At 30.6% G+C, this 55093-nt stretch overlaps 7 protein-coding genes and 1 pseudogene across 11 annotated transcripts; 2 read left to right on the top strand and 6 right to left on the bottom strand.

Annotated features, from left to right (window-relative positions):
- Positions 1–3205: 3205 nt before the first annotated feature.
- On the bottom strand, positions 3206–4683 carry MAKR6 (membrane-associated kinase regulator). Its single transcript, XM_020354826.3, has 2 exons — positions 3439–4683; positions 3206–3332 (listed from the first exon to the last, which is right to left on the bottom strand). The coding sequence occupies exons 1-2, from the start codon at positions 4091–4093 to the stop codon at positions 3319–3321; spliced, it is 669 nt and encodes a 222-aa protein (XP_020210415.1). The 5' UTR covers positions 4094–4683; the 3' UTR covers positions 3206–3318.
- A 2802-nt stretch (positions 4684–7485) lies between these two features.
- Positions 7486–12299, bottom strand: LOC109805693 (uncharacterized). The gene is made up of 4 exons (XM_020367871.3): positions 11997–12299; positions 11604–11756; positions 9158–9223; positions 7486–8191 (listed from the first exon to the last, which is right to left on the bottom strand). The coding sequence occupies exons 1-4, from the start codon at positions 12117–12119 to the stop codon at positions 7523–7525; spliced, it is 1011 nt and encodes a 336-aa protein (XP_020223460.1). The 5' UTR covers positions 12120–12299; the 3' UTR covers positions 7486–7522.
- Positions 12300–15201: 2902 nt separating this feature from the next.
- Positions 15202–20932, top strand: LOC109805355 (Protein kinase superfamily protein). Of its 2 annotated transcripts, none has more exons than XM_020367407.3 (5): positions 15202–15523; positions 17606–18960; positions 19057–19237; positions 19595–20048; positions 20308–20932. In XM_020367407.3, exons 1-5 carry the CDS (start codon positions 15267–15269, stop codon positions 20650–20652), a joined length of 2592 nt encoding a protein of 863 aa, XP_020222996.1. In that variant the 5' UTR covers positions 15202–15266; the 3' UTR covers positions 20653–20932. The 2 variants fall into 2 exon arrangements, with proteins under 2 accessions (XP_020222996.1, XP_020223006.1); XM_020367417.3 differs by having other exon boundaries at positions 15384–15523; positions 17558–18960.
- Positions 20933–22003: 1071 nt separating this feature from the next.
- Positions 22004–24087, bottom strand: LOC109790847 (hevamine-A-like; annotated as a pseudogene).
- A 560-nt stretch (positions 24088–24647) lies between these two features.
- On the top strand, positions 24648–31185 carry LOC109794489 (uncharacterized). Its single transcript, XM_020353938.3, has 15 exons — positions 24648–25273; positions 25348–25470; positions 25556–25697; positions 25774–26018; positions 26788–26843; positions 26965–27059; positions 27414–27516; positions 27615–27709; positions 28203–28265; positions 28472–28547; positions 28623–28731; positions 29184–29296; positions 29384–29442; positions 30685–30796; positions 30966–31185. The coding sequence occupies exons 1-15, from the start codon at positions 24883–24885 to the stop codon at positions 31098–31100; spliced, it is 1917 nt and encodes a 638-aa protein (XP_020209527.1). The 5' UTR covers positions 24648–24882; the 3' UTR covers positions 31101–31185.
- A 3095-nt stretch (positions 31186–34280) lies between these two features.
- On the bottom strand, positions 34281–37752 carry LOC109795271 (receptor-like protein EIX2). Of its 4 annotated transcripts, none has more exons than XM_083060059.1 (3): positions 37613–37752; positions 34870–37485; positions 34281–34457 (listed from the first exon to the last, which is right to left on the bottom strand). In XM_083060059.1, exon 2 carries the CDS (start codon positions 37455–37457, stop codon positions 35166–35168), a length of 2292 nt encoding a protein of 763 aa, XP_082916185.1. In that variant the 5' UTR covers positions 37458–37485; positions 37613–37752; the 3' UTR covers positions 34281–34457; positions 34870–35165. The 4 variants fall into 4 exon arrangements, 3 of the variants coding, with proteins under 3 accessions (XP_082916185.1, XP_082916184.1, XP_082916183.1); XM_083060058.1 differs by lacking the exon at positions 37613–37752 and having other exon boundaries at positions 34870–37246; positions 37340–37601; XR_002239539.3 differs by lacking the exon at positions 37613–37752 and having other exon boundaries at positions 37247–37601.
- Positions 37753–40860: 3108 nt separating this feature from the next.
- Positions 40861–44078, bottom strand: LOC109795090 (receptor-like protein EIX2). Its single transcript, XM_020354505.3, has 2 exons — positions 41315–44078; positions 40861–41157 (listed from the first exon to the last, which is right to left on the bottom strand). Exon 1 carries the CDS (start codon positions 44016–44018, stop codon positions 41337–41339), a length of 2682 nt encoding a protein of 893 aa, XP_020210094.1. The 5' UTR covers positions 44019–44078; the 3' UTR covers positions 40861–41157; positions 41315–41336.
- Positions 44079–48339: 4261 nt separating this feature from the next.
- Positions 48340–54696, bottom strand: LOC114916387 (receptor-like protein EIX2). Its single transcript, XM_029272998.2, has 2 exons — positions 50905–54696; positions 48340–49770 (listed from the first exon to the last, which is right to left on the bottom strand). The coding sequence occupies exon 1, from the start codon at positions 53627–53629 to the stop codon at positions 50927–50929; it is 2703 nt and encodes a 900-aa protein (XP_029128831.2). The 5' UTR covers positions 53630–54696; the 3' UTR covers positions 48340–49770; positions 50905–50926.
- Between the last annotated feature and the right edge of the window lie 397 nt (positions 54697–55093).

Genomic DNA, 55093 nt, shown 5'->3' with positions numbered 1-55093 from the left:
ACTCCAAAGCTTACAATCTTGTGTCCATTTCTATTCTTTTCTACAACGAAGATGATGTATAATAAAACCAAATCACTAAAAAGCAAACCTGCCCAATGTCTCTGTGATTGAATCAAATCACGTGTTATATATATAGATAGATAGAAACTATATTCATAATTCATGTCCAAAAGTTTGAATTTGAAATTATGACAGTTAATTCATAAGTCCATGCATGCATAAATCAAAGGGTGCAACTCCGATAATTTAGTAAAGTGGGTGAATTGTTATAAATTTTCTTGGTACTAATTTCGATTCTCATTAATTAAATAAATAAATAATACATTTTTGCATATATTAATTGTGTAAATCATATTTTTTTTTGTCTAGATTAGAAAGATAATTCTGTTAAAATCAAATAAACTATTATCATCCTTAAAATATGGTATTTTATGAGTGTATTCCTTTTTCTGTTGTCTAAAATATGATAAACATTAACTTGGAGAACCATATCCATATCCCTTGAAAGTTGAAAGCTAGCTAGTTGGTAAAGGGAGATAATCAGATACTTAAATACTCCACAGAACATTCATACATACTTGATGTCAGTACTTCACAATACCCAACTCTCCTACATAGCACCGTCCCTAACACTTAACCTTTTTCTTCCATCACTCGCTGCGTTTCCTTCTTTCCTTTTTTATTTTTTTTGTTTAAGACTCTTCTCCAAATCAAAAATCAAAGACTAATCTTTCACAATAAAAATACTTATTTAAGAGGTAAATTTCTCTCTATATATGTTCTTTCTCACACATAAATCAAAGGATCAATCTTTTGATCACGTATTTTTTTTTATAAAAAAAAACATAACGATTCGTCAACATATATATAACATATATATGCTCTAACATAATATAATAAACCCCACACACACGGTAAGCTGAATGATTCTTCATTATATATATATATATATATATATATATATATATATTATTGCACATCATACTAATCCAAGAATTTATTGAGAAGACATTAGGCTGAATGATTGCTAAAATAATGAAGAAAAATATTAAAGCGTTGCTGGTCGGTGTCACTTGTTACTTTTTGTCTAGAATATATATCTGTGCTTGCTAGTTTTTGGATAATTGGTATCCTCTGAACTACGGAGTATGATATGATGGATAACTCGTCATAAATGCAAGTTTGTAAACTTGAAATATGTTTTCGGGGTTTCCTCGACTTGTCTGCTATCGTACATAGCATCTTGGTACTTCTTAATTACTCAAGAGTTTAATGATGAGATAATCTTAAAAGATCTTCATATCGTTAATTAATTAAAAATTACTTTAGATAACAATGATAGTGAGTATAGAAACCCCTATATTGCCTCATTCTTCAAAGTCACACCAAGGACGACCCTTTACTGCTAACTAGCAATTCTAGTGAAAAACTGATAAACTTTTTAAAAATATAGACGAAATGTGGAAGAGGGGTTGGAAGCAAATGGCAAAAGAGAGATATAGAGGGTTTTGGATTAAAGTTGAAGTTAAAAACTAGTGACAACTAATAACATTATTTTTTGTTAGAGACAATTCTATTATAATTTGATAAGATCGTTATAAGTGATAAAAGTTTTCTTATCTGAGTATAGTATAACTGCATACTTAGATTATAAACTTTTATTTAAGGTATGACTTATTTTCATCTCTAATCCAAACCTCTCATTAACTCCTAACTCCCAATTGTTTTTAACATCAACAATATATTTTTATATTTTATTATACATATATATATTTTTTCTTTATATTATATCGCATTACAAAGATTAAAAAAAAATGAAGATATGATACATGATACCTCACAACAATATGTTTAAATCATTTTTTAAGATTAAATATGCTTTATTTTATATAAATATAATGAATTTTGTTTTTAGTTTTTGTATTTCTTTCTAGTTTTTGATTTTTTGATAATGAACCAAAAAGTGTATTGAACCTAATTTTTATAAATATCAAGATTACATACATTGTTTTCAATGATGTGCAAATTTTGTGTGATGATTGAGATAAACATTAACATACGTATTCGAAGCTTTTGCAGATGAAAAGATTGCAAGCATGCGTCTCAAAATTGCTTTTCATATTTTAGTGCATGAAACGTTGGAGTTTCATTTCATACGGAAAATCAGTTTTATATGATGTGTTCAAACTCAACAAAAATTTAAAATAACAATATGCTTCAGCCATCATTTTGTAAAAAGAAATAACTCTGGTAAAAATCCTAGGGCTAACAGAGTTGAAAATTATGTACTAAAAAGTATCTTGTGCAGTGGATTATTAATATTGTAGAACAATAGACACATTCTTGTCTGAATTTGACGCCTTAGCTAGAATAATGTCGTCTTGTGTTTTTAGGAGCTTCTTGAAAATTAAGTGCGCTTATCCCTTTCTACAAGATCTATATGACTAATATTTAGCTAAAAGATTTTCTATTCGAACAAAGATGCTCCAAAATTACAAAAGTTCCAAAGGTTTTAATAAGATTAAGACATCATATCTTTGCTTCTTGCACTCTAAATTAAACTACCTTCACAAATTGTTCGACAAAGGTTTTATGTTGTGTTTTCTTCATTTGTAAGTTGAAACAAATAACTAGACTTCTCAATTATCCAAGCATCCTACCTTTCTTAATTTACTAGAAAATCGATTGTTTTCTCCTTTTCCTTTAATTCATATGCAGCTGATAAAAGAAAGTCCTCTTCCATGCTATGATAGATTGTATTCATAGAATGAACAAGAACAGTGTAGAGAAGGATATATAAACTGATCGGCATCATATATACATAATTTAGCACACGTTTCTAATTCCAAAATTATTGAAAGAAGTTTTATTTTACTAAAATAGGGAAGCAGATTCTTTTTTTCTTTTTTTTCCCCACAATTTGAGTGCAAAAAGCTTGACTAATGACTAACCACATCTCATTTCCCTATGACATTCCTTTATCATTTAGGCAGAGGAGAATAGGGACAGGATGAGTGGCTGATGATAATTTGGCTTCATGCATATTCATCTCACAGTCACATGTGACTATTATTCTTTCTCTTCCATTTTTCTCTTTTTTCTTTTTTCTTTTTAATTTAATTTGAATCTACTGACGTGTACTATTAGTGAACCATCAAATGCACCTACTGAAAAGATGGTTAAAAACTTCCACAAAAGCTTAGCAACAACAATAAAGTGCTATCTTTTTCCTTGGTATAAAGGTTTTACAGTGACAGTGGATCAAATTTAATCCCTTCTCATTTATCTTCATCTTCTCCTTCCCCTTTTGCAGCTTTCTTAACTCATTCTCTCTGCCATAAACAAAGTATTAAAATGTTAGAACTCCAAAGTTTTACCGAATTCTATGAAGGGAAAAGCTATGCTCAATTGATATCTATATGCTGAACTTGCACTTACCATTTCCAATGGATCTTTTGCAATGAAGAACTGCCTCGTATATTGAGCTTTCAGAATCACAAGAGTAGCGCCAATCATCAGCAGAAAAGGCTACACTAATCCGGGGTGATGTGTCTGAATAGTATCTCCTATTCTTCACAGCCTCAGCCCTTTTAGCAACACTTTCAGTACTTGATTTGTGACCCCTCAGCCTTCTATACAAAGGCCTCAAGAAATCCATGTACTTATGAAATACTCTCCTTGACAATGTTCTGCACCTTTTCAAGGAAAGGCATCTAGAAGGGCCTGTAGGAGCCTCACTCTTTGGTGCATGTGAAGATGATACTAGGCTTGTGTTGGAGTCTGAGGACTCATACTCTTCCATTTGCAATGATTCAACAAAAAGTGGCATGAGGTAGCCATTGGAAAAGAGCTCATCTGCATGGACAAGATTGAGAGGGGACTGTGAAATTGGGAAGTCAAATTTGGAGTCCTGTGAGTTCATAAAGAATCTTTTAGAGGGTGTCATTCTTGGGTCCATCTCAATGAAGGAAGCTTCATCAGATGCATCAAGGGAAGTTCTTAGGGAGTTATCTAGGCTTTCTAGTGATGGCCTCAGGTTCACTAACCAACTGTATGAGAAGCTTTCAATAGAAAGAGGTTGGGAAGTTTCCATGGCTTCTACTCTCAAGGTATAGAAGGAATCTTGGGAAGAATTGACAATTTAAGAGAAGGGGATACAAGGTGGGCTAGAGCTAGCAAAGGCAGACACTCTTCTTTTGCAGCATATCTTTTGACTTATATGTATACATATACATACACACACACCCCTTAATATATCATCTCTGTCCAAGAATTAGTCATGTGGCTGTCTGGCAAGAGACAATGAATTTTAATAATTGGAAATGAGAAAGGAAGAAAAAGAAACAGTAATGTGACCCCACCCATAGACCCATAATGTCCTGTTTCATCAGTAGTTAGCCTCACCTTTTCTTTTTAATCATTTATTGCATTAAAACTTTCATAAAGGGGTTGGTTTGTTTCTGGACTTACAGTCTCAATAACAAATCACATTCAAGAAAATCCAGGAGGGTCATGCATATAGTATTCTAATGTTGCTATAACAGGAATCCAAGAAAATTAAGCAGAACTACACTTTTCAATGTTTTAGAATGTATCCTTTAAGGTTATTTTGTTTAGTTAATTAAAACTCAAAAGTAATCAGGGGAATCTTAGCTAATTACATAACTAGTTTAAATCCTCAATGGTTATGTTATAAATCAATGTCTAGAACAATATGTACAATGTTATTGATTATACTTGAGTTTTCTGTGTTTTGTTATTGTCTTCTAGTTCTGTACCTGTAATAATATTATTTGGATGGATATGACTACTATGGAAAGGTGATTTCATCAGTCTGATATTACATTCTAACTGCTGCACACCTGCAACACCAGGCTAAACCTAAATTATAAAATATCCCATCGTACTATACTTATTGTGTGCATGCAACCTAAATGGCATCGATATGTTGCACATTTTATTGGACCATTATTGATTATTATATGCACGAGATACTCTTGGACAACATTATTGTTTCATGAAGAGAAAAAGCAGCGTACCATGGTATTCTAGTGTTTTAGCATCATGTAATGGTTTTCAACAACCAAATTAGACTAGACTCTTATTCAAGAAATTAAGCATAAAGAATACTATACTAAATATATCTAACAAGAAATTGTTATTAAAGCAAGCCAAGCCACTGAGCTATTCCAGTGGTAAATCTTTACCAGCAGGACAAATTGTCTGCCAATAATAACTGAAAGCTTTTTAAAAGGTGAGTGTCGGTAAATCTTTCCAAATAAAAAGTAGAATTTTGATTTTAAATCGTATCTTTTCTTACACGTGATAAGAAAAAGAAAGGATCACGATAGCTTATAAGAAATAGTTGATATCAGTTGAAAAACAATGCACAAAAGAAAATAATGGTAATGTTATAATAATAATAATAATAATAATAATAATAATAATAATAAATAGAATGAATAATAGAAAAAATATAATATAACCGAGCATTTGGATTAATAGGTTATTCCAACTTAATTAGAAAGGATTTGAACTTGAGATCATTAATTAAGCTGAAATATTTTGTGTCAGTTAATGCACGCGCTTAATGCTTCTTAAGTTCAAATTTATTGTATATAATTGTATCAATTACTTCAAGGGAAAGTCACCGCAAAAAGTTACTTCTATTTCAAATTTATTGATATTTTGACATTTTCTTTTTATTTCAAAACTTTTTATTTTATGTTTCATTAATTTCTCTCTCTATATATATATATGTGTGTGATGTGAATAGACTAAAAGTACAATTACTCCTAAATTAAAATTTTTGATTAAGATAATTAAAAAAAAAAAAAAAAAAAACTCAAATGAAATGACATGCAAAAAATGATTTAAGATGCTGGCAAAGCACTACATTACACTCTCTTCTTAAAGGAAGTCACAAATTGATAACATTATCAGTCGGCATATGTAGCATCATTGTTGTCCATCAATGAGTTCAACACAAATTTGAATTCTCACAGAACAAATATCCTGAGGTTCTCATGGGGTAAGGAAAATTTTCAGGCTTTTTATCCACTAGCAGCCTGAGTGGAGCTGCACACAAATCTTCTTAGGTTTAAATGTTAAAGAAAGATACGTCGTTTTCATCCAAAACGAGCAAACTGGTTCTGATAAGCAATTTTATGGAATTCTAAAATAGCAGACAAGGGTCCCATGAGTTGTCGGATAAAGCAAACATGAACAAAGGTTCCTGGGACAAAAGCTACTAAGCCAGGATAGTAAGTGACTTGAAACCAATTGGTCCCCTCCCTTATGTCCCCATTTAAGACAATAAGTATTTACTAGTAAATACAACACTCATTAATGCAGTCTAATTCTGAAAAGAATGTTGCACCATTCATGCAGCAGGAAGGACCCAAAGTATTAAGTGATTTTTGATATAAAAAAAAGTTAACATTTATGTACAAGAACATAGTTGCAGATAAAATTCACAAGGGAGTATAGTATCATGACAACCAGCTCAGCAGCAGGTAAAATGTGGGTATAGGCATTAGGCAAACCACATGCACTCATTCTATAACTATTTGTCATTAAGTGCCGCTCTGGGGCCAGCTTGTAAGGATGTTAAGGTTGGGAGAGGCAATCAATATATTATTGGATTCTGTATTAAATAAAGTAAACTCTGCATTTCATTTTCACTTATCCTTCATTACATTTCAGAGAATACCACTTGTGAAATATTTTTATCTTGGAATTACATTACAGTAGGCATTGAATGTTCAAATTTTCAAGATCCTTAATTTCGGTGAAGAATTGTCAAACATACTGCTGCATGTTCAGAAACACGTTTACTAGTGCTCAATCCTCATCAAGGTCAACGCTACAGAGAATAGTTTTTGCGTTTTTGACGTGAAAAAAATAACTAGACTTGTAATCAAGATGGTGTTTCCAAACACACTCCCAATGTGTTTGGTTTGGATTCTCATTCACAGTGATATCAATATTAAATTTGTAATCAAAATGGTGTCTCCAAACACACTTACTGTGTGTTTGGATTATCATTCACAGTGATATCACACACGTCACTGACACAAAAATTAGTTGTTTTTGGATTCTCCATCACAGATATATCACACACGCCACTGATGCAACAATTAGTTGTTTATGGTGTGTTTGGATGTGAGAATGGGTTGAAATTGAAACATAACATGGATCACAAATGGGGAAAAAAAATGCACTTTATGTGAGGCTCTACTAACGGGGTTACAACAAACATTTATTAGCATCGTCAATAATATTACAACTGAGGCAAGAGTGTTTAAATATTGTCAAAAGTAGCGCAACTCCACCCTACCCTTTCCGGTTTTAACTCTTCATGTGTAGCATTGAAAAGTGAAAATTTATATAAAATCTTGGTCAAGGCATAATAAGTGCACCTCAATTTGGATGACAGTGAGTGGAAAACAGTCAGAACTCAGAAGAATGCCAAAAGTAAGAAAGTAGTCATAAACTCTTTTTTTTTTTTTTTATATTTTTTTTATTTCATGAGATCCAGAAATACAAAAACATTCCACAAACTATGCAACAACATTGATGGCAAGAGGTTCCTAGATCGTACAAAAACAGTACCCATCACCATGCCAAGAAATACTAGTGGTATCATCCTCTGAATGTTAAAATGTGCTAAGGCAAAAGCCATTGAGCTAACTAAGATTGCACACCATACAGGCATGTACTTGGTTAAAGATGGGAGAAGGAAACCACGGAAGACAATCTCCTCCCATATTGGGGCACAAACTGAGACTACCACCGCATAGAGGGCCATTGCCACAGGGTCTCGCGCTACAATTGATTGCTCTACACTTGAGACAGTAACCGGAGTATATTGAAGAACAGGTAACAAATTTAGGTTCATTTGTGATAGCTGATTGATAAGCGGGAACATAAGGCAGCCTAAACCAACATCAAACTGCCACTTCCCCTTAAGTTCAAATTTGAACCAGTCAGATGGAAGAGGTCGAAACTTTGCTAGACAATGACGAAGAATTGCTATGCCAACCACTCCTTCTGCAACATCAGTCAAGAGGCTGTACAATGCATGCCCTCTGTATGTAAGAGATTCCTTTCTAAACCCAGCTGTGTATGCTAAAAATGGCACTATCCAAGATCCTACAAACCAAAATGAGGCAATCCAGAGGAGCATAACCTGCAGAACCCAACTTAGTTTGTTCTTCTAAATATGATGATACTAAGAAAGAGACCAATCAAATAGACTGTATAGTTTCTGAATATTTGTCAATTTCATCCATTTTAAGAGTTCTTAATTGAAGTGGATTATAAAGAATAACATTACTATCAAATCAATAGAAATATTACAATAACTATCCAACTTTTAGAAATGAAATGAAAGTTTTCTGACACTAAAATCTTAGAGCAAGTTTGATACAGAGAATGAAATTTTGCAGAATGCGAAACCAGAATAAAGAATGAGATTGAAGTAATCAGTCCTATTCTATGCTTGGTAGCATCATGATTTCATAGGATATTTTACATTTGATACATGGAATAGGATCAGAATTGTTATCAAATAACATCAATGACTCATAAAAACAAACTATTATAATTGTTTAAGAAATAATTTTACATTTGTTCCACTTAACATAAAAAAAGAGGATGTAAATATTTTAGGCGTGGCCAAATATTTCCTTTAACTCTAGGCTGTGCTTTCCAAATGAAGATGGTAAAGTAGCAACAGGTGAAAAGATTCTATACTAATTTTAAAATATAAGACTAGTTTATTAATTTTGCAGCAATTTTTAATACTGAGACTAATATAATATCATTTTTAACCATAAATTATTATTTGCATACCAAGGAATAACTTGTATCATTTTGCATAAATGAAATTGGGTTAAAGTTGTCAAGCAATAAAATTATTGCACTCTCGGCAACTGAGAATCCTCATTCACCCCAAAAGAAAAAGCAATGAACATTCTTAGTCATGTTGAATTTAATGGCATGGTCATTTCGTGCCTTTTCATACTAAAAATTGGGGAAAAAAATTCCTAAGGTAAGGAGAGAGGAATGGAATCCTTAATCTAGAGTACAACATACTCTAAGCATCAATAACATTGCTACTAGTATCAAAATGTTAAGAAAAAATACACTTTACCTGAACAATGGTCTTTGCTGTCCAAGGCACTGTCCAGGGTTCCACACCATGAATGACAGTTATGACCTGAAATATTAAAACAATACTTTTACTTTAGACTCCCTAAAGATGTTTGAATTGTCTATGATAGAGATCTAGAGAATGATAGAGACAGAAAAGATTGATTAATAAAGAACTGAACAACTACTCTTACTATCAAGAAACCTAAGAGAATAGCCAGAGGGTAAGTTCCTACAGGAAGATAACTTCACTGTTCCAACAGAACAATACTACTTACCTCCCCTATAAACCCACTACTCACTGACCAATCCTTCTCTCCCCAGTCCTCATACTTGCAACATCACTAACTCCCATCCCAGTCAGTCCTTTTCCTTGTTCTAGAATATACTTTTCAAGTGGAAAGCTTATTTGCCTCATATCCAAAATCTGATCCACTTCACCATTTGGCTGATTGGCTCAGAGGCCCCTAGCAGTCTAAGTGTTTAAATACCTATTTACAGACAAATGGTGAAGAATTAAAAGCATATTAATGCTTGATAGTTTGATGATGTTAGAATTTCTTTCCAGAGAATGCAAATCAATTGGAAGAACCATAATGATATCAAATGATTCATGTTGGCTAAAAAACATATCAAGACACAACCTATATGATACTTACAAAATGTATGTCCTTGATTTGGTTTTAATCTAATGGTTGAAAATACATCCAAATTAATTGTAGATCCTATCATCATTAATTACCAAAGGGGAAAATTCCATCTCTTTCAAAAAGATTGGAGGATAAGTTGGTAGGTGAATCAGTAGACACATCCAATGAGAAACGCTTAAGAAGATGATGAACAATTGTAATAGAAAGCTAAGAACATTTGCTACTGGAACTTTAAATTTAAGAGCTACTGGGTTATGGACCTCACTCATTTCATTGAACTAACATACCCAACCATTTTTATGGGAGAAAATAGTTGAAATGTCAAATAGCTTATGGATCTTCATACAAGATTTTCACCTGACACGTTTGATGGAAGTTATGAAATCAGATTGATCAATTATTAAGATCATGTTGTAAAAAATAGTTTACTCAGCCTACCCACTTGGTTAGTACTTACAATAATCCTCACATAACGAGGACAAAGTTTTGTTTTATCAAGAACATCACAGAAAAAGAAAATAGGAAAAAACAAGAGTAAATCCCCATTTTAGTCCCTTAGATTGCAATAAACCTTCAATCTAGTCCCTAAGTTTGTAATTCTCAGTTACTTTAGTCCCTGACTTTGCTAAAAGTAATTCATTTTAGTCTTTTTTCACTTCATTTTATACCATCATTTTGCATGAAAAGGGATAAAAGTGAATGTCACTTTGTAAAATCAAGGACTAACATAAGAATTTTGTTAGAAAATAAAGTGACCAATACTCAGTGTCAGGGAATAGAATGCAAATTTACTTGAAAAAACAATTTAATCATTTTTCCTTGTTTACTTACAACTGAGATAAGATATTGATAATGTGAAGATAAAAAGGTAAATAGAGAACAAGTTGAAGGATAAAGTAAGCAAAAAGGTTCACTTAAAAGTTAAAAACAATTATATAAGAATAGTATGAGAGAAATGGTTTTAAATTCTAGTCTTCAACAACAGTTGCAATTGCAATGTTGTAGTTTTGGTGGTCAACACAACTACAATTGTGATCACATCAACCTTAGTTGTCTGCAATTTTCGCAACGATAGGGTCTTTAATTTATTTAAGAAAATACACTTCATATAGTAAAGACGGACCTCTAGGACTCCAGACAAAGATTAAAAGTTACCACAGGTCATTTGAAAGAACTGAAACCTGTCCCAAATCCCCACTGAATTGCCTACCTCTCTCGCGCCCCTCTCTTTGCTTAAATCCCACACGGCGTCTAAATTTATTACTTTGTTTCCCACACTTTTTACCATGTAAACAAGTTTGTTATAACCCAAACAAATCCCTCTTCTCTCCTTACTCATATTTATCACATGGTGCCAATGCACCATGGTCTAGCACAGGACAGGAGGGCCTAACATAATCATAAAGTAATCACAATGACAACTACAACTTAAAACCATGATTTTAAAACAAGATAGCATTTAAGAGGGTTTATCCTGCTTTACTCAATGACACAATTCACAATATATGTAGACACACTTCATCCATTAGATGGAAGTTAAATTGGTAAGGGGCTTTTACAGTTTACTCTCACAATTAGAACGGTGGCAATAGGTTCATGCAGTTGCTCACATTAAAAACAAGATTAACACAATCAAGACATGAGCAGGGTATAGAGAATTTAATAAATCAACACTTACTAAGAACCAAAACTTCACAAGTTCACATCTTTAAAGCAAAAGGCAGGCACCAAGATATAGCAAATGAAAAAGTTCCTTGTTTGCACTGAATAGCCAGAAAAAAGAAATGAGAGAAGTACCGTATGAATAATTGCAAGCCAATCTTTTTTCAGGTCTTTGGACTGGTCACCTTTAAGCTTCACCAAATCTTCTGACAATTTATCTTCTTTTAGCTCAGAAGCATTAGTTTCTGATGAAACATTTTCATGCCTAAAACATAAAAACCTCCATTTCTAGAATGGATACATGATTCAGGTCAGAACAATAAAATAAAAAACAAAAAAAAAAACTGAATAAGCCCTGCAAACTAACTTCACATACCAACTACCCATTTAACACATCAATCCAATTATTAAATTAAATCTCTTAAAAATATTAATTAATTAAAAAAAACACTTCCCAATTGACCCATTAGATTAAATATTAATAAAAATAATAGCTTTTTAACAAAACATGTTAAAAATCAAACTTACTTTTGTAGGAAAGGTGACGGATGATTGGAATGGAACAGGATAGGAGGGTGGGTTGAAAAGGGAAACCCTATAGTTGGAGCGAAGAGAGAGGGAGAAGGGAAGGGAAGAAATGGTGGTGGACATTGATGGCAGTGGAACACTGAAAATTGATGAACAGAGTTGATTGTTTCTCTATGCATTACAGACAGACAAAAATTGCCATTGGATTGGAGCTTCCACTCCCACCAATGAAACCAACACACCTCCAGTGCCACTGGGTTCTGCTAATAATATCATTTCTAAACCGTGAATTAACCTTTGGTTTTTTTTTTTCTTCAATTTTTCTTACCCTAAACCTTAGAAATAAATTAACGTTAATAATTATGACATCATGGGCGAGAGCACATGGTTATATAATATCCACATCTTATTAGGACGTGGCCGCTTCTGAAGGGTGGGTTGATTGATGTTGCATACTATATCATTAACATTTTTGTTACCTTTTTTCTTTTGGTGCAACTTTCTTGCATTAATCAGAAACACATTTTCATTGTACATGAATAGATTCTTAATTAAAGATTAGTACGCACTTAGCACCCCATAGCCATTATCATAAGAGAAAAAAAATCCATTTCAAGTAATTCACTGTTCAATTTAAATATAAGGCTCAGATAAATAACTAAGTTCATATAATTGCTGTAAAAAAAAAGTTCATTTAATTAAAAACACTTTAACAATAACATTGTTATAATTATCTTAATTTTGATTAAAGATTTAATTACAATTTTAGTATCACCAGGTCTCTTAACCGGTTTTGTTGATGTGTAGGTGACTATTAGCTAAGGTGGGATGAGAGATGTGGCATGCAGCAACAATCAGACAACAATTAACAAAGTATTAAAGGTGATATTTGAACCCAATCCTTATACTTTGTTTGATTTATGGAGGAAATATAAATAAAAAAAGTGAAAGAATGGAAAGTTATAAAAAAAAAATGAAAGTGAGATGATTTTTTAGGGTATTTAATTGTTTAAAAGTTAGAAAAAAAATGTATAATTATTATTTTAAAAATTAGATTAAACCATTAAATTCTATCCATTTGACTGAAAATCAATGTAACGATCGCTCTATTAACATAAAAAAAAAAAAAAAAAAAAAATAATATCTCGTATCAGAACCGGTAAAAATTGGACAAACCAATCCAAAATCAACAAAAATAAAACTGGGGAAACTAAAAAAATCATTTTGTTATTATTTTTATTTGATCTTAAATAAGTTTAAGATACATAAAGAAACTTAAATATTACACATCGGTATAAATTATTTTGTCAATTATTATTTAATTCAGTCTTTTTATTTTAGAAATACACAATTCGATTATTTAATTTTAAAAATATTTGATTTGATTCTTTTATATATTTCATTAATGTTACTAGTGTCTTTTTTTTTTATTTGATAGGAAGATATAATTATTAATTCCTTTACATTAAGTCAGTCAATATAAGAATATGGTAATATCTACAACTACGACTCTATGTCTAATAAATTAAAAAAAATAAGAAAATTAAATATTTTAATAATAAATTTGAAAGAATACACATTTATCAAAATATTTTTCCTTATTTGGTAGGCAAAAGAAAATAAAAAATGGTGAGTCTACTCAAAGATATTTTCTTCTTATTTTAGAAAAGAAAATGAGTAAGACAGAACATAAAGAGTAGAAAACCAAAAATACTTATTTATTATAGAAATATTTTTTTGAAATATTAATATCATTAAAATAAAAAATAATTTATTAATAACAAACTTAATTACATTAACAAGATCATAACAAACAACAAATTAAGTATTTGAAATAAATAAAAGGGAAATTATCTAATAAAAGAAAATTTTAAGTGGGTAGAATTAAATTCAAATTTATCTAAATATAAGGAAATATTACATTTATTAGATAGATTATTATTCAATTTTGTTTCCTTATTTTCAAAATGTTTAATTTGATCTTTTTATTTTAAATTTTTTTTATTTAATTTTATAATTTTGAAAAAATGTTCAATATTATATTTCTATCTAAATTGATACCAGAGTTAATAAAATTTGATGGAGAAAGAGAATTAAAATTTTTAAAAATTAAATAATGTAAATGAAAAATTAAAACAAAATTAACCTACTAATTTATTTATGTTTGTTGATTAACAATTTTAATTATTATTTATAAAGTAACTGTACAAAGCTAAATAAGTAAATATCACACAGCAAATTAAAAATGATACTCATTGTGATTCACTATAGTACAAAAGATATTCTATGTCTTCGTATATTTTATTTAAAAAGTATACATAAAATAAATGATAAAAAGTAATCGAAGTTAAATATTAGAGAGTGATTAACAATAAATGCGAGTTATTTTGGGTAGCTAATTATAGAAATTTTGGTTCACGGTGCAACACCTGTTAAGCTGGACCACCTATAGATAATGCTATTAACAACATTTCTCTTGTAGATTCACAGGACAAGTGATAAGTTATCACGCTCGTTGACATTAACGGTTAACAATCATTTTATCTTATTCATCAACCATTAATAAACCTATCAAAACTTCTAAAATTTTGACTATTTTTTTTTGTCATATATTACTGTTCGTTTAATTTAGTGTAAATAGTCGAAATAGATACATAAAGTAGTTTGTGATAAAAATCTTCTTTAACCAATATTCTTAAAGTTCTAATTAGTACTCCTTCTTCCTAATATTAGTGTATTATTAATATTCTTTAAATAAAATTGCATAAAAACTTATTCGTAAACTTATTTAAGAACCCATAAACAAATTACTATTAGATATAGTCTGAAAAGTCACCATCCTTCAGTACTGGTGAGTACAAGCTTTTTTCTTAGTGTGAAACATGAAACACATTCAGCATCATCTTGCAACAAGTTGTTGCAAATTATTATTTTTCAACAACTACGTGTCAATATTGTCTAGGCCTTTGGTCTTTCGGTCATGCACAGAGCTGAAGCCCTATTAGAAGACAACAAAGAAATGAATCCATGCCATCATATCTAATCATATCTTATTTACCGACCACACATTAAGCAACTTTTTTCAAAGTTTGTAGTTCAACCACCACTTACCACGTGTTCAATTTCCGTGTCTTTCTTCTTCGAGTGGAACACTACACTCCCCCGTTGTTGTAACCATATATATAACACTATGCCATACCATTTTGTAAGCTTTGTTATTCTTTCAATAATAATATATTACTCTATAGCATGCAAGTGTAAGAACTTGCCATGGCAAATGCTGCTTCCTCCTTTCCTTGTTATTGGGTCATTCTTGCTGCGGGCTTATGTTGTCTTAGTAACTGCATTTCGGGCCAGATTGTGTTGGGCTCAAGGTTATTGGCTAGCAAGGCCCAAGCATGGGTTTCTGAGAATGGCACGTTTGCTTTGGGGTTCACTCCAGCAGAGACTGATAATCGATTGTTTGTGATTGGCATTTGGTTTGCACAGCTTACAGGAGATCGAACTTTAGTTTGGTCACCCAATAGGTATTCATATCATCCTTTTCATTTGTGTTTGTATTATCATCATCATCTACTTTTTAAGTGAACTGATTAATATATGCATGCAAATGCAATGAATGTTTGTCAAAAGCAAATTATGCAAGCGAAAGTATTTGGAAAAATGAATTTCATTCAGTTTGTAAACGAGGATGTATATTTTGTGGTTAAATTTAAAGAAAAGCTCAAGAAAATTAAAATTTAGAGATGAATTTCATTCTTAGTTATTAGATTTAACTGAGGTCTCAAAGTGAGCTCAATTCAGATGGTCAATCATACTTATCATGGATCTGAGTCAAGTCATATTAAAAAAAAAATGTACAAATTTTAGTTAAATTCTATCTTGATTCACTTAACTTGTAAGCTAAATTAGTTTGAGCTAAAGTAAGTTGAAATGACTTGTTTAGCTCACTACAATAGAAAAATTATATTTATGTTTGATGTAGTTATCATTTAAAATTTTGATCGATATTTTTTTTGTATTTCTATTTGAATGAATGACAAATTTAGTTTTATAAAAGAAAATAATTATAACACTTTATTTATTAAAAATAAAATCATGTAATTTTTTTTTATAAAAAAAATCGTAGTAAATCAATTTACTTAACCTATCAACCTATGACCTGAGTCAAATCAAAATAAGAAAATAAATAACTAACTCATTTAAAATATCAACTCATGGTGAACCATCCTTTAAAAGCTCACTTTTGACACATGTAAGTCTAAGTTTAACAATAAGTTCATTTTAAAATTGGTTTATCCAAAATATTTAACTGTTTTATGCCTTTGAATCCTAGAGACAACACGTAAAATAAAGATTATCTTTTTTCTTTTAAAGATAGTGCATTGCGAGGGATCAAAAGTAAAACGTTACATATAGGGAGAGTCAAACAATATTGTACCTGTGGTTATATAATATAGAGGTTAAATTATTTTGTATACTCTCATAGCTTTATTACATTTTAAATATTTCATAGTTTAGAAGTTTTTAACTTTGTGTTTTTATACTTATACTTTCTAATAAATATAGTTATAGTATAAGTAAGCTTTAATTATGCCCTTGCTAATTCTAAAACTTTAATAGTCAAATATTTAAAATATGAAACATCAATCATGAACTATCATATATATATATATATATATATATATATATATATATAATTTGACTGATTTTTACAATAATTATTTTAAAAGTATAACAATCATAATTTTTTATTTGTTGTTGACAATGTCAAATTGTATTTTTTTACACTGTTAGTGTATACAAATTAAACTCATACGATAATAGTCTAGAAATAAAAAAGGTAAAAATTACTTAATCCATTAGAAAAATTTCAAACATGTCGTTAGCTGTTAGGAATCTAATTATTATATATTTTTTAATAAATATAGAATCTTGTTAAAACCTTTTATGATATATTTGTATAAGCAATTTAATTAAGCACATTTTCAATAAACTTTTCTTAAATAAAAAACTTATTGATAAGTATAATTATAAATTTATTGAAATGGGTTTAAAAAAAACTTCTAAGAAAATCACAAGTCAATTTTACAAGCGTAAATAAATTCTTTCAAGTAACCCTTCATTTAAAATTCTAACGAAACTACAAATATTATAAAGTAATTTAAATTATGTAAACATATTTTTTTTTTCTTGGTGAGTAAAATAATATTAAGGATAAATTAGTGACATGCCTAATTATCCTTATTTGAAATTTTGAATCTCTTAAATCAGTAGCGCTTCCTGTTGGCAATTGTCATTCATCATACTGTTAGAATATCATCCGGGCTAGTTTTCATATTTGGATTTGCCATTAGAAATTTAAATATGGAAACACGAAGTACTGCTTTTCATTTTAAGGACAATGTAATCTTTCCCAGTCACCTTACATAATTTCATGGTTAAGGAGAACATCAATAAAGAGCAGATTAGATGGTTAGTTCTGGTTTTTGACTTAAACAAAGAGAAAGTCATGAATCATATCCCCATCTAGTCTCTAGTCTTTACAAAAGCTTTTGCAGGTTATGAGTGCCAACATGTTTCATTTTCTTTGATCTCAATCCAAATAGAGACACTCCTGTATCTCAAGATGCAACACTGGAGCTAGAAACCACTGGCAACCTTGTTCTCATGGATGGAGACATCACAGCATGGACCTCGAACACCTCAGGTGCTGATGTGCAATTAGCAGTCATGTCAGAATCTGGCAACTTCATTCTCCAAAACACCAACAACCACACTGTGTGGCAGAGTTTTTCTCAACCTTCTGACACTCTCCTCCCAAACCAGCTTCTAAAAGTGTCTTCAGAACTAACTTCATCAAAGTCTTCCTCTCACGGTGGCTACTATGCTCTCAAAATGCTTCAACAGCCTACTTCCCTGAGCCTTGCTCTCACTTACAACCTCCCTGAGACTTTCCAAGCCTCAGATGAATCTTACTCCAACTATTCCTATTGGCAAGGCCCTGACATCTCCAATGTGACTGGGGAAGTTATAGCAGTTTTAGACCAAGCTGGGAGCTTTGGAATTGTGTATGGAGACTCATCTGATGGAGCAGTTTATGTGTATAAGAATGATGGTGATGATGCAGGCTTGTCTTCTGCAGTTCATCAATCTGCACCATTAACTGTTCTAAGGAGACTAACACTTGAAAATAATGGCAATCTGCGGTTGTATCGATGGGATGAGGTGAATGGTTCATGGCAGTGGGTGCCACAGTGGGCTGCAGTTTCAAATCCATGTGACATTGCTGGAATTTGTGGCAATGGGGTTTGTAATTTGGATAGAAGCAAGACAAAAGCCTCTTGCACTTGCTTGCCAGGAACTTCTAAAGTTGGCAGGGATGGCCAGTGCTATGAGAATTCTTCTCTTGTTGGAAAATGCAATGGCAAGCATGAAAACCTGACATCACAGTTTAGAATTTCAACTGTGCAGCAAACCAACTATTATTTTTCTGAATTTTCAGTAATAGCTAACTATAGTGATATTTCAAATGTGTCAAAATGTGGTGATGCTTGCTTGTTAGATTGTGATTGTGTGGCTTCTGTTTATGGGCTAAATGAGGAGAGACCTTATTGTTGGGTGTTGAGGAGCTTGAGTTTTGGTGGTTTTGAGGATACTAGCTCAACTTTGTTTGTGAAGGTCAGAGCTGGGTCATGGATTCCAGAAGGCCATGCAGGAGGGTCTAATAGTTCTTCAGATGGAATGGGCAGTGCAAAGGAAAAGGCTGTGATTATTCCTACTGTTTTGAGCATGGTAGTTCTCATTGTTTTGCTGTGTTTATTACTGTACTACAATGTTCACAGAAAAAGAACTTTGAAAAGGGAGATGGAGAGTTCCTTGATCTTATCCGGTGCTCCAATGAATTTCACCTACCGAGATTTGCAAATTAGGACATGCAACTTTTCACAGCTGCTAGGGACAGGTTAGTGTGTTCTATATTTGATGTAATGGCAAAGGAGAAGTTGCAAGCAGTGTTTTGATTTTGTGTGAACTGTTGCTTATTGTGCATGTTTTGCAGGTGGATTTGGGAGTGTGTATAAAGGAAGCCTGGGAGATGGTACCCTAGTGGCAGTGAAGAAACTTGACAGGGTTTTCCCTCATGGAGAGAAGGAATTCATCACTGAAGTAAACACAATTGGCTCAATGCATCATATGAATTTGGTTCGCCTGTGCGGCTATTGCTCAGAGGGATCACACAGGTATGCACTGTTCTTGACAATCTATTTTATGATATTTTTTCTGAACATCTTAAAATATGAGTTGCTTATCAAATAACATCTTTTGGGGCATGTGACTTGGAACTGGCATTTTTAGTTATCAAGATTCAAGTGGATATCTTGCTTGGATTTACTTTTAGCTGCCCATAAGACCTTCACTTATAAAGAATAATAATACATGCATTGATTCCATAAAGTTCTTTTACACTATCATCTAATTATAAACTGTTATATATGATAAATTTATTAACTTTATAATAGCTAACTTAAAAGTCATAACAAGGATAATTTCACAATTTTTAGTGGTTTAATTGACTTTAACAAATATTTGTTTGGCAGGCTTCTGGTTTATGAGTTCATGAAGAATGGATCCTTGGATAAATGGATCTTCCCTTCATATCAAGGGAGAAATAGATTGCTAGATTGGACAACTCGTTTCAACATAGCCATAGCTACTGCACAAGGGATTGCATACTTTCATGAGCAGTGTAGGGATCGGATAATACATTGTGACATCAAACCGGAAAATATATTGGTAGATGAAAACTTTTGTCCTAAAGTATCTGATTTTGGACTGGCCAAATTGATGGGAAGGGAGCACTCTCATGTGGTAACAATGGTCAGAGGCACTAGAGGTTATTTGGCACCAGAATGGGTTAGTAATCGCCCTATAACTGTAAAAGCTGATGTTTACAGCTATGGGATGCTTCTTTTAGAGATCATTGGTGGTAGGAGAAATCTTGACATGTCATTTGGTGCTGAGGACTTCTTTTACCCTGGTTGGGCTTACAAGGTATACTTAGATACTAGTTATTATTATTATTATTATTATTATTATTATGAGAAAATAGTCTATGCATTGTTAGTACAAAGAGTTTTTACATTTTCATTCAATCAAAATTGTCATATTGAGAGAAGTTAGCAAAAGAAAAGAACCTCTTTGGTAAACAGAAGTTACTTCTTCACTCCTTCTAGGCACATTTGATATATTGTCAACTTGAGATATCTAGCCACTTGATAAATATTTATCATATAATGTTTGGTTTTTGTAGGAGATGACAAATGGGTCAGTGTCACTAATTAAATTGGCAGATAGAAGATTAAATGGGGCAATTGATGAAGAAGAGTTAATAAGAGCTCTGAAAGTTGCATTTTGGTGCATCCAAGATGAGGTTTCCATGCGACCAACCATGGGGGAAGTGGTAAGGATGCTGGAAGATTCAATCGACATTAACATGCCTCCAATGCCGCAAACTGTACTAGAGTTAATTGAGGAAGGCTTAGACCATGTATACAAAGCCATGAAAAGAGAGTATAACCAGTTCAGTTCATTCACTAATACCAGCCATCTTACATCTCATGCCACATGTAGCAATTCCACAATGTCTCCAAGATAGTGTTTAAACTGTAACACAAAAATTTTGGTCTGACCTTGTAAGTGTTTGATGCCTCCACAGGCTAAGAAATTTGCCTTTTCGTGCGATCTGAAAATTATATCATTAAGGGGAAAATCGTGGAAGGTTTACAAGACTTCACAATTGTAACATTATTTTTACTCGTAAAACTACACATGCGATTGTAGTAAGAATTACAATTATTGGAATTGCCATATAACATAAAGACCAGTCCTTATGGAATTAAATGAGTGTGATATAGTCACATGATTCTCATTTGGTATACATGAAGCCTACTATCATGTGGTGTCTTCATTAGCTCAATAAAAAACTATTAAATGTAGCCAACTTTTTTTTTTTTGCTGAAACCAATATTGGCCAATAAATTATATTATTAAAATAATTTAGGTGTTTAAATTATTGTTTAAAGAGAACAAGTATTAAGATGGAAGAGTTGAAGTCAGAAAATTCTATAGACAAGTTGTGGACTTGGGCCAAATGAAAAGAAGAGGAAAAAACAACTCTTAGGGATTAAAAAAAACAAAAGAGTCTAAAAATAAGAGAAATAATTAAAAGGGAAAAAAAAAAGCAACTAATCATTAGGAGGAGGAACGACTCATCAAGAGGAGATCAACTCACCATCGGAAGATGAACAGCTCATCAGTCTCTTTTGATTTTTCCTTTTACATTATGCAGAACTAATTTTCTTTTTGTTAAAGTATTGGTGTAATATTCTGGATTATAGTTTCTAAACCTTTTCAATTGATATTTGGTTAATTTTAATTATCCTAGTATTCTATCTATGTCTCTAATGTTTATTCTATGAACAATTTTACAATTGGAAGATTCAAGATTGTTTACGATTATAGATAGAACATATTAAGTTTTGTCACAATTGGAAAATTGTGCATATCTAATTAGTTTGTGTTTGAGATAATAATTGTTCTTCATGATTCTATTGAATTTCATAATTGTCCTAAGGAATTGGATTCAATGAATATATTTACTTGCCTAAGGGATTCGGGGTAAACAACTCTTAATAAATTCAAGTGAGTAATTACAATTTTTGCATCAATTGAAAAGGGTATGAATCTATAAGAAAGAATATGAAATCAATTCTCTAATAATTTTAATATATTGAATTTTTATTAATTTTCTACGTTTGTTATTCTATCTATTTTCAATTGCTCAAAATTAATGTAAATTAATAATCTAGTATTCAACAAATTCAATCCCTGAAGACGATAATATTATTACTACAGTAACGATTGGTACATTTGCCAAACATGCAACATGATTCTCAATACACTTCATGAGGCACATAATTATTGGAACCTGTCAAAACACACAAACATCAGTACTACTTGCTTATGCAAGATAAATTATTAATCAGTGGGAACTGGGAAGTGAGCATGCTTATAAAGTATTCACTTGTCAAACATAATTCTTGATGGAGGAGCTATAGTTAGTGAGATTATCATAGTACTTCGACCATAGCATCACTCCTCCATAGTTAGTTGAATTCTTAACAACAGGAAGAACTTCTGAAGTTAGTATAGAGGGAGGGATGTAGCCACTACCGTTGTTAGAAGCATTAAGAGCAGCAGGTAGCCCTAAGAAAATCTTAGCTACAGGAACTTTTGAAGTCCACAATAGCCAAGAATTTTGAAGATAAACTACATTTCCTGTAGTGTACTGACAGGGTGGGTTATTGTAGAATTGAACCCAAACATAGTCACATAGGCCAGTATTGAGAGCAGTTCCAAGGTCAGCATCAGGAAAAACACATTGTGGTTGTGGTGCTGCAGTTAAGTATACTTTCTTGTTTTGGCTGCTGTAGCCTGAGAGGTTCCTTGCAAGCTCATCCCAGTACTGAACCTGTCCACCCTCAATGACAAAATCAATTCCATCCAAAACAGCGTCTCCGAGGGGCCGTGAAGAGGATTGTCCACCCAAGAAGTTGTCCCACAAGTACACTGCAACTTGCCTAGCATCCTCAGGTGAAGTAAGAGTATAATTTTGAAAAGTAGCTCCTCCAATGGAGAGCATTACCTTGATGTTCTTGGCTTGGCAAGACCTAAATATCAGAACTCAGAGTGGCACATCTATTGTTTGAAGTCACACAATGACCTGCAAGGTTCAAAGCTGGCGCTGTGCCATTCCCAAATGCGGCTAAGAAAGCTATGTTCACAAAAGCATAGTTCCCAGAAGCACAAGTTTCTTCTAAGGTTCCCTCCATTCCATTTTGACCCCAGTAGACAGCAATCCCACTAGCATCTGAACATGCAGCTAGGACCATCATATATAAAGAAAGTAATGGTAGTAAAATGATCAAATTGGGAGCCATAATTTGGTTGAAGAGAATTGAGTTATTTTGTCAAAAATAAGAACAAACATGTACAGTATGGTTTCTGAGCTCAATTAGTCTCTATATCACAATGAGATAAACTATAACATTTTATCCTAAACATTGATCATCTCTTGATTTAAGATTCGTATTTGATGTTAATTTGATACTTAAAACTTTATCACGTCCTGTAATTTTTAAAAATTGTCACATTCCTAGGTTATCTCCACAACAGAAGTTTTTTGGGAGCTCAATGTTGAATCAATTCATAAAATGATAGAATTGATAATCTGACCCGGGTTTTGAACGCATGCACTACAGCCAGAAGAGCTTGAAGGGTCCTGGAACAGTCTTGAATGGGTTTCCTTCAAAGCAAGCTACAAAACATACCCCCTTCAACCATGGACTCTCTCTCCGAGGCACCGGCCTTGATTCGCTCCTCATCTTTACTCTTCACTTCTTTCACAACTTAACTGGACTCACTTTAAACAGCTTTACTTGGGCCCTACCCACTGAACCTAACGGGCTTAAGAGGTGAGAATCAGTCCGAATATTCTACCAGCATAACATCCATCATGTGCTGCGCCTGCATCTTCTCCATCGGTATCCATGTTCGATTGGTTTGGTTGCCTCGTTACAAAATGAAATACGTTGTTATTGTTAAGAGTCACCAAAGTATTGTGCGGTTTTACATTCGTTGGATAGTTAAGATAGGTTTCAATGAATTAAAAATATATATATATATATATAAATCATATTTAATCTCACTATCATGGTGAGAATTTTTTAAACCAAGAATTGACTTTGAACCCTGAAACTTGCTATTGGATGCAACAACGAAATTATTTAATGACTAAGACACCCCACCTGCCAGCTTGGGAAAAGAACCTGATTTTGCCTTAGAAACAAAAGCAAGTGGTAAAATAGCATGACTCCTCCATCCTCACCGAAAAGATTAAATTTGAGTGATTAGATATATCTAATAATTATTAATATTATAAGAAAGTAGTTAAAGAGAGAAAATTGTAAGAAAAGATCTAAATTGCACTAAAATACCATAACTTTGTCTTCTTTGTAAGTTGTAAAATTCAGTTTAATGCCGGAAAGGAATATCTATATGTAGGGAAAATATGACACAATTGTTGTAACATGCTTGTCTTACATTCAGTTATAATAAATCACGCACATTACTGTTACCGTTAGAGCGTTTGTTATTCTCGTATATCTAAAGACTATTTTTAACTAAAAAAAAATAGTTGTATAAAAAATAATTAAAAAAATAATATTTTTATTTATAAAATAAACATAATTTATGCGATATCTTTAATGATAAGTTTGGATATTTATTTTTGAAGTCGAGTTAATTTTGACATGTATTATATAGTGTTTTTTTTATGGTATGTGTTTATCAAATTAATAATTAGTTTTTAATGAATCACAAACGTTAAACTTTTTTTAATTAACATTACATATAAAAATTTCTCGTAATATATCAATAAAAGAAGCATCTATTACTAAACACAGTTTGATCATTTTATCTATTTTTAAAAATATAAAACAAATTTTTATAACTAAAACTAAAAAGAATTATCAAAAGTATTAATCTAGTTAAAAGTTAAGGTGAAGGGTGAAGCGGTTTAGCAGATTGGAAGTGAAGATAGGTTGAGGATTAGGATTTAGGAAGAATCAGCATTGAGCGAGATGGGAGACGAGGCACGTGCAGGCACGTGTTGGGTGCTAACAAGTAACAAGTAACAAGTAACAAGTAACAAGTAACAACCACTCTTCAAAGTTAAAACCAAACACACATCGCCGGCGAACTTAACCAGTATCCGATACTAGGCCGTAACGGTAAGCCCTGAACGATTCATGCCAATCGAATAACGATGGAGAAGATGCAGCACGCGGAGGAGCTGGTGAGGGAGTTTCTGGTGTTCCGCGGCTTCACCAACACTCTCGAAGCCTACGAGGCCGAATTGCGCACCGACATCGGAAAAGGCTTCGAGGTCGACAAGATTCTCGACCTAATCTTCTCCGTCTACGTTCCCAACTTCCACGCCGACAAGCTCCTCGCCCTCCTCCGCTTCTTCAAAAACTACCTCTCTTCCTCCTCCGACACGCCGCTCCTCTCCACGCTCTCCAAGCTCGAGGCCTCTCTCCTACGCTTCTACGTCGTCCACGCTCTGCACTGCAACCGCACCGACAAGGTCGTCGAGTTCTTCGCGCTCCACGGCACCGAATTGTTGCAGAGGTCGCAGGATTGGACTCACTGGTTCGGTGCGTTTCGCTTCTCTTATCGTCGTTTTTTGTTTCTGTATCATGACATATTGACTCGCCCTTTTGTGTTGCAGCGATTCCTTATAAAAAGAACCCGCACTTGGATCCCGAGTTTCGGGTTTTTTTCTCCAAGGAGTGGTACCAGGCTTTGCATCTTTCTTCTAGAAACTTCTTTAGCGAGGTCTTCAATGCTACTCATATCCTTCACCCACACTCTTTAATTCTTCGCTCTTTTGTTTAATAATTCACAAAGTCTTAAGTTTAGCCTTAATATTGTATCACGTCTACCTGCGCTGCTGAAGGTTAGTTCAGAGATGAATGCTAATAACCTACTTAAACGAGATGTGTTGCATTTAAATCTCAAGTTGTCACAACTTCAGGCTCTGCTTGATGAGAAAGAGGCGCAGTTACGCCAATTTAGAAGGTAAGCGTGTGTTTATTTGTTCAGTGCTTTGGTGTCTGTGAGACATGCTTGGTTTTCTGATTAATTTGGATTGAAGTATGGAAGGGGGGGTTGGTTCATTGAGCAATTTGCGTGAAGAAAGTGCTCATTTGTCGAAAGATTCTCCTGAGGTTTTTCCAGCTGGTACATCTGGTGTAAGTCAAACGGAGATTAGCCAGGATTTAGTTGTGGATGGAGGGGGAAATATTCATTCCGAGTTGATTGGCTCCACCACCGACGATGATTCAACTTTTGCGTCGAGTGACCATCTGAGAAATGCAGCTGACATTGCCACTCTAAAAGGTCATCACGGTCCCCATATATATAGGCATACATATATACTTCAAGGCTGCTCACCCTCTTTGTGAAGTGATATTAATTAATTGCCTGGTCATTGTATTTTAAGCAAGTAGATCAGTTAATGGCTACTTTAAGTGGATAGACTTGTTCAAATTTGTGTGCGGACATCTTCAAAATGATGAATTATTGTTCTTAGAAGATAATTAGTTAACTAGTCATTGAACTGCTGGGAAAAGTTAGGAACAAATAGTGTTAGATGACTGTGAGCTCTGGGAAATAAATGAAAATCTCTGGTTATACTTTTGCATTGCACTAGTTGCAAGTCGCAACTTGCAAGCACAAATTGCACTAAAACAAAATATTGATTTTGTATGTGGAGAGATCTATTTTGGTTTCAAATGATAGTGTTTGTCACAGGACCCTGCAAGCATAAGAAGGTATCAGACATGTAAACCAGTTTTAGTTATTGAATCAGTTGAAGTCTTGCAGATCTCTTGGAAATGAAACTATAAAACTTTGTATTTGTTTAATAAACTTTCAAATAAGGAAGCAACCAGTCAATTTATTATTACCTATTATCTCTTAAAAGTCATGCTTTGTATTCACTTATTCAGCACCAGATTCTGATGCACTATCTAAACTTGAAATCACACCTAATTTTCTGGATGCTGAAATACATTGTTCTTTAGGCTGCGATAGCAATCACTAAATGTTTCAGTAATCCTTGATTGTATATTTGGATATAAACAATTGACAATGAAGTTTGTGGCAGAAAATGATGAGGAAGATTATGAGGAAGATTTTGCTGAGGTCAAAGTAGAACACCAGGTAACATTGCCGATGGAGTCTTATTTATGGTTTCCCACCGTTCTACATTTTCATTTTCCTTACTATAGTATATTATGTTTTATTGGAATCTGTGTGAATATCAAATCACTGTGGTTTCTAGGAGACATTTTTGGGGCACACCAGTCCAATCAGTTGTTGTCGCTTCTCTGCATCTGGAAACAATATTGCCAGTGCTTCTCTGGATGGAACTGTCAGGTACACTATTTGGGAGTTGATGTAAAGTGTTACTTTAGTGAAAAGTGGAATAGCTTTCATGTAATTATTAGTCTCAAATCTCAATTATTTGGCTGTAGCATGTACTCATTTGCCACAATTTAGATCCCTTCAGATGTATTTAGAACAATACCATCAACTACACATACAAAATTGAATAGAGAAGAAATAAAACTTGATGCTACAATACGTTTTTGTTTATGAAATGCCCTTTATATGTTTCCCTTCATTAATTTTTATTTTTTACCTTTCAATGAGTATTTGCAACTTTTCCTTAATTTTAATGATCTCTCTCAGGCAATTTTGCCTTTGTTTTCTCTGCATGTTTTAATGAAGGATATGGACATATGATACGTCAACTCCAGTGTCTAGAAATGCAACCATATATTGTGGCACTGAAATTTTGTCGCTTGACTGGGAATGTAAATCAGATCGACTGGTATGTGAATTGATTTCTCATGGTGATAGAATTTTTTCACTTGGAATGATTATGAGATTATAAAATCAAATTATTAAGTTGTTCCTCTTGATAAAAAGCTTCTTATAGGTACATCTGATGGGTGCATCAAGGCATGGAATGTGGATGCAAAGAGAGTCGTCTGTGACCTCAACACAACTGAAGCATTTCCAAGGTATTTCCTAATTATGTATTGGCTTAAATATGTTGAAGGTCCATGCAAATACAGAAGTTTTTGCTTTTACTCCCTATTTTTTTTAACCTTGCAATGCTCATCATTTTTGGTCCCTGCTGTGAACTTGCCCTTAACAGCAATATATTTTACGTCTATGCAAATACAGCAGTTTTGGTTTTATGTCCCTATAAAAATAGCAGTTTTTGTCTACTCCCTACAAAAATAGCAGTTCTGGTTTACTCCCTACTTTTAGTTCCTTGTAAAATACAGTGATTTTTGTTTTATTCCAGAATGTTATGGTGGGGACCAAAACAAATGAATGCGTTGCGAATATTGCAGGGACCAAAAAAATAAATTAAATAAAAGGACTAAAACAAAATCTGTTCTAAATCTATAGGGACATAAAACATTTTTAAGTCTTATACTCTTATGTATTTTTCTGGTTTCTGTTCATTCTTTTTTTTAACTCTTGGACTCATTTGTGCTTTTACAGTGTATTGGACATAAAGTGCAGTCCTGTGGAACCTATTTTTGTGTCTGCAGCTGCATCTGGAGGGTATTTGTTAAATTTTTAATTATTGAATTCTTCTACAGTATGTTTTGCTGTTTTGGTTTGGGAGATAAGATGAAACTATGGTTAAATACCATTGGTCAGGTTATCTCATCTTTTATTAATGTCTATTAATTCTGTTCCTCACTTTTTTTTAATATTACATTGCAAACACATTTTAGCAAGGAATGAGGGCCATACTATCTGTGTAGGGCTGGTTCCAATTATATGGACAACCTGGGTTTTGCTTCACTAACTGTATGGAACATGAAGACGTGGAAAGCCATGGTATGTGCTTCTTTGTATAAAATGTTTTATGTTTTTGTTGTTTTATGGCTATTTTTAATTTTGGATTTCATAAAGACAGTCCTTCCTCTTGGAGAAGATCCGCCAGCAATTACTTCTCTATGCTTTAATCACAATGGAAAGATTTTGGCAGCTTCTGCCATTGATGGAATGATTCACATGTTTGGTATCCTTAATTTTATTCATTTGATTACTTTCTTGCTTTGATGTTCTTAGTGATTCATCTAAGGAATAAAACATTTTGTTGCTGCTAACATATTTCCATTATATTAATTTGATTGTCATATTTTCCAATTTCCATTATTATTTAATTTGGTTCCAATTTCTCTTAATTATGTAGCTTCTTATTTACTTATCAATAATATCCATCACACCTAAATCTGCGAAATTTCAACAGTTGGTTTTATTTTGTAAGTTATATCTTCCCTTGCTGTAGTTGCCAATTTGACAAGATTTTTTGTGCTTTCTGGAGATTCCTTGTGATTATTGGATCAGTTATTCGGTGAAATAAAATCTGCAATTTTTATCTAGATAATAGAATGTAATGTATTTTGAATGTTCTAGTGACTAGCAGTGACCACATGGTTTGACAATCATATCATCCTTAACTTTTCGAAGACATGTCTGCTGGTCTACAAATAACTGGCTGGCCTGCACATGATTCTTCCATCAGTTCCATTCTTTTTGGACCAGACGAGACTAGCATTTTTAGCCTGGGCTCTGACGGGAAGGCAAGTATTATTAATTTAATGTTATTCCAGCTTGTGACGGGAAGGCAAGTATTATTAATTTAATGTTATTCCATTCTTTGTTGTCAGATTTTTGAGTGGAGTTTGCAAAATCAAGGTCAAATCCTGTGGTCGAGAGACTGTAGTAGGTATATTTCTAGTTTGACACCTTATGCTCAGACTTGCAATGTTTCCATTTTCTTGTTATGCAGCTCAAAATGGTTTTTACTTGCAAAAGGTAGGAAAATTAGGTGCATGAAATAGAGGGTTGTCATATATTGGACTCAAGAAATAAACACACTTGATTATGAATATAGAAAAAATATGGTTTTTAGGCCAGAATGCCAGATTTGAGTACAAGCATCAACAAGGATAAGATTTTCTCCTAACAAGGACTTTTCTCCTTCAAAATACTAGAAATAACAATCTAACATCTTCATTGCTTTCAACTTTATTTTTGTTACTATCACTTTTTTCTTTTAATTGTCCCTTTTGGCTTTTTATTTTTTTAAAAAAACCAATTAGGGGTAATTTTTTTTAATAAATTCCTGAAATGGGTAACTTATAAAAGAATTCTGAAATTGTAAGTCAAACGTGTTTCACAAACACTGACTTTAATTTTTTTAAAAAAATTGCGTAAAAAATATTATTTAAACAATTTTTTTTATTTTTTAAAAAAACACAAAAAATTTGACTACCCGCAACATTACTAAGAAATTTTTAAAAAGAATATTATAATTCGTGATCTTGAATCACCACTTTTGTTTAAAATGAAGGAAAAAAAAAAGAAGTAAAAGTTGTTGAAAGTTTTGTTATACAATAATGATTTACTCACTTTGGGAAAATTTTTAAAATTTGTCTATTTTGGGAATTTTCGAAAAAAATTACCCCTGACAGGTTAAAAAACCGCCCATTTCAAACCCAGCATTCACTGTATATAATTGTATTTTGGTAGGTAATTTGTAGTCACAAATAACTTGGATATTCAAATGATATAAATGTTAGTATTTTATTTAGACTATTACTAGTAGTATAAAACTTGTGTATAACAATCCAAACTATGGGGGATTTGGGACTGGTTACGTCACATCAATTACAATTGATTGCAATATATGTGGAATATTAGGCATGATATATTTCTTTTGGCGTGCTGTGAAATATGTTTTTTGAGTAATTTATATAAATTTTTCTATAAACACTTAAGCGAAGAAAATAAGAATCTAAAATAAATAGAAGTTTTTCAGAAGTTAAAATTAATTTATTCTAACATCGATAATTACTTCTATAAATGATTGTGAAAAAATTTATCTCTTTATTGCTACTTCTTCTATCCTTGGTTTAAGATGTTTAAATAATTAATTCTCAGCATGACCATTTTTTACTTTTCGTAGGTTCTGTTACCCCCTCAACGGTTCAAAATATTCCAGACATGAGATGGCATTAGATGCAAATGGGAGGAGACTCTTGGTAACATCCAGTTCAGTGCGAGCACCCATATACCAGGTGATGTTTCGTGGTGAATTGTGATTAGACCATAGCTTTGAATGGATTATAATTTACTTATTCATCATATATTTGTTTGACTTATAATAGCCAGTATATTTTGGCTTGAATTTTTTCGGTCATGGTGATAGTTATCTGGAATTGTCAATGTCTGTTTATCTTGTGTCAGGTTCATGGCCATTTGAGTGGATGGAAAACTCTGCCACACAGTGCTCCTATTACTGCTGTGGATTGGCATCCAACCCTACCTATTTTCTTGACTGGATCTGCTGATAATTCTGTCCGAGTAACATCTTTATCATAGTATCGCGTTGTATCTTGTAGTTTTTCATTATTCTTTCTCGAGACTTTATTGGACTTTTATGTTGTAATAATGGCGTTCTCTGTTCTCTCTGTTTTCTCTGTTTTCATTAATCTTATGCTGTCGGTATATTTCAGTCTGCAAAAAGGATGTGCATATTTATTATGCAATGGGCTTGGGTATGCTGTATTTCTACTTGAGTAAAAAAACATCAAATATGGTCTCAAAAATTGACATCATTAGTCGATTTGGTCTCATTACATAAAAGTAAATTTAGTTTTTATATTTATAAAATAAAAAATATTGGCAAATTTACCTGGAAAACACGATTAACCCTTTTTTTTGCACCAAGTTTAGCAACTTTTCATTAGTACTATTTTATTGTTACTGCATTTAGTTTAGACACAGAAATGTAAATGAAAAAAAAATGACAATTTCACATAAAAGTGAGTTTCAAGTACACGGTTATTGGTGGGGGGAGAGGAAAGCAGATTTTGAAGCTTATTAACGGAAGCCTATGATTCAGTCCTAAATTGAATTTTCGTTCATGACTCGATAGAGGAGATTTTTCTCTGATTTTATTTTATGTATAAATTAATTTTAACAATTATTAAATACATGAATTAATTGGCACGAGGTTTCAGTTTATTTAGTAGTCTCAGCCCCAATCATTATATTAATCACTTGGGGGGAGAGTTTTATTATCTACGGTAGATGTTTTATCTCGACTAAAATATTTCCTTTTTGAAATATGTGATCTAAATAAAAATAAATAAGTTTATCTTGTAAGAAGAGATAAATTTATTTTAGCCTGTTCTTTTCTTTTATAGACACTTACCGTCCAAACAAGATCCTATGACAATTTTTTTATTTATTTATCAATATTTCAATAATTATATTCTATGTCCTGGACTCTTTAGCCTTTCCAATATAATGCTTAATTACATAAAATTTTATCTTAAACACACCCTCCTTAGGTTATAGATTAATAATGGTAAGTTCACTGATTTAAGATATGTGCTTTTGTAATTTACGTTTATATATATATATATATATATATATATATATATATATATATATATAAATTGTTTTTCAAAATACAATTATGATTTGTTTTGATAAAAACTTTTTCATTCGGTCTCCAATTTTGTTAAACTATGTTTTCTTAGTGCGTGTTTTGAAATCAGTCTCCAGGTCTTGGATAAGTTTTATATTTAGTGTTTGTTAAACTTTAAAAAAATAACTATTAAAAAAATGTTTCTTAATTTTTTTTTTAAGAAACGGGTAGAATTTGATTCTTTAAAAAATAATAAAAATCTTATTCTTTTTTTAAATATGCAACTAAGATAAGCACACTAAAAAACACTGTTTATTTTATTTAAAAAAAACTTTTTTTTAGAAAAAATGTTTAAATAAACATGACCTTAATCATTTTCTAATATAATACATTACTTTTCACTTTATTTTTTTAACTTTTGAATTGTGAAATTGTCTATTCAAGTTTAATAAATAAGTACTCAATAAAAGTTATTCAATTATTGTCTTGCAATATACTTAATCTCAAATTGAATAAATAAAAGTTTGAAAATTTTCTTTTGATAATATTAATATATAATTAATGATTGATAAATTTAAAAATAATTAATTTTTAATATATTTTAATACTTCTAATAGAGTTGCAATTTTAGTACTTCTTTTAGTACCACATCAATCTAGGAAAAAAGTCAATGCACTAATATCAAATAAATATTCATCGAAATTTAAAGGGTGTATTGGATTTTCCAAAAATTTTATGAAGAAGCCATGTGAATTTTAATGAATTTTAAAAGACTTTGTAGGAATATCATAATTTTTAGGATTTTTTTTAAATTAAAACTTGAATTTTGATCAAGACTTTGTAATTCGAAACTTAATGGATTTTGATGGATTTATATTATAAGATTTTAAAGGAGTTCATAGGAAATGTAAATTTGTAATACTGCAAGATTTAATAAGAAGAAGAAGAGATAAATGAAACAGATGAACAAAAATAAAAGAAAAAAGTGAGAATGATGAGAAAGAAGAAGAGGAAAAAAAAGAATATGAGAGAGAAACAAGAAATGTAAGAGAAAAGATTGAAGAAAAAAAAAACTAGAAGGAAAAAAAAGTCATACAAAACCTCAAAATTTTTTATAAGATTATTTGATGAGTGAATTACATATAAATTATACTAAAAAGTCTCACTAAATCCAGTATTCAAAATAATTCATTAAAATCTCTATATTTTTATACAAACAAACTTTTTTAAGTAAAAAAGAAAGTCTTAATTAAATATCACTAAATTTTGATGAATTCCTAAAAAAAATTTGATCGTCTTAATTAAATATCACTAATTTTTGACAAATCCTTAAAAAATCATAATTATCTTGATTGAATATTAGTAACTTTTTTATATAAAAAAAAAGTTTTAATTGAATATTACAAGATCTTTTTATAATAATTTTTTGAAATCCTAATTCAATACACCTCTTAAAATTATTTTCAAATAAAAATGTCCAAAGTAATTTCATTTTTTATTTTTTTTAAATGAGTCGTGAATAAAAATTGCCTCTTTTTTTTCTCATTCTTCTCTAGAACCTTTATTTTTGCTTGTGACTTTGTTTCTTTTATACACTTTTACCTTTCTATTTTTTTGAAGATTCAGAAATATCAAAGAAAAAAGTATAAAGACATCAATACCATATATTTGGTTGAACAATAGTTTTAACCAAATAATGAGGATAAAGTTTTCTGTGGTACTTAAAATTTAGAATTAAAAATAATGTCTAGTTAATTTAAGGTTTTCGAGTTCAAAATATAACTATTGGTTACTTTAAGTGAGTGAGATTTTATTTATTTATTTTTTATGTGTGAATAAAAATATCTCAATCAATAATTAGAGATTATTTTCTTTTAAGACATAGAGATAGATTACCAAAATGAATTTTATCACTATTAACAAAGTCCGTTTCATATGCATGCTAATGAGAGTTTGAATCAATGTATCATTTGTAAAATCCTAAGACTACTTTACTCAATCATATTAGCCGTTGCAAGTGGAAAAATAAAATAAAGTTAATAAAGAAGACTATTCTATTTTTTTTACAGATAAATATTCTCTTTTTTATTGCATATATAACTATTCTAAAAGCATCTTCAAATATATTCTATTTAATATATATATAACATTAACGGTTCACAAATCATATAGAACTTCATAAAAACCTGAACATACAAGTCGCGTTTTTTATTTATGCATCTCGAATAACGCATCAACCAAGCTTGTCACCTCTTGCAGAAGATCCTTACACGAAGTAACTTATCGAGACACATATCAAGGACCTGCATCATAATATGGGAGGATAAATTTTAAATAATCCAAACATTTGTATAATTAACATGCATGTAATCTAATAGTATATTCTATTAGAATCATTTTTTTAAGTCGGAAGAGAATAATCAACATTAGATTAAAATAGACATATAAATTAAAATATTTCATTTAAAATTATAATCATTTTCATTATCATCATTATTAGTTATATTATTATTATTGCTACAATTATTATTATTATTACATGCGAGAAAAAAATGATAATAACAATAATAATATAATGATAACATATGTAATTTTAAGTGAATATTCAAATTTAATGATTGAAATCCTTATAATATATACACCTTGTATGTATGGGTGGGAGAGAGAGAAACCTTATTTAACTAAAATATTTAAGAAAAATGATTGATTACGTACCACAATTGTAATTTGTTAGATTGAGTTCATCTTTTGGGTCATAATGTCATACATTCGATGTAGAAATCTAAAATAAGCATGTCTACATCTCCTGTTGAACAAAATGGCACCCAAAACACTCCAGAATCCCACAAAAAATCCAATTCCAAGCCCCATGTAGAAACAAGAATATACTTCAGATTTATCATCATTATCTTCTCCTTTAGGTTTTGTATTGTGGGATTTTTCATCTTGTGGGCATATCTTTGTAAGCGGAGCTCCACAAAGGCCATGATTGCCAATGTAGCTAAGATTGGTTAAACCAAGTTGGTCCCTGTTGGTATTTTGCCCTTGAAATTGTTGAATGAAAGGTTCAAGACCCCAAGATAATGCAAGGCAGACATGGACTGAGGAATTTCTCCCGAGAAATAATTACTTGAAAGATCAATGGACTCCAATGTTTCCAAGTTGCCGATCTCTTGTGGTATGGTTCCCATTAATCGATTGTGGGACAAATTCAAGGATTGTAATCCAATGAGCATATACATCTCTAAAGGCACATTTCCAAACAAGTTGTTACTTGAAAGATCAATCACATTCATTAAACTCACATATTCTCTCTCACTTCCTTTTATAAGCATTGTAATAGTACATGCAATGGGTATCGAGAACTCTGCTAAGTGAATGATAAAGCCGACTTTACGAGTTGAAGCATAACTAGAAAGCAAGGCTGTGATATTATGCAAGCAATTGGGTATTGGTCCTGACAATCCATTACTTGCAAAATCCATAACCATTAAAGAATGAAGTTGGCATATCTGTGTTGGAATATTGCCACTGAATTGATTGGATCTCAATTTAAGACCCCTCACATTTTGCCCCAACCAAATTGGTATAACTCCAGAAAAATTATTGTGACCAATATCAAGTATCCAAAGATTTTGACAGTTTTTAAGTGAAAAAGGCACCTCTCCGAACAACATATTGCTTTCCAGATACAAAAATCGAAGGTTAGACAAAGAGCCCATTGAGTGAGGAATCTTGCCTGTTAGGTTGTTGTACCCTAAATCAATATGAACCAACGATTTCCAATTATTCCAACAATCAGTGAGCTCCCCAGATAAATGATTATAACCCATGTCCAAGTGCACTAATTTGCTTTTATCTGTCTTATTGTCACACAACAAAGGAGAAATGGGTCCAGACAATGAGTTATTATATAAACATAAAACAACCACTTCTGGTGATACACGAGGCATGCCACCTCTTAAATTATTGGAAACTAACCAAACAAATGTCGAACTTAGCAGCACATTTGATATGTCTCCGTTGATGGTGTTGTTCACGAGATTGAAATATTGAAGTTGAGTAGCAAAGTTCCAAAACTTCTCAAGAGGTTCAAATGAAGCAGTTGAGTCCACAATTGATAGATATTTTAGAGAATTTTGTGTCGATAACCATGCGGGAAGTTTTTCTCTCACATGACCCAAAATAATAACTCTGAGTTGAAAAGGAGGGACCCATTCCGGATCAAAATCAAAGACTAGGGAAGGCGAATTCATGGAAAAGTACTTCAAATTTGAAAATGAAAGCAAATTTCTTTCCGACACATTTCCAGTTAAGATATTTTCTGAAACTGCAAGTTTCTTCAAATTGAAGAGTTGCCCAAGATTGTCCGGAAGATTTCCATTCAACTCATTTGACTCAAGCGTCAACAAGATCAAGGATGATAGATTTCCTAAACTTGCAGGGATTGAACCAGAAAAAAAATTATGAGAAAGATCAAGATTTTGTAGTTGTTCAAGTTGTCCTAACCAATTTGGAATGACTCCCTTGTGATAATTAAAAGATAAAACCAAGGACTTAATGCTTCTAAGATTTGGCAATGTTTTGGGTAGTTGACCATGTATCTCATTTTGCCCAAGGTTAATATAAGAGATGTCACAACTAAGATTGAATAACCAACTAGGCAACTCAGATACAAAATTGTTGTTTGCGAGATTTAGAACTTGAAGTGATGTAAAATTAGCATAGTGAAGAGATGGATAGATGTTTTCAAGTTGACAACTCTCCAAGTGCAACTCTAAAAGTGAAGGGAGCATGTTGACTGATTGAAGCCAATCAATTTCCTTGTGAAGATGAACACCACCAAGGTTAAGATATTGTAATGAGGAAAGACGTGAGAACCAATGAAGATTATCAACAAGAAGATTATAATTATATGATAAATCAAGATAATGAAGGTTGGTGGAGTTTACACATAGATGGGAGTTATCTCTTGACAAGTCATCACATTTCTGACTACTTATTGAATTGTACTTGATAGCTTTAAAGTCATTGTTGCTCAAATCCAAGTAGCTCAAGAATTGAAGTTCTAGCAAAGTCAAGCTGAGTTCACCTGTTAAGCAATGTGATTTGTCGTCCATCTCTTCCAAAGCAGCAACTTTAGATTGATTTGTATGGCAAAAAAGATTAAGCTCTGTAACTCTACCTGTTATATTGTCACACTTAACTCCTTTCCATTGACAACAGTCTAGCTCAGGGAACCATGAGGACAGCAAGCCTGACGGATCTATAACTCCTTGTCTGAAGTGTAGGAGTGTGTTCATGTCCTTCTTATTGCAGTGAACTTTTAAACTGCATAGAACAGAGCTGAACATGATTAGACATAGCAGAGAAAGCAAAATTAATTTAATATTGGAGGCAGATGAATCCATGATCACTCAAAAAAATGTGTTGATGATGGGAAGGTACAATCCATTACAAGTATTTATAATGTTGAAGTAATAGTCTTCCATAAATGTTGACGCTGTGGAAATTAATTCATCGGTCTTCGCGGCTCAACCACATGATTGTGAAATTAAACAGTATATTAACATTACTTCATCCTTATAAAAAATATATATATATATATATATAACTTAAGTCAGTGCTCACGATCGTATATGCACGTCATGTCTATTTATATTTAAATTTTAATTTAATGTAAGTTAACTTTTATTAATTTATTTTTATTCACTACTAAATGTTTTATCAAAGTTTTATAATTAAGTATATTATAATAGTTCACTATGAATATACGAAGTGATAGATTCATTTGATCTTTCTTTAACATAGTAAATTTTTTATAAACTATTTTAAACAAAAATAACAATAATTATAATTATAATAATTAATATTTTTAAAAACATGTATGGTTTGAACAAGAATATTCTTTGGATATAATTTAGCATTTAGTGGAATATGCTCTTTTTTTTTTCTTGTACTTATTGTAATATCTTATTTTTTAAAATCAAGTATTTTAATATTTTCAATTCATCCTAATCTAAAGTTTTCGATTTCAATATTTCAAATAAAAATTCAAAGGGTCATATTCTAAAAATTGAAATAGAGTGTACCAATGTAATATGTATACAAAGTAATACATACGAAAATAATATTTTGGTAACACTTTTTTTTTTTCAATTGATGGGTGCTTAATTGTTTTTTTTTTTTAATGTACATGTATCTTTCTTCCAAAAATAATAATATAAATCTTATACATAATTTACACGCGCGATGGCATTAGAACAAATTTAATATAAATGAACGTGGTAATAATTATGATCCACAGTTATCTTTAATGGGAAACGACATCGTTCGAGCCCATAAGACCACTATTTAATGTAATACAAACTTAACACTCGAATTTAAGAGCATTTAAACATCTACTCTTAAATTTTATTGTTTTATTCATTAATTTAATTTTATTGCCAATATTTTTACGAGAAATTAAGGTGACTTTAAAGTTCATGTTCTATGATTGTGCAGGTATCTTTAAGTTTTAAAGGATGTTAAACTAATGAACTTTATAAAAATGATTCTAATAAATATTTTATGAGATCTCTTAAAATTATTTTTTTTTATTTTTCATCTGAATTTTGTTATGTAATTTAATTTGTGTATGAAAACTTCTTGAATTCAATTATACAAGATCATAAAATTCAATTTTATGTTGTATTGGAAATAAACACATTCAGTTATCTTCTATTTTTCTTATTAATATATAAGTGTATATCTAATCGATATGTTGTTCTTTAATATATATAGTAAATTAAATACCAAATGCAAAAATTTTAAATAACACGAGGCATTTTTTCTATAATATAAATTAGGTTGACAATAAGCTTTTTTATACGAACAAAAAAAAGTATTCAACTCCTCACAATTCACCCATAAATTAATTAAATTATATCACCCTTACACTTAATGTAATATGTATACAAAACACTCAATACGAAAAAAATATTTCATTAAAAGTGTTATTTTATCACTAATATTTTTACTAAAATATATTTTTTATAGAGCAAACAACTATTAATTAAATTGAAGTCCTTTATTAATATCAATAGTTTATTTTCTAGTGTTTTGTCTAAAAATTAGCAATGTTATATTGAGTATATATGTTCCTGAGTAGTGAACAAAGTTGCTAACGTTCTTGATCCATGGGGATCTAGCATGATGAATTCAGATCAAACTTGAAAGCATCCTCGTGCTAGAGTATGAGCCGTCTTAGGAAGTGATTTAATAGTCTTGTATATTAATTGTTGTTTACATTTTCCCTCTGTACTAAAAAAATCCTAACATATATATTAACAATTTTATGATTAATCAAATTTTAGGCAATGATCTTTGAGCAAATAAAAAATATATATTACCTTTTACTTAAAAGAAGTCACATAATAGATGAAAGGAAGCATAAATTGAGAAAAAATTAAAGACTCAAATTATGAGAAAAAAATCCAAGTCTAAAATAATACAAGTGGGTGACAATTCTATCACTTCACAAAACAAAATCCACATCCTAAGAGTTAATTCGAAAATGATTCTCTTTGGTTTTAATTATTAGGCACAATTTAAAAAGAAATGATGAATTTTTCTTTTTTATAAAGCACTTTACAAATTATATAAAGTATTAATTTTATTTTTTAATTTTATTAATATATGTTTAAAATATTATATTTTGTATCCTAATTTTATATATCAAATTCGATGACAAATGTTTTCAATATTTGTGTTTTACTCTTAATAATATATATATATATATATATATATATATATATATATAAACAATAATTATTAATTAATTAAATAATTTAAAATTGTTCCACTGAAATCTCGGTGTTTAACCCGGTCAAGTACGTACCGATATTAATTAACTTTACCAGGTCAAATAAAGAGTTGCACATTGTAATAATTATTGTGTGTAGAATTTTCCTATTTTTGAATGAATAATTGCTTCACGTCTGATGGTTCTAAATGAAGTTTGAAAAATGAAGAGTCAGAGTCAGGTCAATTGGATCATCTTCCTCCATATACCTTTGCAACTTGCAAGGTAGGCCATGCCAACTAATTGGACACATTTATGTGTAACCTAATTTTTCAATTAATGTTTATTCAAGTGTACAAACAAGTATATATATGGAATATGGTGAAATACATAAAACAATATCATATTCTTTGTGTTATTTATTTATTTATTTATTTATTTTTGGAGAGAAAGAATGTCAGGTACGATCTCAACAGAATAAAAAGTCTGTTTTTTTCTAAACTCAGAAAAATTGAGACAAGTCACACTTTGAGTTTGAGGAATCTACCTATATGTCTTTTGAATTTCCATATAATTTTGACTTTATATAAATTTTTGCCAATTTAATAATTACGGAAAATCATATTGAAAATTCAACGGCTAACACTTCATTTCCATTCCGAACTTTAATTTGATTTTTTTTAGACAATTGTGATTTAAGCTTATGATAATTTTCAGAGAAGAAAAATAAGTAAAATAAAAAAAAATCAATACCATAAAATAAAAAGAAAAGGAGTTAAAATTAGGTGTTCACATTTACTATTTAAAGATGGAAATTGAGGCTAAATTCACAATTTTTTTTATCTCTGAAATTTTGTTACTAATTCATTATTTATTTTAGTAGTGGTCAGTTGAATATTGATAATCAAGAAAGGGACATATAATTATTTTTCACAATATATATTAACATTAGCTTATAGAAAATGGTCACTACAATGATACCTTGATAATACAATTTGCATCCCATGAAGTGAGTGTCACACACCCCTACTCTACTATTAGGGATTGACATGTTCGTATTACGCATGTGTTCAAGTTTGGATACAACTATCTAAAGAGTAACTTCATAAAAAACAAGTCACAATTTTTATTTAAATATATCTTTAATAACAGACGAATCCTGTGACCTCTTGCAAAATCTTCTGTATGAAATAACTTGTCAAATCATGCGCATCAAGAACCTGTAGTGTACACATAAAAGTCTTTAGGCAAGCAAAATATTTAACAAATTATTTTGTTTTCAAGTTTGTTTGGATACAACCATCTAAAGAGTAATTTCTTATGTTGAAATCTGATTCAATTTAAATCTCTAAAAAAGAAAAATTGATCTATACGTACCACAGTTGCGATTCCTCATGTTTCAGTGGATTGAGTGCATCTTTCGGATCACAAAGTCATACGTTAGGTGCAGAAATCTAAAATAAGCATGCCTGCATCTCCTGTTGAACAAAATGGTGCCAAAAACTCCCCAAAATCCCGCGGCAAATCCAATTCCCAGGCCAGTGAAGAACCATAAATGTACTTGATCATCTTCTTCTTCTCCCATGGGTTTTGGTTTTGTATTGTGGGATTTTCCATCAGGTGGGCATATCTTTGTAAGTGGAGCTCCACAGAGTGCAGGATTTCCGATATAGCTAAGGTTTGTAGAACCAAGTTGGGTCCCTGATGGGATTTTCCCCACAAAATTGTTGAATGACAGATTCAATACCTCTAGATAATGCAAGGCTGACATGGACGCAGGAATTTCTCCTGAGAAATGATTTCTGGAGAGATCGATAGACTCCAATTGTAGCAATTTGCCAATCTCTTGTGGTATGGTTCCCATTAATTGATTATGGGATAAATTCAAGGACTGTAATCCAGACAACATATACATCTCTAAAGACACTCTTCCAGACAAGTTGTTGCTTGAGAGATCAATCGTCCTCATTACAGTAAGATATTGTAACTCATTTCCTTTAACAACCATCAAAATACCACCCCCCAAAAGTACTGGCGAACCTCGAAAGTATGAGATTAAGCCGAGTGTTGAAGAATTACCAGAAAGCATAGCTGTGATGTTATGTAAGCAATTGGGTATCGATCCTGATAATTTATTACTTGCAAAATCCATCACTATCAGAGAGTGAAGTTGGCATATCTGTAAGGGAATGCTGCCACTGAATTGATTGGATCTCAGTTGAAGACCTTTAACACCTTGTCCCAACCAGCTTGGTATTACTCCAGAAAGATTATTGTGACTTAGATCAAGTACCTCAAGATTCTTGCAATTTTTTAGTGAAAAAGGTACCTCTCCAAACAACTTATTGCTTTCTAGATACAGAAAACGAAGGTCAGACAAAGAGCCCATTGAATGAGGAATCTTTCCTGTTATGTTGTTGTGTCTTAAGCTTATATAAATCAACGATTTCCAATTATTCCAACAATTTGTGAGTTCTCCAGATAAATGATTATAACTCAAGGCCAAGAACACTAAATTGCTTTTATATGTCATTCTATCACACAAGAGAGGAGAAATAGATCCAGACAAAGAGTTGTTATATAAAATTAAAACAACCACTTCTGGTGATATACGAGGCACGCCACCTCTTAAATTGTTGGAAACTAACCAAACAAATTTTGAGCTTAACAACACATTTGATATGTCCCCATTGATTGTATTGTTCTCCAAATCAATGAATTCAAGTTGAGTTGCAAAGTTCCAAAACTTGTCAAGAGGTTCAAATGAAGCTGTTGAATGTACAATCTTTACATCTTTTAAAGAACTCTGTGTAAATAGCCATGCAGGAAGTTTGTCTCTCACGTAACCCAATTCAATTTCTAGAAGTTGAAAAGGAGGGACCCATTTAGGATCAAAATCAAGGTTTAGGGCTGGCGAACTCATGGAAAAGTACTTTAAATTTGTTAAAGAAAGTAAATTCCTTTCTGATACAATTCCATTTAAGTGATTTTCTGAAACTTCAAAGGTCTCCAAGTTGAAGAGTTGTCCGAGATTGTTTGGAAGAGTCTCATTCAACTCATTAAACTTAAGTATCAATGTAATCAAGGATGATAGATTTCCCAAACTTGTGGGGATTGGGCCAGAAAAGAAATTATGAGAAAGATCAAGTTCTTGTAGTTGTTCAAGTTCTCCTAACCAACTTGGAATGGGTCCTTTGAGAGAATTATCAGATAAAACCAAGGATTTAAGGCTTCTAAGATTTGGCAATGCTTTAGGTAATTGGCTATGTATCTGATTTCGACTAAGGTCAATATGAGAGATTTGACAACTAAGATTGAATAACCAACCAGGCAACTCAGACAAAAATTGATTGTCAGCAAGATTTAAAACTTGGAGTGAAGTAAAATTAGCACCTTGAAAAAGTGGATATAAATTTTCAAGTTGACAACTCTTCAAATGCAACTCTAAAAGTGAAGGGAGCATGGTGACAGATTGAAGCCAATCAATATCGTTTTGAAGATAAACACCACCAAGGTTGAGATATTCCAATGAGGAAAGACGGGAAATCCAATGGAGATTATGGACAAAAAGATCATGATTGTATGACAAATCAAGATAAAGGAGGTTGGTGTAGTTTCCACACTGATAAGGAAAATTACCTCTTGACAAGTCATCGCACTTGTGACTACTCATTGAATTATATTGCATAGACTTGAAGTCATTGTTGCTTAAATTCAAGTAGTTCAAAAATTCAAGTTCTAGCAAAGTGAGGCTAAGTTCACCTGTTAGACAGTGTGATTTGTCGTCTCTCGCTTCAATATCAACAAATTTAGGTTGATTTGTATGACAAGGAAGATGAAGTTGTGTAACTCTACCTGTGATATTATCACACTTGACCCCTGTCCATTGACAACAATCTAAATTTGGAAACCATAAAGAGAGCAAGCCTGAAGGATCTTTGACTCCTCGTTTGAAGCGTAAGAGTGTGTTCATGTCCTTCTTGTTGCAATCAATCTTAAAACTGCACATGACGGAATTAAACATAATTGTAGAAAGAAAGCAAAGTAAAAATAACTTAATACTCGAGGGAGAGGCATCCATGATCACGCAAGAAGACGCTTTGATGATGATACTGAAGGCATACAAATACAATGCACTACAAGTGTTTATATGGAGGAAATAAGTCTTCCACAATGAGGGTGGACATTGTGATAAATCCAATTGTCTTTGTGGTGTGACTGTGTAAGGTCTTCGATCGTGACGTTTCCACTAATTTGCATAAGGTTATTTACCAACACATATATGCTCTTTCTTGCATTTCATTTTCATCTCCATTTTTTTTTCCTACAATCCAATCCATCTGAATTTTGGATGGAATGTTAGTGATCATCTTAATTATGTTTTCCACACTGTATTGCAGCATTAATTTCCACGTTGATGCTTTTGCGGGATGTATATTGATTCACATTTTAGCTTATTGAGACATATAAACATGTTATGTATGATATATATATTGCGAAGAATTAAAACTTTTGTTTCTTTTTTCAACAATACATGAAACGCAACCTAACTCAAGTTTTAAAGGATTTTATTTCTACAAATTAACTCAAAATCGCTAACTTTGATAGTAAAGCTTTTACTCTTTTAATCACTGCATCGGCCTATTGATGGATTAGAGTAGTAAGGAAATAATAATGGCATTTGTCCCTTTGCATATATTTTTTTTAAAAAAGTTTCGGGAGAAGATGACTGTAAGAAAAAAAATTAAGATTTTTTTATACAACAGAAAAAGAGAAATAGAAAATGAGTAAAGAGAAATAGAAAAGAAAAAGTAAAAAATAAAATAAAATAAAAAGTAATTGAAATTTGAGAGATATAAAAAAAATTAGGAAAGAGATAATTAAATAAAAATTTAAAATTAATTTTTAATAAATAATTGACCAAACATTCAGTGGAATCAATTGAAATATTTTTTTCTAATCAATTAAATAAAAAAAATAATGATATCATTTCTAAAACAAAATTAATTGATTTTTAATAGATTATTATGAGCCTTATTTTAAGTGTGTGCTATTCATTTTTCTCATTTATTTGTGAAGAAATAAAAATATGCGAATAAAAAAAAAGATTTCTTCTCTCACAATTTTACTTCATTTTTTTATTTCTTATATGTTGGAGATCTTAAATTGATCAATGTTGAAAAATTTTATTGATAAATTAAAATTTAAATTAAATATTTTTGTAATTGATTAATTTTATGTTTTAATATTAGTTAATATTTTAAAATTAAACGTTTTAGTGTCTGAATATAGTTACATTTGTTGACTAGTTCCTCATTTTATCTACACGGAAAAAGATCTTTCAAGATATGTCAATGTCACTTGTTGGCTTCTTGCACGTTTAGGAAAACTGTGTATAATGGATTTCATAGTTAGTTAATTTCTAATATTTTGACTAGGTTTTTCTTTATGAGCTCGTTCAACTGTTGATAAATATAAGTGTGAAATTTCAATTTTTAATTAAGAAATACTTCGACTAACAACTTTTAGTTTTATTTTATCTTTTGCACCAAATCTTGTAGCAGAAATTGCTGCAAATAACAGCCATCTCTTTCTTTATATATCGGTGCTACTTCAGAAGGCATAAATTATAATACGCTGAAAATTCATCTCCCCGTATTTGATACTGTGATATTCTTGTGTTACGTACTCTTGCTTCATGAAGAAGATATATATTGAGCATGCCGTGTATAGAAGATTTGAAGCAAAAGTTAATTTATTTTAAACAAACTTATAAGTTATTAACTCTACTTTAATTTTTTTTAGTTGTTAAATTATTAATTAGCAATGTTTTATATAATCAAGAAAAAATATAATATTCTACTCTTATCGATGACTAATATATTCAATCTATCTTATTATAAAATTATTGATTATCTTATTATAAAATTATTGATTTTAGATAACTAGATTTAAATAATTTTAATTTTGAAAAACTTCTCTCGATAACAATTTTTAAATAATATTTTATATTTTATAAGAAACATACATATATATATATATTGAAAGAATATATTTTTATATTTTTTAATGCATAAATCAAATATATAAATTTTTAACATATTTAAAAATTATTTATTTCATTAATTTAAATTGATGAATAATTATAAAAATAATTTTATGCATTAATTTGAGTTTATATAATAAAGTATCAAATAATTTTTAATTTTTTTTTTAAATTTTGTAAACTTAATCAATGCATTCATAGAGAGAAAGAGAGATTGAGAGAGAAAATAAATTTATACTCATTATTTTTTCCTCTCAATATTTGATAAGTGGTTTAGTGCTTTAAAATTTAATCTTACAAATTCAAATACCACGTACTAACACTTTAAATAATTCAATGGAAGAGAAAGAAAAAAAAATCAATAGAATGATCATATACACAAAATTAATGAATGGTTAAGGGTGTCGAGACTTTTAACTCTTTTAGTTAATTTGAATTAATGGATGATTGAGAACTTTGAAGCTTTTAATTATTGTGGTTGAGGTCTCTTGATTTTGATTAAAGGTAGATGGTTTTGATTTTCTATATCATTAATTAGATAATACATTTGTTGAGAGAATGCCATGTGTTTTGAGGCATGTCTTTGTTTAAGTGTGTTTTAAAACGTATGATTTGTATTACTACACAAATTTTGTATTTTTTATACTTTATGTGAGTAGATCTTATACTCTACTCAGTATGGTTTAATAAAATAAAAATAAAAAAATTGTTTTGCTCTTAAGAAAAAGCTTCAACCAAAGTTTGGCATTTATAGTTATATTTATGCCAGTTATAGCACTGCATTTAAGTTAAGAACAATAATATCAAACTGAGACGTTAACATATGTTCAATGCAAAATTTGTTTGCAGGCTAAACCTTTTCTACATAAAGGGAAATAAGCAATTGAAAAGTTGTTTGATCCTCAACTCAAGTGCAGTATGAGATTCTCAAATCAAATGGGTAGAATGATTGAAGCAGTAGTTGCCTGTGTCACAATGAATCTCGAAGACCCAACATCCATGTGATTATTGCAATACTAAAAGAAGAAAAAGAATTTCTCTTTTTAGAACTTTACGCCTTCCCTGTCAAGATTTACTCGCTAAAGAAAGCAAGATAACTCACTAAATCAAGCCTTTAAAGTTTTCCATTAATGCTCTATGTTGCCACTTTCTTAAGTGTGAGAGTGGCTCACTTCAAGCAAGCTTTCATGGTTAACCTTAGAGCTTATGATGTTGCTCACTTAAATTGAACAAATAGTTCGCTTGAGCGAGCCTTGGACATGGAGTTTTTGAACTCTCTTTTAAGCCCACTTAAGCAAACAAAATCAATTATCATTATCTTAAATTTCTTGGTTCTTTATATTTGGTTTTTCTTTCTCATGTTCTTCTTGTATCTAAAACACTATAAACATTAAAAAAAATTAATAAGTAAACTAATGTGTTGAAAATTACTTATTCTAATTTTTATTGATTATTCTTTTGTAAAACATGATTTAAAAGCATTATACATGCTCTATAATTGGTTATTATACCTCATAAATATATACTTATTTGGCAATTATGAGTTCTCATTGAACTCAAAGAAGCAATAAATCATTGCTCAATCTATTGTAGAATTGAAATCTACTTCCTTTATTCTTTATTATAAGAAAAAAATGCATTTTTTTTATTCTTAAGTATAAGTAAATTTTAACTTATTATGTTTTATTTAATGATACTCTCTATGAAATATTCTCTTTTAACACATAACTTTTCAGTCACCTTATCTTTTTTGAGCATTTATAACAAAGTCAATTTAAGAAGAATATTATAAAATTAGTAAAATTTAATGTAGATAACCAATTTTTTTAAAATGTGTAAAATTAATTTTTTTTCTTATAAAATAGAATAGATGGAGTATATATGTTGTAATTACAAAAACAAACCAATCTATTTGGTTCAGGAAAGTTCTACTTGATTTCAGAGTATAGCAATTGGAGAATTCAATTCATCGTGGAAAGGCTAAACATACTCAACTAAATTTTCATGTCTTTCACGAGGCTGTCAAAAATCATAAGATCAAGTTGGTTCGTTATTGTTCTGACGATATATTAACTAAAGTTCTGAGAGCAAGATTTGAAAGACTTAGATAATTGTTTGGAGTGTTCATCAAAAAATTGAAGGGAGAATGTTGACGCTTTCAAAAAATTTTATGCACACCACTATTTTGTGATGTGTAATTTTATTTTATGTTTATGTTGTAGTCAGTGTGTTTGTCAATCTAAAATACAATGATCGGTATCTTTTGGAGAGTGCTTAACTTTGTAACTATGTTAGATGAGTTACCCATACTTGTGTAGCAAAAATGATGTTTTAATTTATGTTAGTACTTATATCAATAACAATATTCAAAAGTTGTGAATGTAAAACATTTCTACATCTATGATACACCTTGTGTTAAAATACCCTTATTTATTAAAATTAGACTGAAAATGAGTTGCGTTGAGACAAATCAGGTTAATTTAGTTTGACTTAATAATATTTGACACAATTTACAATTTGACTCAAGTTTAAAATAAACATTTTTTTCTAACTTGAACTGAACTTGATTCAAGCTTACTAACATGTTTGTTTAGCTAGTTAGCTTGAATTATATGAACTAAGAATCAATTTTTTTTTAATCTTATACGTTTTAAGATTTCAATTTCATAATTGATATGAGATAAAATGATTATTTAAATTTTTTTAAAAGACAAAACATAATTTATTCTAGTGACTTGTAAGATTACGATGCATGACTCCAAAGAAACATTACAAGTATAGTCTATACAAATAAAAACTATTCCACTTTATATAAAAAAAAAATTCAATTCATAATTATGACATTCTAAAATATTTACTTTTCTTTATTATTATTAACTAACTAAGTTCTGAAAATTATTTCAAATTTAAATGACCTAAAATTAAATAGAAAGTTAATTAAATAAATTATATATTTATAAATTAAGTCCATTCATGCATTAAACAAGTTAAATTATATATAACTCAATTCAATTCATTCTTACCCCTACTTAAAACCAACTTCCAATATATTTTATATATTATTATAAAGAAATATTGTGAACCATTTATTAAAAAATAAAAATAAAAATAAAGATATATTATTCATGGTATAGTGTATTGTATCTATTTTTCTCAATCACCATAAGATATACATTGAGATATTTGATACAACATGTGTGGCCCATAGAACTGTAGCCGACCTTAAACAACAATGCGATGGCAAAATGAAAGAGCAAAAACTACTCTAAACGTTTAAATATTAAAAAATGTCACACAAATATAAAATTAATTCCACATTTATTTTAAATTTTAAATTATAAATTAATTTTCCAAAGCTAATCAACAAATCACACAAGCATAAGTATTTATAATTTTTTAAAATTTATAATTTAAAAGTCATCTTTTTATTCTTAAAATTTTATTTTAGAAGGTTCATGTCTAAAACATATATAATTATAATTATTTTTTAAAGTATATTTCTAAAACATTTTTCTTTTTTAATAAAAAAATATTATTATTTGTTTTAAAAAGTCTCATTTAAGATTTGTTTTAGTTTTAACAATGAATTAAATTGGTGCTGACAAAACATAAACCCATTGAGTAAATAGAAGCGTTTACAATAGATTAAATAACTTCATAAAAACATGAACGTAATACTAGTTAAAAATTTTATTTATATATCCTGAAAAACATAACATATGAACCTTGTGGATTCCTGCAAAAACCTCAGCAGGAAATAACTTGTAGAAGCATGGAAATTAAGAACCTGCGTGTAAATATGTAAATATAATGTATCAGAGTTATTATGTATCTACATGTATGTGCAAACACAAGTATGTGTGTATTTATAAAATGTGTAATGCACGAGAGTAAAAAGCAGTTACTTTCTAGAGACCGAATAATGTATTTAATATATATATATATATATATATATATATATATATATATATATATATATATAAATGAATGAGATTGTTAATATATTTTTACCTATTTTTTAGTTAGAATATGTTAACAACTTACATTAAAATTTTAAAACAAGAAAATTATTCATATTTTTTTAATTTGGTTAATTTGTATAAATGATATTATAGTAATTTAATTTAATTTTAAAAGAGAATAAAAATATTTTCTCTCTCTTATTAACTTCATTTTTCAACTCATTTCTCTTTTAAAATTAAATTAAATTATTGTAATATCCTTTATATAAAATAATCAAATCAAAATAAATAAGTAATTTTCTTGTCCTAAAATTTTTGTATAAGTTGCTAACATATTCCAACTAAGAAATATTTGAGAGTATATTAGCAATATATATATATATATATATATATATATAAGAAGATATTCGTTTATTTTAAGAGTAAGTTTATCTATATTTATTTCATTCAAATCTACATCAAATTTAAACGATTCAGCCATTGAATTTAAAGTTTTTGATGTATAGATCAAGTCTGCAATTTTTTTATAAAAAAATTAAAAACTATTTGATATTGTGTTTCATTAATTCAAATCATTATATAAAAATTTTATGATTATCTATTCATTTTAATGAAATAAAGTATAAATGATTTGTAAATTTTTTGAAAAATTGCATATTTGATTTGTTTCTTAATGTATAGATTAAGTTTGCAAATTTTAAAAAATTTAAAAATTATTTAATATTTTATTTTATTAATTCAAATGAACAGATAATCATAAAATTTTTATACATTAATTTGAATTAATAAAATAAAGTATCAAATAATTTTTAAATTTTTTTAAACTTTGTAGATTTAATTCATACATTAAAAACCTTAAATTCAACTGTTAAACCGAAATTTGATATAAAACATGAGTAAATAATCTCTATATATATATATATATAATTCAATTTAAATCTCTAAAATTGTATACATACCATGGTTGCTATTTCTTAGATTTCAATAGATGAAGTTGATCTTTTGGATCACAAAGTCATGCACTCGGTGCAGAAATCTAAAATAAGCATGCCTGCATGTCCTGTTGAACAAAATGGTGCCAAAAACTCCCCAAAATCCCATTGCAAATCCAATTCCCATTCCCGTGTAGAACCAAGAATATACTTCAGATTTATCATCGTTGTCATCTTTTTCCACTGTTTTTGTATTGTTGGATTTTTCATCTTGTAAGCATATCTTTGTGAGTGGAGCTCCACAGAGACCAGGATTGCCCATATAGCTAAGATTCGTAAAACCTTGAAGTTGGGTACCTGATGATGGGATTTTCCCCACAAAATTGTTGAATGACAGATTCAAGCCCCCAAGAAAATGCAAGGCTGACATGGACTCGGGAATTTCTCCCGAGAAATGATTTCTTGAAAGATCAAAGGACTCCAATTGAAGCATGTTGCCAATCTCTTGTGGTATTGTTCCCATTAATTGATTATTTGACAAATTCAAGGACTGTAATCCAATCAGCATATACATCTCTAAAGGCACACTTCCAGACAAGTTGTTGTTTGAGAGATCAATCACATTCATCATAGTAAAATATGATAACTCATTTCCTTTTATAAGCATTGGAATGCTGCAAGCAATGTTTATTGACAAACCTGGAAAATTAAAGGTAAAGCTGGCTTTACGAGTCAAAGAATAAATAGAAAGCATGGTTGTGATGTTATGTAAGCAATTGGGTATGGGTCCTGATAATCTATTACTTGCAAAAACCATCACCATTAAAGACTGTAGTTGACATAGCTGTGTCGGAATATTGCCACTGAATTGATTAGATCTCAATTCAAGACCTTCAACATTTTGCCCTAACCAGCTTGGTATTGCCCCAGAAAGATTATTGCGACATAGATCAAGTATCCGAAGATTCTTACAATTTTTTAGTGAAAAGGGTACCTCTCCAAACAACTTATTACTTTTCAGATACAAAAAACGAAGGTTAATCAAGGAGCCCATTGAGTGAGGAATCTTGCCCGTTAGGTTGTTGAATCTTAAATTAATAAGAACCAATGATTTCCAATTATTCCAACAATCTGTGAGTTCTCCAGATAAATGGTTATAACTCAGGTCTAGGTACACTAAGTTGCTTTTATGTCTTATATTGCGACACAAGAGAGTAGAAATGGATCCTGACAATGAGTTATCATGTAAACGTAAAACATGCACTTCTGGTGATAAACGGGGCATGCCTCCTCTTAAATTATTGGACTCTAGCCAAACAAATTTGGAGCTTAGCAACACATTTGATAAGTCCCCATTGATTGTGTTGTTTGCCACTTTGATAAATTCAAGTTTAGTAGCAAAGTTCCAAAACTTGTCAAGAGGTTCAAATGAAGCAGTTGAGTCTACAATGGTTAGATACTTTAGAGAACTTTGGGTGAACAACCATGTTGGAAGTTTGAATTTCAAATTGCCCAATTCAATATTTAGAAGTTGAAAAGGAGGGATCCATTTAGGATCAAAGTCAAAGATCAGGGTAGGTGAACTGATGGAAAAGTGCTTTAAATTTGTTAAAGAAAGTAAATTTCTTTCAGAGACAATTCCAGTAAAGGAGTTTTTTGAAACTCGAAGGCTCTCCAAGTTGAAGAGTTGTCCAAGATCCTCTGGAAGTTTTCCATTCAACTCATTTGACTCGAGTATCAATTTAATCAAGGATGACATGTTTCCCAAACTTGTGGGGATTTGGCCAAAAAAGAAGTTATGAGACAGGTCAAGTTCTTGTAGTTGTTCAAGTTGTCCCAACCAACTTGGAATGGGTCCTTTGAGAGAATTATCACGTAAAACCAAGGATTTAACACTTCTAAGATTTGGCAATGTTTTTGGTAGCTGGTTGTGTATCTGATTTTGACTGAGGTCAATATGAGAGATGTGACAACTAAGATTAAATAACCATCTAGGCAACTCAGATAGAAATTGATTGTCTGCAAGATTTAAAACTTGAAGTGAAGTAAAATTAGCATACCAAAGAAGTGGATACATGTTTTCAAGTTGACAACCTTGCAAGTGCAACTCTAAAAGTGAAGGGAGCATAATGACTGTTTGAAGCCAATCAATTTCCTTGTGAAGAAGAACACCACCAAGGTTAAGATATTGTAATGAGGAAAGACAGGAAATCCAATGGAGACTATGGACAAAAAGTTCATAATTATATGACAAATCAAGATAATGGAGGTTGGTGAAGTTTCCACACTGATAAGGAAAATTACCTCTTGACAAGTCATTGCACTTGTGACTACTCATTGAATTATATTGCATAGACTTGAAGTCATTGTTGCTCAAATTCAAGTAGCTTAAAAATTCAAGGTCCAACAAAGTAATACTGAATTCACCTGTTAGACAGTGTGATTTGTCGTCCTTGTCTCCAAAATCAAGAAATTTAGGTTGATTTGTATGACAAGGGAGATTAAGTTGTGTAACTCTACCTGTGATATTATCACACTTGACACCTTTCCATTGACAACAGTCTAATTTTGGAAACCATGAGGAGAGTACACCTAAAGGATCTGTGACTCCTGTTTTGAAGTGTAGGAGTGTTTTCATGTCTTTCTCGTTGCAGTGAATCTTGGAACTGCACTTGATAGAGTTGAACATGATTGTAGCTAGTAAGCAAAGTAAAAGGGATTTAAATTTTATACCTGAGAGAGTGGCATCCATGATGTTCCACAAGAAGGTTCGGTGTGTTGATCAAGGAACACAATCCACTACAACTATTTATAAGGTTGTCTCCGTGATGTGTAAGGCGCAAGCAGGGGAGTTTAAAGACTCGGATATTTTAGTTAAAATTTAAAAAACACTGTTAGTCCCTAGTTTTATAAAATGCTCATCATTTTAATTCTTTTTGTTTTATTTCTTTTTCACTATCATTTTATACCAAAAAAAAAACTGATATAAATGTCAATATGCAGAGTCATCAGACCGTATAAGTTTAGGATTATATATATTTTGATGTGTTGGATCGGTTCTGAAAAATAACTAAAATGGAAATGAAATAGAAACAGCAACCGGTTTTAGATGTGTAAAAAATTGGGGAAGAAATAGCACCTTCCGTCCAACTTCAATTCGAAGGAATAGTTGTTGTTTTGATAAGTGATTATTTCTCTCTGAAAATTTATCCTAACACGCAACAAGCATTAATTGGAGAGGAATACTCGTTCCACTCTTTTTAATATTTATTTTATTGATCAAAATTTATTAAAATTTACAAATTTCCTAAATTTTATATCTCATTTAATTAGTTTTTCTCTTAATTTAGTGGTAGGACTCATAAAAAGTTTTGTAATTTTTAGCTAATAATAAAAACATTATTAGTAAGAGAGTGTTGAAAATATTGTTGCTACCATTTCTCTATAATAGAATTAGGGGCAAACCACTATTATTATTTTTTTCCTTTGCTATATTTTCATTTAAATTTCATTACACATACATTCATCTAGAGTTTGTTTGATTTATTAAAAATCATGCTACTGGTCAAGATAAATATAATTGTTTGATATTTGATTTAAAAAAAATTAAGACAAGATAAATCAGATAAAGAAAAATAAAACAAAATCTTTATTTTTTTTGTTACTAAATAAATTATAAGACATTTTTTTGTCTCAAATACAAAATACATGAGATAAAAACATTATACTATCGTCATTGTTGTTGTATCACCATTCACCCCTTATTTTTACTATTATTGTCATTCATCATCACTCTACTCCCAATTATCATTGTTGTAATCATTATTATTATTGTTGCTTCTACTACTGTCACAATTAATCATTATCATCAATACTTACATAACATGATCCTATCTCATATATCAATATCATTATTATTGTTATTGGTACCACCATTAATAATACTATTATTATTCTTATTAAAATAAAAAAATGAAAATAGTATTAAAAAAGCATCATAATAAATTTAACATTATTTTATCTATATATTATTGATGATCTATATATTCATTGTTCATCAATAATATATAAAGTAAAAAGTTGTTCAATTATTTAAACATGTATCCGACTTGTTTTTATTAATTTATTTGTATTTTACTTGTATCAAACACATCCTTACTATGTTATTGTTTATTTTATTTTATATTTAAAATAGAAAAGGCACAAATTACTTCTT

This window comes from Cajanus cajan, chromosome 7 (genome assembly GCF_000230855.2).
Source record: "Cajanus cajan strain Asha chromosome 7, NIPB_CcT2T_4, whole genome shotgun sequence".
NCBI classification, from domain to species: Eukaryota; Viridiplantae; Streptophyta; class Magnoliopsida; order Fabales; family Fabaceae; genus Cajanus; species Cajanus cajan.
Note: the sequence above shows the minus strand (reverse complement) of the source record. Positions and strands in the feature narration are given on the sequence as shown.

What these genes read in the sequence shown, in the direction of transcription:
- LOC109795090 (XM_020354505.3), bottom strand. Translation starts at nt 44,018, where the DNA reads ATGGATGCCTCTCCCTCGAGTATTAAGTTATTTTTACTTTGCTTTCTT.
- LOC109805693 (XM_020367871.3), bottom strand. Translation starts at nt 12,119, where the DNA reads ATGTCCACCACCATTTCTTCCCTTCCCTTCTCCCTCTCTCTTCGCTCC. An exon ending in GGCTTGCAATTATTCATACG is followed by an intron (nt 9,224 to 11,603) that starts GTACTTCTCTCA and finishes TTAATATTTCAG; the next exon opens with GTCATAACTGTCATTCATGG. An exon ending in CAGCAAAGACCATTGTTCAG is followed by an intron (nt 8,192 to 9,157) that starts GTAAAGTGTATT and finishes TGGGTTCTGCAG; the next exon opens with GTTATGCTCCTCTGGATTGC.
- LOC114916387 (XM_029272998.2), bottom strand. Translation starts at nt 53,629, where the DNA reads ATGGATGCCACTCTCTCAGGTATAAAATTTAAATCCCTTTTACTTTGC.
- LOC109794489 (XM_020353938.3), top strand. Translation starts at nt 24,883, where the DNA reads ATGGAGAAGATGCAGCACGCGGAGGAGCTGGTGAGGGAGTTTCTGGTG. An exon ending in TGGAATGATTCACATGTTTG is followed by an intron (nt 28,732 to 29,183) that starts GTATCCTTAATT and finishes AACTTTTCGAAG; the next exon opens with ACATGTCTGCTGGTCTACAA. An exon ending in TGGTCGAGAGACTGTAGTAG is followed by an intron (nt 29,443 to 30,684) that starts GTATATTTCTAG and finishes TACTTTTCGTAG; the next exon opens with GTTCTGTTACCCCCTCAACG.
- MAKR6 (XM_020354826.3), bottom strand. Translation starts at nt 4,093, where the DNA reads ATGGAAACTTCCCAACCTCTTTCTATTGAAAGCTTCTCATACAGTTGG.
- LOC109805355 (XM_020367407.3), top strand. Translation starts at nt 15,267, where the DNA reads ATGGCAAATGCTGCTTCCTCCTTTCCTTGTTATTGGGTCATTCTTGCT. An exon ending in TTAGTTTGGTCACCCAATAG is followed by an intron (nt 15,524 to 17,605) that starts GTATTCATATCA and finishes CAATCCAAATAG; the next exon opens with AGACACTCCTGTATCTCAAG. An exon ending in ACCCTGGTTGGGCTTACAAG is followed by an intron (nt 20,049 to 20,307) that starts GTATACTTAGAT and finishes TGGTTTTTGTAG; the next exon opens with GAGATGACAAATGGGTCAGT.
- LOC109795271 (XM_083060057.1), bottom strand. Translation starts at nt 37,565, where the DNA reads ATGGATTCATCTGCCTCCAATATTAAATTAATTTTGCTTTCTCTGCTA.